General features: G+C 34.6%; 7 protein-coding genes and 2 long non-coding RNA genes across 9 annotated transcripts in view; 3 read left to right on the top strand and 6 right to left on the bottom strand.

Annotated features, from left to right (window-relative positions):
- LOC145587982 (regulator of telomere elongation helicase 1 homolog) overlaps window positions 1-16,892 on the top strand; it is a 19,438-nt gene extending 2,546 nt beyond the window's left edge. Inside the window, exons 5-23 of the mRNA XM_081644623.1 lie at window positions 64-211; window positions 2,381-2,543; window positions 2,729-2,905; window positions 3,115-3,233; window positions 3,329-3,374; window positions 5,161-5,308; window positions 5,403-5,557; window positions 6,663-6,754; window positions 6,842-6,949; window positions 7,037-7,105; window positions 7,995-8,081; window positions 9,575-9,634; window positions 9,712-9,827; window positions 11,823-11,880; window positions 11,978-12,080; window positions 13,192-13,262; window positions 13,373-13,951; window positions 14,873-15,018; window positions 16,755-16,892. Coding sequence (XP_081500749.1) covers window positions 64-211; window positions 2,381-2,543; window positions 2,729-2,905; window positions 3,115-3,233; window positions 3,329-3,374; window positions 5,161-5,308; window positions 5,403-5,557; window positions 6,663-6,754; window positions 6,842-6,949; window positions 7,037-7,105; window positions 7,995-8,081; window positions 9,575-9,634; window positions 9,712-9,827; window positions 11,823-11,880; window positions 11,978-12,080; window positions 13,192-13,262; window positions 13,373-13,951; window positions 14,873-15,018; window positions 16,755-16,836 — 2,527 coding nt within the window. The 3' untranslated portion in view covers window positions 16,837-16,892. The remainder of the gene's footprint in view (window positions 1-63; window positions 212-2,380; window positions 2,544-2,728; window positions 2,906-3,114; window positions 3,234-3,328; window positions 3,375-5,160; window positions 5,309-5,402; window positions 5,558-6,662; window positions 6,755-6,841; window positions 6,950-7,036; window positions 7,106-7,994; window positions 8,082-9,574; window positions 9,635-9,711; window positions 9,828-11,822; window positions 11,881-11,977; window positions 12,081-13,191; window positions 13,263-13,372; window positions 13,952-14,872; window positions 15,019-16,754) is intronic.
- A 1,052-nt stretch (window positions 16,893-17,944) lies between these two features.
- On the bottom strand, window positions 17,945-18,841 carry LOC145589300 (transcription repressor OFP14-like). The gene has a single exon (XM_081645820.1). The coding sequence runs from the start codon at window positions 18,839-18,841 to the stop codon at window positions 17,945-17,947; it is 897 nt and encodes a 298-aa protein (XP_081501946.1).
- A 7,833-nt stretch (window positions 18,842-26,674) lies between these two features.
- On the top strand, window positions 26,675-27,178 carry LOC145588990 (uncharacterized). The gene has a single exon (XM_081645569.1). It carries the CDS (start codon window positions 26,675-26,677, stop codon window positions 27,176-27,178), a length of 504 nt encoding a protein of 167 aa, XP_081501695.1.
- Window positions 27,179-34,994: 7,816 nt separating this feature from the next.
- Window positions 34,995-38,028, bottom strand: LOC145587981 (uncharacterized). Its single transcript, XM_081644622.1, has 3 exons — window positions 37,735-38,028; window positions 36,792-36,863; window positions 34,995-35,375 (listed from the first exon to the last, which is right to left on the bottom strand). Exons 1-3 carry the CDS (start codon window positions 37,984-37,986, stop codon window positions 35,352-35,354), a joined length of 348 nt encoding a protein of 115 aa, XP_081500748.1. The 5' UTR covers window positions 37,987-38,028; the 3' UTR covers window positions 34,995-35,351.
- Window positions 38,029-43,784: 5,756 nt separating this feature from the next.
- LOC145589716 (protein ALTERED PHOSPHATE STARVATION RESPONSE 1-like) lies at window positions 43,785-50,417 on the bottom strand. The gene is made up of 4 exons (XM_081646395.1): window positions 48,967-50,417; window positions 48,139-48,314; window positions 47,725-47,948; window positions 43,785-44,862 (listed from the first exon to the last, which is right to left on the bottom strand). The coding sequence occupies exons 1-4, from the start codon at window positions 50,054-50,056 to the stop codon at window positions 44,034-44,036; spliced, it is 2,319 nt and encodes a 772-aa protein (XP_081502521.1). The 5' UTR covers window positions 50,057-50,417; the 3' UTR covers window positions 43,785-44,033.
- A 445-nt stretch (window positions 50,418-50,862) lies between these two features.
- Window positions 50,863-51,905, top strand: LOC145587980 (uncharacterized). Its single transcript, XR_014101509.1, has 2 exons — window positions 50,863-50,914; window positions 51,622-51,905. It is a non-coding gene; the product is annotated as an uncharacterized LOC145587980 (long non-coding RNA).
- A 1,319-nt stretch (window positions 51,906-53,224) lies between these two features.
- LOC145588989 (B3 domain-containing protein REM19-like) lies at window positions 53,225-54,270 on the bottom strand. Its single transcript, XM_081645568.1, has 3 exons — window positions 53,999-54,270; window positions 53,710-53,867; window positions 53,225-53,539 (listed from the first exon to the last, which is right to left on the bottom strand). Exons 2-3 carry the CDS (start codon window positions 53,776-53,778, stop codon window positions 53,225-53,227), a joined length of 384 nt encoding a protein of 127 aa, XP_081501694.1. The 5' UTR covers window positions 53,779-53,867; window positions 53,999-54,270.
- A 7-nt stretch (window positions 54,271-54,277) lies between these two features.
- On the bottom strand, window positions 54,278-55,315 carry LOC145587978 (uncharacterized). Its single transcript, XR_014101508.1, has 3 exons — window positions 55,070-55,315; window positions 54,679-54,835; window positions 54,278-54,581 (listed from the first exon to the last, which is right to left on the bottom strand). It is a non-coding gene; the product is annotated as an uncharacterized LOC145587978 (long non-coding RNA).
- A 3,551-nt stretch (window positions 55,316-58,866) lies between these two features.
- LOC145587977 (uncharacterized) lies at window positions 58,867-62,532 on the bottom strand. Its single transcript, XM_081644621.1, has 6 exons — window positions 62,423-62,532; window positions 61,968-62,100; window positions 61,276-61,379; window positions 60,235-60,379; window positions 59,995-60,135; window positions 58,867-59,909 (listed from the first exon to the last, which is right to left on the bottom strand). The coding sequence occupies exons 1-6, from the start codon at window positions 62,461-62,463 to the stop codon at window positions 59,013-59,015; spliced, it is 1,461 nt and encodes a 486-aa protein (XP_081500747.1). The 5' UTR covers window positions 62,464-62,532; the 3' UTR covers window positions 58,867-59,012.
- Window positions 62,533-71,602: the final 9,070 nt, after the last annotated feature.

Here is a 71,602-nt window from a genome sequence, read left to right as displayed (position 1 = left end):
TTGCTTGTATGCTATTTTATTATTGTTGTTTAGTGAGATTGGTGACCAGTTACTTTTGTGTAGGTGCCCATACTATGTGTCACGTGAGCTGATTAAATCTGTTGACATATTGTTTGCCCCCTACAACTATCTCATTGAACGTGCATATAAAAAATCCCTTGGAATAGAGTGGAACAGCAGCATATTGATATTTGATGAAGCTCATAATTTGGTGAGTAGGATATCTTGTTTTTTGTTTCTGATGGAGGTTTCTGTTAAGTCTCCATAATTATACTACTGGCTTTGTCATTTTATTACTATTTACAACCTCCGTTAAATATTAGTTGCAACTTTGGAATATTTTATATCTCACAAATAATACCCAAAGTTGCAACTAATACTTAACGGAGGTAGTACTTTTGTATGTAATTATATTGTTCATTACAGTTTTATTGTGTGTATGCTTAATCATAATTTTAATAATCGTCTCTGTATGTATACCTTGCTTATGGCTGGGGCTCCAGGTAATTCCAGGCAGGTTAGAACCCCGAACCTAATCTACATAGTTTCTTGATTTTCTTCCTTACTCTCCTTTCCTTGTTCCTTCACACCCATGACCATGAAAATCTATCCAATCACCCAAGGGTGGGCAAATAAATTGTCCTTATGGTCTACCAACCAGCCACTCTGATTCTTATTCGCATGCTTTGATAATAGTTTTAATTGGGCTTTAATTGTTTTTTCGTAGATTAGAAAAGAGATTCATTGATATTCATGACAATGGATATATGCTCACTACTATGTTCATGATTGATTATTCTGTCTTATTCCATTAACAATGCTTCAGCCTTGTGGCCTGTGCAAAGCACCCCCTCCCCTCGTTTTCCCATAGAACATGCACCAACATCTGGTTTTCTTTTTTAATGATGTTGGAGGAATTTATTCCACCTCCCTCCTTGACTTGTTTTTTTCCTTCATTTTTTATTTTTTCATTGTGAAAATTAGGCAACAAGCAGTTAGGTGGAAATATGTTACAGTATTTCTTTGCCAGTTAACCCTAACCCCAACCAGACCCACCTTCTTTGCTAGTGAACCCTAGCCCCAACACAAAGCACCAGACCCACCCTCTCCCATCCCACTTGAATTGCCCTAAGTCACCACCACCACCACCACCACCACAAGTAGTCAGTTGTACCCCCTTTTCAGAGAATCCGCAAGCATACCTCTTCCCCAAATGTCTTTGACTCCCATCGTCATTGTCACCATTACTGTTGCAGTGATCAACCACCACATTTACTGTCACCGACCTCAAAGACACAATGAAGAGAGAGGGAGAAAAAGAGCGGAACCACCTTCGCCACCAAGTTTTGTCCTACAACGGGTGTGTTCGGTAGTAGCTTTTGAGTATCTTTTAAGTAGCTTTTAGTAGTTTGACCAAACTTAAATAAAAAGTGTTTGGCAATGTAGTCGTGTGGGTAGTGCTTAGTTGTGGAGGTAGCTTTTATCAAAAGCTATAATTATTAGTTTTCAAAAAGTAATGGTAGTTGATTTTTTTCTTTTCTGTTCTCTCTCTCTCTCTCCTTTTATTTCTAGTTTTGTTTTTTTTTTTTTTATTATATTAGTTTAGGAAAAAGTATATTTAATTTTACATTTTGACGGGCTAATCAACAACTACTTCACAGAACATTCATACTTTAATCATCTATCTTCTCAGCTAGTAACTTGTTGACAGCTAACTGTTATTCTACAACTAGCAGCTACCCGTACAACTACAGTTAGAGAAAGATCTATCCCTTCAAGTTTCACCAAAATAATCTGTGAACTATACATTTTCTTGTTTATAATTGATGTTTTTTGGGAGATTTCTGAAATTTTGGGTTTCATATTTGAAGAAATTCATCTCATTCTTGTGAAATAGAATTTGGTGTATGTGAACTTTGGTTTAGTAGGTGCTGCTTAAACAAATCATTGGGCTATAAATGTAAAAGAGTAGAGGTGGTTTCCTGGCGTACCATAGAATTCAGGTGAGCTTTGGCAGTGGTCTCATATCTGGTAAGGAGAGAGAGGTTGACTGGTTGATGATGTGGTATTAGCCTATTAGGGTATTTTTGTCATTTTCACTTGCTCTCACCTTTTCTTTGGTTTGTGTTCCTTTCTACTTGGTTGCAAGTTATAAAAAAAAAAAAACCCATATACCTTACATTTTTATGCAGTTACTCAGCCTTTTGCAGTTCAATCTATATCATTTTTTGACTCATAAAAGAGTGGAAAAATATGTCTTCTATGCTATCTCTATTGCTTAGGTTGAAATGGAAATTTCTTGCTTTCTTAGCCTGGCACTGCATCAAAATAATTTTGAGTAGCAGATGAGTTTGAAGTCTCTCTGTTGTGTAAAATGCAGGAAAGCATATGTTCTGATGCAGCGTCTTTTGACTTGCCTTCTTCATTGTTGTCTGCCTGCATTTCTGAAGCAAAAAGCTGCATTGACATATCTATCCAAAGAAGAGATATAGAAAAGTCCAGTGACAAGAGCTCTAATCCTGACAACTTTGCTATTCTTAGAGGTATTAGATCTATGACTGGTACTCTGGTAGTGCTTGATGTATGGGGTCTTTTGATTTTTTAATTTTTATTAAAACCTGATTATCATAGTTTTTCACTAGAATAAGTTTGTTTTATTTTATAAGGGATCTCTACTGGCCTTTGCCCTGAAATTGAATTTGATACTTTTGCTCTGTTGTTCAAACAGCCCTTTTATTGAAGCTTGAGAAGAGAATAGCTGAAGTGCCAATTGAGTCCAAGGAACTTGGTTTTACTAGACCAGGCCCTTATATTTATGAATTACTTGCTGATTTGAATGTCACCAGTAAGACTGTAAGCATGCTCACTGGAAATATTGAAGAAGCTGTTCTGCTTCTTGAAGAAGGTAAACAAGGAGCCTTTGTTAGTTTACGAGCTTGCATGATCTGAATTACTGACAATCGTATATATGTCCCTTCACCCTTGTCACCTTGTGTGGATATGCTTGTGTGCATGGATGCTTGTACTTCTGAGAATCCATGTATAAGCGTATGTGAAAACTGTTACCATTAACACTACCATATGTTGCTCTCAAAATCCATGTCTTTGCTGTAGATGCCAACGGAACTGAAAGTAAAGAGTCGCATGGAACCTCCTGCAAGTTAGAGACTTTGGGTGATATTCTGAATATGATCTTTAGAGATGGAGATACTTCTCATGCAAAGTATTACCGTGTAAGTTCTGCTATCCTTGATCTCTTGCTCCATTGTTTAATTGTTTTCCTTGTGAAAAGGGTGATGTCTGACAAGTCCACTTTGCGTAATTGCAGTTACATGTTCAAGAGCGTTCAGCAAGCGATTTTGATGCTAATAAAGGTAAATCTTCACGAGTTGCTTAAATCTGGAGTTTAAATGTTTTAATAGAAGAAATGAAGTTTGTTGACTTGTTCGTATGTTTAAGGGAATGTCATTTGATCCATTTATCACATTGATAATTTATAATTTTTAATTTGCATTATTAGTCTATTAAATGTCATTCTCTAAACAACTTTAACTATGTACTCCATACATAATTTCCAGTCTGCATTTTCAGTCAAGGTCTAGCATGAACAAGCCTGATGACTTTTCTGCAATCACTAGCCCCTGCACTACTTAGTAGCTTCGAGTACTGTTTTGTCGATTTACTCTGGTGAACCTTGAGTTAGAGATATTGATGCTTATTTGAAAGAGGGGGGATAGACTGATAGGTGGTGAAAATATGAAAAAATTCATGTCTACTCTACATTATCATGGAAATGTTGTCACTTGTCAGGGTCAGGACATCTTCTCTCATAGTTCAGCATCATTAACACTGTTTATAAACTTTGACTCTAGTTGATGTGATAGCTGTTTTTGTTTCATAGCTCAAATGAGTTAAATTTGGTTTTTTATTTTCTTTACTTATAAACTTATTATTATCAAGCTGGAGAAACCAAATGTGCAGGGTTGCAAACTCTTATTCTTGGTGAATAATACTAGGAGACTTGGGAGATTGTATTTCTATGCTTAAGTGGTTGTACGCTCTCCATCCCCAAAATATTCTTTACATTATATTAATAATGTTGAACATATAGCTCAGCAATTACGAAGATACTCCCTCCGTTCCACGGAAGTTTTTCCCATTTATTGTAGATACATACACTTGCATACCAATGTTGAGGTTGAGGTGGTGTAGTGGCGTTGCTGCCCACCTCGTACCCTTGAGGTCTAGGGATCAAACCTCGTGGAACTTATTTGAGGGATTTCTCTTATCCGAGTCATCTACCCCCTCAAGCGAGTCCCCCATTCTTCTTATCCTAAAAATATCCCCCATTCTTCTTATAAAAATAAAAATAAAAAAGTTATCATCATAAAAAAAAACATAGTCTCATACCAAGGAAGATATATAAAGTAATTTAAGTTGGTATTTGTGGTTACTTTTTGAGGAGAGAGATACAGTGTAATAAGAAATGTGGTAATAAAAAAGGCCCAAAGTGGGGTAAATTTATAGTTTTCTTTTGGCAAAAATGAAATAAAGAAAAAGTGGGAAGAACCTCATGGATCGACTTTAAGCGGAAAGTGGGAAGAACTTCATGGCGCGGAGGAAGTATTGTTCAAAGATATAGCTGAATTAATATAAACATATAGCTCAATGGTAATGTATAATTCATAGTTTATGGAGATATAGGTCATAGTGTTTTTAAAGAAGACAAAATTTCAGCAGCTGAAGTGAATGTGTATTTCAAAAATGATGAGCATATTTGTTATATTTGAACATATATGTTCATAATTATTGAACTCTATTAGCATGAGGGACAAGAATGCACACACCGTGGTCCTAGGTCCATGCTATTATTGGTCTTTAATTAGCTTTTTTCTCTTGACATCATGACCCTTCCATAGAGTATTTTCTAATTTTTTTTTGTTCCTAAATCTCCAATTACTGAAATACCATGCCTTCTAAATTTCAATTGAGAGAATTCCAAATATATCTTGGCATATTAGATGATTGTTTTTGTGATCGTTGGGGTTCATTGTCTGACAACATAGAAGTAATTTCTTGCTAGTTTACATGTTCCAATTCTCCTATTTTCTGAGGAGTGTTCTTTGTTTGAAAAAAGTGCTCACTTATTTTACGGTTCAGGTAATGTGTCTGGTGCTAGGACACTCAGTTGGTGGTGCTTCAATCCAGGAATTAGCATGGAAGACTTCTCCAGAAGAGGTGTTGGATCAATCATTTTAACATCAGGAACGTTGTCTCCCATGGATTCATTTGCATATGAGTTGAAGCTGTAAGTTGGGACTGCTGGTTTTCTATGTTACACTACTACTATGTTCTTAATAGCTCTCTTACCACAACAAAATGTAATTTTCTCTTCATATCAGGGAATTCCCCATACGACTGGAGAATCCTCATGTTATATCGTCAAGTCAGATCTGGGCCGGAGTTGTACCAGTGGGCCCATCTAATTATTCTTTCAACTCTTCTTACCGGACTCGTGATGTCTTAGAATACAAACAGGAATTGGGGAATGCCATAGGTATGCTGGACTGAATATTCTTCATTTGCCCTTTTAAAATTTGATTGACGATACATTTTAAGGCGTATTGTGATTATAACCTCTGTGATTATAACCTTTGTTATGAGTTATGACTATGTATGGGAAAGATATAGTATGTGAATGATAAGAGATATCATGTCTCTCTATTGTTTGAGGGATCAAGATTAAAGAGAAAGAAGAAAAATTTATTGTGGATCTCATGTAGATGAAGTCTGGCTTGTATTTGTCATACTCTGTGGCTTGAGAAATGTATAATATGCACTTTCTCTTTTGATATTGCTTGTCCTCATCTTCTTTAAGGAAAATATAATCTGGTCTCGGCGCAGGACTGTGACTCAATTTCCATATACATTATGTTCTCTATGTGGTCAACATTGCTTTCTGGCTGTTAAGAGATTGTAGAATTTTCAAAATGGAAGATCATCATGCCCGCATGCCGGGCTGTCTTTGGCTGACTCTTTCTACTTTAGCTTGGATGTTTGCAAACAATATATTCCATGGGTTACTGTAAAGATACATTGATTCAGAGTTGATTGGCCTATAGTTCAACTTATTTTTTGTTTACTTATTTATCGGAAGTAGCTTATCATTTTGATTGTACACAATCCCAGGCCTATAATATTTTATATGCCTTGTAGAAGACCAAGGCTTAGATTAGTTAAATAACAGACCTATTCACCTGTGGCATCAGTCGTATATCTTAGAGGATGAATCTAGTTTTTTTCAGAGAATTCAGAAGCTATGTTCAGTCTTCTATGGATGTATGATAGTAGCGAGAGAACATTAAGACCGTAGAAAAGAATGAGAGTGAAAATTTGTTTTGATAATCCTGCAGGATACTACATTATGGCCTTTTTTAATTAACCTTTCCCTGTTGAGCTGTAGTAGTAGCTCAGCTGGTTGGAGCTCTGCTCGAGTTCTTGGACATCCTAAGATCTGGGCTTGTGCTGTGTGTGTGTATGTGGTGGATTTGGGGGGTGGGGGGAATATTGTATCATTTCAGTCTTTATGCAGTGTCAAAGTTTTTTATAATTCCCTTTATCTGTTGTTTCTCACATTTGTGTCCTACTGATTCATATTGCAGTCAATTTTGCTCGGATAGTGCCCGATGGCCTACTTGTATTTTTCCCGTCATACTATATCATGGAAAATTGTATCAGTTGCTGGAAGGATCATGTAAGAAATTGGATAAGTTGTTTTTCCAGAGTTTGTGTTTGATTGGATTTCATTGAAATGATTTCACATTAAGCTTTATTTTGCTAGTCTCGTGGAAATTTGGCTAGTCAAAGTACTATATGGGAAAGAATTTGCAAATTTAAACAACCTGTGATTGAACCTAGACAGTCTTCATTATTTTCTACATCGATTGAGGTAACTTAACTGTTCAGTTTCGTCAATTGGCTTCCTTTCTTATGCCATTTTCAACTTGTGAACCTGATGCAATGGTATCAATTGCAGGATTTCACATCCAAGTTAAATAATCCATCTACATCTGGAGCTGTGTTTTTTGCTGTTTGTCGTGGCAAGGTACAAAATAAGAAATAGTGATGATGTAGCTCTCAATGCTATGATGTTCACTGGCACATTGAATTAAATGATCTAGGATGCTTGATTATGTGATATATGCTTCCATGCAAATAAATTGACCTGGAAATTTGAGAAGATGAGCCTAAAAATCATTGAGTAAAGGGAGGATACGGATCAAAGGCGTTTCCCGTACCGGGGAAGTATTGGGTACAGGTATGGCCTAAATACGTCCCTGGTACGTCTCACTGAAAATGGGTACGGCTAACTTTTGTGAGTATGGAGCGCGTGATTATTTGGGACCTCTTGGGGATGGCGCAGACCGTCAATCTTCCGCCCCCCTTCTAATTTTGAAATTTCAGCCAATCAAAAAGATATAGGAGCCAAAAACTTTTCTACGACTGGAAGATCTAGGGAAGCTGGTGGCCTGGTGGTATTGGCAAACCCCTAAAATCGGGAAACCATACTAGTTTGAGGAAATCATACTCGTATTTTATGTACTAGTACTACAATGCGTCAGACAACATAAGAAAGATTAGTTAATTTTGGACCTGAGCCTTTTCATTCGCTGGCCCAACTTCAATTTCTTCAGTCTCTTTTTCTTCTTTATGCTTGAAGATGTAGTTAAATTTTGTACACATGTTATATGTCAGAAGCACATTGCAGGTCTGGACTATACTTGCAAGCTGAGCCATTTAGGTTATCTGGTTCAGTATCCAGTAATGAAACTTATATCCTTGAGTCTTTGGAAGAAGTGTGCTTAAAGAAATTTCCAACTCCGATTATTAGCTTTAAACTTTATTTTGGCATATTGCTGTTATATTTTCATGTTTAAGTTGAAAATGAACTACAGCTTCTTCAACTATCTTTCTTGTGTTACCATGATTTACAGGTCAGTGAAGGATTGGATTTTGCAGATCAATATGGGAGAGCTGTGGTTGTTACTGGATTGCCATTTGCCTTAAGAACAGATCCTAAGGTTCAAGTCTATTTATATTAACTTCCAAATGATGTTTAGTATTTTAGTATCAATTACATACTGTTGATGAAGTCATAGATTACTCAACTTTCTATCGATGTTTGGTAAAGAATAATTGCATGCAGTTTTGGAACTGAGAATATGGTGGTTCATATCATCTCAAACATGACCTTTTTCTCTTTGATTGTTAACGTCGAGAATATATTTAAAGTATGTTTTATTAATCACAGCAGGTTGTCCTCCTGTCTTTACTTCCCCAAACCAGATTTGTGATAGTCAACAAAAACTCATTCACCATTGAACTAAAATAAGGCTGTCACTTTACGTAATAGCTGTTCAGTAACAGAATTTAGGATTTCCATTCACGGCATGCTGTACTTAGTGTATTATTAACTTGTGTTTAATATTATGCATCATAGACTGTTTTTCTATATCATATTGCAATGATTTCAAAGGAAAAATATGAATATCTTCTTGGACACTGTAGTTGGTGCTGAATCAATAACATATAGTAAATGTCTTTATTATTGACCCATAATTTTCTCCACTTATAGAAGGTCAAACTGATACAATAAGCATTGTGATGCAAAGAGCTTTGCTTGAGAGATAGTAGGAACAATAGAAATGTATTTATTACCTCTGTTTCATATTGTGTGCTACAAATGAGTTTGTATGGACTCCTTGGCAAAATTAGTTTGTGAGTGTTGAATGAAGAGAGGAAGATAGAGATGCATGTGATGAGGTGAGAGATGGAAAGAAATGACAACATAAAAAGGAAAAAAAAAAAACATTTGTCGCACATAATGTGTAGAAACCGTTTCTAGTAAATATTGCACATAATATGAAGCGGAGGTAGTAATTTGAGAAAATACCCCCTGAAAACTCTTCCATAGTAGTAATTGGAGAATGTGTACACGCAAAATGAGTTTGAAATAACTTAGTACTGAGAGTCTGAGATGTAGTTTATGCGGAATTTGTGGGGTGGCTTGCACAACCTTTTTACTGCGATTAAAGAGAAGCTGGCTCTATTAACAGCCTTCATCTTAAATAAAAGAACCAAAAATCTAACATACCTCTCATCGCTAATTCTTCAGTTTCTTAATTAAGAATTTGTATGGAGATTAGATTTTGCTTTTGAGTAATGTTGGGCATGTTACTCTAAATATATCTCGAATTTGATTTGCATGTGATGCCTAGTATATTGGTTCAACAGATTGATTTCCACTAATCTTCTTTGCTGTTTTGGGTCTGATTCTCTTGAACATAATTGTTGATTTCTTTTAATTCCATCTGTGATACATAATTGAATAGTATGGCCTTGAATATTCCAGAATGGTCAATCCAAACATATTAGAGGGTAACAAAATTGTGTGGTATTTATTTGTTCTTCCCTTGAAATTTAAGCTACTCCTATTTATTTATATGGTTGGTTACTTTCATCGTTTGTTCTTGTTATTGGGTCTGAAGTTCTTCCCACAATATGTTAACTGTAGGTCCGACTTAAACGTGAATTTTTGGATGAACATGCACGGGATCAAAATACAGGTCATAAGGTATGTGGATGGAGCATATAAGGTTGCTTCTGAAAAGGATTTTCTTGCTCTTGCTAATTGAAGATCTTCAATGGCAGCCTCTAACAGGAGAAGCATGGTATGATCAACAAGCTTCTCGGGCTGTAAATCAGGCTGTTGGACGTGTAATCCGTCATCGGCATGATTATGGAGCAATAATATTCTGCGATGAAAGGTTTACTTAGTACCTATTCGTTTTGATGAATTCTTTCCACTTTTGCCAATCACAGTAAATAGTGAATCTGCTATGTTACCTGAAGGTCTGTGACTTTGTGAAAGTTCATTTTTTTTTTGCAAGATAGGTTGCTACGCCGTTTCTTTGTTATCAATTTCCTAAGCATTAACATTTATTATCCGAGTTCTTTTGTCTGTCTGTCATATCAATTTGCTTGATAAAACCTGTTATTATTATTTTTTTTTCTTTCAGTGTGGCAATTGGGTGTAATGTATTTTATTTATACCACTGAAAAATGAAGCTCATCACAGTACTTACCTATTCTTATCTATAACTGAGTACAGTCAGTAAGACATAGTACGTTCATTATAAAACAAAAAGTCTGTCAATAGTGATCATAGAATGACAGCAGAAACCTGAGCTACTTAATTACGTAGTATTTCCTGTTTCCCACATAATGCCATTCATGCACAAGCGGAGGGATGAGAATTAAATTCTTTTGGTGTCCTCAGGATATAATCTTCTACTTAATACCACAAATTTAAGAAAATACCTGCGATTCCATAAAGCAGAACTGGATCCAGCTAGACAACACCTTTTGACAACTTAAACTCACTGATCTGAATAGATGAAAGTATGAAATTTCAATCTCAAATGTCCTTTGCTCCTCTCCTTATACATGCACCACTTGATTCCTTGCTCAAGGTGCCAAGTTTAACTGTCCTGTGATCCTAGGCAACTATTTTTTTCGTTTCCTAGCCACTGGAACTTCTTTTCTTATATTCTGGAACTCCTGACTATGATAAAGTTTGTAGGAGAAAGAACTTTAGGAAAAAATGGAATCTTTCTTTGAGATGAGACCTTTGGAGGAGTCTGCCGTTCCATAGTGCTACAGAAGGGACACTAGGATTCTAGCAACTCTTATTGGTAAAGGAGCCTTTTATTTCAGTCATGCAGCTGTATGCACTAAGCATCACCTTTTTTCAAAACCTGTCTTGTAGAGCGACTTTAATCCAAAGCTGCTTCCTCTCCCCAATTATCTTGAATATAGCGATTGTGATGTCTTGATGTTCATGCTTTCTGTGTTCCCTTAATTGACCCATCCGAAATAAATATTGATCTATACCTTACTCAACCAGCCAATAAGTAATTGTAGCAAAGTAAAATCTTCTTGCTTGACTACAAATTTCCAGATAGTGACATTATTTCATAGCACATCATTATCTGTGAGCGTCTAAACCCTCTCTTTATAATTGCTTCATCTTCAACCGTAATTATCTGATTCCCTAATCCCCTCGCGAACTGCAACTGATGAAGGAGTATAAATACATGGAAGTGGTATATTTTGGCCTAATTTAGTTATAATCGGTAGCAGTGTATTTGCACACAATCTTATACTGGAGAATTAGCTATCAATTGATTCCGGACCGTTGAACCCATTTTTCATTGCTTTCCTACTTCCTATCCATGGGAACTTGCTGTCTTATCTGGCTGGCCATGTATTTAGCATTTCAGGTTGGTGAATAGGGACACTAGGATTTTTATCCCAAAAGTTTATGTGATCTGTTCAGTGACTGACTAACTGGTCCTGAATTTCTGCACATCTAAGGTGAAACAAGAGGAAGAGTAAAAGAAGATGGAAAAGATAAAATGCAATAAGGTGAATTCAGGATTATGAATTGTGGACTTGCTAATTATGAATGACAATCTTGTCTGATTTAGTCATAAGCTTTTCATGCTTGTGAGAGCAAAAGAGCACATAATAAGATTTTGGCTTCTCTTTTGAGCAATTCTACTTTTGCTTGATTGGACTATGTCTTAGACTATTGTGTAAATTGAGTAGCACTAAAATATGTAAATTAATGCAAGAAAGTGTAACTTGGAAGTCACGTGTTTGTACACAATATACTCTTATTACGCAAAATTGAATTTGATTAGCCAACTAGTGATCAAAGTTTTGGCTTAGTTGATGGTTAATTTTTTAGTTTCAAACAGGTTTGCATCATCACATCGTCAGGCTCAAGTTTCACGTTGGATACAGCCTCATATCCAGGTGCATTTGTGAAGTTCTTTTTCAATCTGACGTACAATAGGGAAGATTTTCATTTTCTAATTCTGGTCTTTCTAAAATTTGCGATTTCATGTTGCAGTGTTATTCCAAATTTGGGGATGTTGTATACTCCTTAACCCGGTTTTTTCGTGCTGGAGCTCATCTTCCTGTAAAGGCTGAGCCAGTTGAAGTTGTTTACAACGGTTAAGTATTTTTATTGGTGATATTTTTTCATGTAAATTCTGTTTGTGACGTATTAATTTATTGTCCTATTCACGGCCATCTATGTTGTTTGTACTGTTGTGTCCTACAACTGCAGTTTTTCTTAAGTCTGTTAATTTGCAATCAGTTACTCTGTCACTTATGCCCTTAGTATCTTTTGTGTCATCACATGGCTGCAAGAATGAATCTTTTTTTTAAAAATTATTTTATCATGCCTTTTATGCCACTGTGAAAGATCACCAATCAAAGATCATACTAAATAATAAGTGTTCATTTTCTTTCTGCGACTTAATTCACATACAACAACAACAAAACCTTAGTCCCAAAATGATTTGGGGGCGGCGATTTAGGGCCTATTCACATTTACTAAGCTGAACTGAACTGAAGTGAATTGAATAGAGCTGAAATGAATATATGAGAGAAGGAAATTAGGAGCTGAACTGAACTGATTGGAGCGGAGCGGAGCTAAACTGAACTGAACTGAAATTAAGCTAAACTGAACAGGCCCTTAATTCACATCTTTGAAGGAATTGTAATTTTGATATATTTTGTTCATAGTACCTAACATGAAGAATTGTCAACAAATTTGCTAGAATAATACTGTACTTTGCAAGATACCCCTGCACACTCGGTCACTTGCTGAACTAAAGATATACTGGTGTATTGAGGTTTTTTTGGGGGGAGGCTAAGTTGTAGATTGGCACTTGCTCTGTGTTGTTGCAGGGTTATTGCCTCTTCTATGGAAGTTGAAGAATAAAAAGAAGTATTAATATAATGACCCAGAGACTTAGGTTTAAAGTACTGCAGGTAGACATTAGGAAGCAAGTTATATTACTAACGGAACCATGGAAGGGAAGGCTGACCCAGAGAGAGAATTTTATATGGGTTATATAAGAGAGCTCTCAATGATGTTTCTGTGATTTTTGAATGAATAATTTATTCATTTTTTTTACAAAAATATATTATCGTGTTAAGTTGTTGACTTTGCATATTGCTGTACAGTAGACCATGTACTATTGTACTCTATATCACTGGTTACAGCAGGACTATAGGAATAATGGTTGAAGCTTGACAGTTGAAATCTTTCTGCAGGAAAAGCATGCAGCGAAAAGGCCTCTCTATCTCGTGACAATTGTTGTTCAGAAATGAAATTCAAAACTGTGGTAAGGTTGCATATTGCATGATCTGGAACATTCTGCTGGGACATGGATATGCTGTTAATGAATCCTTTTCCCACTGACTATTCCACTACATTTTTGGAATTTTTTGGTAGGCTGTGGATGAAGAATGCTGTATGGTGTCATCATCTGCCAGAAACAATGCTGAGAGAGGCAAAAGTGAAAGGCAGCTATATGAATTTCATCCTGCTAATCGATCGTCCCTTGCGCGTCAAAAGCAAATGCAACCGAGTATCTTACTTGGGAGTGGAAGCAAGCTGCGTCCTTCTGGGACAAGTTATAGGCATTTGACCTCTGAAATAGTTGACTTGACGAGTGATGTTTCATCTAATCGAAATCTAGATGTTGAATCGATTGTTAGTTGCTCTTCTAAGAGAAAGGGAGTTCATGAATTGAAGCCTGACAATACGGAGTACAAAAAGGCTCCTTGGGAGATGACCTCTGGTATCAAAGAAGTGAAATTGAAAGACACTGTGCTAAGAAATGGCTATATGGAAGAAGTAAAATGTCCAATTAGTTTGACTAAGAAATTGAAAAGCAGCATTGCTAGTCCTTCAATAGAGGTTGGTGGTAATATGACTGCACAAGCAACATCTTCCAGCCAGGCAAATCAGGGTACCCTTTCTTCATCTTGCCAGAATGATGAAGCTAAGGGACATAATTTTTTAGCTCAGGTAATTGTCTCTGCATTTATTATGGATACTTCCAGATAATGTCCTATTCATTTATGATGCAAAATTGTTCGGCATTCTGAGCTACTGAAGCAGAGATATGCCTTTCTGCCTGTCTATGAGATAATCAGTTGTACTTGTGATACATAGTTGCTGGATACGTAGCCCTTTATTATTCACCTTAATAGACAATTATAGGGAAACTTTATTCAGATAAGATCTAACAAGCTCAATTCACAACTGAAAATGTCAGATAAGCTACAAGGGGTTTTTAGTATATATGTGTAAGATGTTGGAGATAAGAATTATCTATCATTAAGATATTGGACTCATTATCAGATGAATTTAGCTGTATAAAACTATGAGACTTATCTTCCAGGCTTCCATCATAAGTGCTAACTTTTAAGCAGTAAAAGTAAGTAAACTAGTTTTGTTCCTTCACCCACCACCCAAACCTTTTAGCTCATTTAAATGAAAATTAATCCAGGACTGGAGTTGGAGGTGGTGATTTCCTTTATCTAATATCAGGTTATGACTTCTCCAATTTTATTACGTAGGATGAAATAGAACCCGTGTTAGAGTCTGCATGCTGTAGCCTGAGTGGCTTAGCAGCATTAATGAATTAGTGGTATGATAAGTTTCAAGTGATGAACTCTTATGTTGCAACTCTTTGACATGCAATAGTGTTTTTTTTTTTTGTTTGGCTTGCATTTTTAAAAGTTCGGCAATGTAAAGGAGGATTTCCTGTTTGCTTTGTATCGTTTATCATGCTTTATTGCAGGCCAATGCTAACCATTGGTAATATCCAGGAATTCTCATGTTTTCTCTACACAACAAATGGGCTCAGAGCTGTTATTAATTATTTGGTTTATGATCTAAAATGGAATAAATGCTCAATGCAAATGCTTTCTCTTGACCTTGCAGGTCCAACAGAAACTTAATGAGTCGGAGTACAAAGATTTTGTCGGTTATTTGAAGGCACTGAAGTCAAAAACTATGAAAATAGGTTCTGTTTTGCAATCTATTGCAAAACTGTTTTCTGGGCAAGAAAGGCTCTCTCTTCTAAAAAGGTAAGCCCGTCCTTATGTTGGCAGTGTTGGAATCACCTTCCAAGTACCATAACACTCAAGATATCTACTGCCCATGTTCCGCACACACACACGCACATGCACACGCACACACGCGCGCACACACACACACAGAGCTATATGTTGCTGATACCTTTCACAAGATATCTACTGTGCACGCACACACGTATAAATGTATAATTGTTTCCCACCATTAGGATCAATACAGCAGAGGGAAATCGTTATTCACTCTCTCATTTTATTATGTTGAAGATTACTTGCTACATGCTCAAACTGTATGCAATAGTCAGCAATACTGACGGTCTTGAGTGTTTATCCTCTCCTTTTTGCACTATCTCTGTTAGGGGTGAAAGTGAATCGGTGTAAAACCGAACCGAACCGAAAAACCGAACCGAATAAGGAATGTGGTTCGGTTTTTTGGGAGGGTGGTTCGATTTCGGTGTCAAAAATAAAAAAAAATCGGTTTTCGGTTCGGTTTCGGTTCGGGAAATTGTAAAACCGAACAAATCCGAACCAAACCGAATTATAAGCCCAATCCTACAAAACCCCTGGCCCAAAACTAAATACCCTAGGTATATAATGAAAAATAAGAAAACCCTAATCACTCTCAGCCTCCCTCTCTCTCTTTCCACCCTTTCTCTCTCCTTTCCTCTTCTCCTCTTTCCCGGATTTCGCCCAATTGCCCATTCTCTCTCCTCTTCTTCGCTTTCATTGTCTCATTCTCCTCTTTTCTTTTCGTTTTTCTTGTCTCTCCTCGCCACCATTAACGAAAACATCGAGCTTTTGATTAATAAATTCCGAATTCGCTTCACCATTAACGAACACCATCAACTATATTAAAGGTTTTGATTTCGAACACCATCAACTAAAGGTTTTTCATGTCAAATTCGACTATGAAAACTCTAGATCTAGAGTTTTCATGGTCGAATTTGACCATTAAAAACCCAAATTCGACGTTTTTTCGGTGGAATGTGAGGTTTGTCCTCTTTTTCTTTCTTTTAATTTGGTTTGTGTTTTTTTTTTCTACTAATTTTTGTCCAATTTTTTCTGATATTTCGATGATTTTTGTTCCAATTTTTAGTTCAATGAAATTAGGGTTTTATCTTAAATTTTTCGAAATTATAGCAATTCGATATTATAGTAATTATGTCTAGGAATGTTTGCGGATCTGGGTTAAAACTTGTTTTATTATGTTTGTATAAATGGGTTTGGTTTGGTTTTAATTGGTGTGTTTTGGTTTGGATTTTTTTGCAAAATTTGATGTTTATGATGTTTGATATGAAAATTCGGTGCGATTCGGTTTTTTTTTAAGAAAACCGAAATTTAGGTGGTTTGGTTTGGTTCGGTTTCAAAGCTAAAGTGGTGCGGTGTGGTTTGCAAAATCAAGAAACCGAATTATGGTGGTTCGGTTTCGGTTTGGGCTAAAAACCAAACCGAAAACCGAACTTTCACCCCTAATCTCTGTACCCTAGCATAAATTTCATATTCAATTGGAATTCAAACAACATAATGACCAACATCATTTTTAGGATATTTGAGGAATGCTATTGTTTTGCAACAATTATTTTGATCACCGATCCCCACCCCTTTTTTTGCTATTATTGATTTACATACCTATGTTTCTATCCTATATTCCTTACTCATATTTCAGTATTATTGCAATTTAACAACAAATGTTATGTTCATGCCTGAATGATTTTTCTGCTGATTTGTGACAGATTCAAGCAATATATCCCAGAGAAGTATCATACTTTGTATGAGGAATATTGTAACTCAGTTGATGGAACAGATAAACCGTAAATTGTAAGAATATCTGCTTGTTGATAATATATTATTTATGAACTGTTACCATTTGATTTATGTCTACTGGAATGAAGGATTTGGCCAGCGTTGAAGAAAATTATTCCTTCTCTATGTAAATGTGCTATACAGCTATAGCTAAAAAACATACATATCATTAGGAATTGCATAGTCCTCTATTTGAAAGACTATCTGTTTTCGGCTTGTCGCCCTTCACCTGTTGGGATCTTTACCCGATCTTTTAGGTATAATTGTTTATGGGCCATGCCAAATTTACGGGGCGAAGATCTGTCTAAACCTGGGTAAATGTTGTGTAGGGCGAGGCTCAAGGCCACCGTAGCTGAAAGGCATTTCAGGCTGTAATTATGCTCCGGGACAGAAATTTTACCCCAAGTCCTGCTAGAATAAACTGGGTTCGCTTGATAGTACTCAATTGTTTCACATGTTTCTCCTCTCTAGGTAGTCTACAAAATAATTCACCTAATTTTCCCCTATTTTTTTTTTAAAAAAGAGAACAAAGTAACCCCTATAACACCGACCGAGTAATCCCCCTAATGGCTGACCACATAAAAGTCGGTGAGAATAGAATGCTATCAAATAATATACTCGTATGTAATACAAAGTACATGGATAACATCATAATTTATACTACGGAGTATTGATAAATTATCTTACTCTCTTGCGCTTTTATAACATCGTATTTAAAAATCAATTACTTATTACATCATAACAGAAGCCTTAAAATGAAACCTTTACAATTGCATTTAAACGTGCTTAAAAATCAATTACTTATCACATTATAACGAGAGTTCTAAAATGAAAGCTTTACAGATCAAGAAATCTCGTAAACACTACAAAGAATGTACAACAAAAAAAATTCACAAACATAACAAATATCAATGCCCCAAATCAAAGATTTTTTTGGAATTTGTTACATTTAATTTCACATTTATGATTTTTACCCATGAAACATATCGGTCAATGAGAAATCAAGTCCAGTAATATGCATAACATAAGGAGGAAATAAAGTACAAACTAATGTTACTAGCAAATAAACATTTTAGAGATTCCCTAATTATTATATTTTTGTTTGTTAATTTTGTTCCTCTTAATTGCGTGACCCTTCCGGCCCTCTAATGCTCGAATTTTGACGCAAAACCACAATCAAATCCACAAATGCACTAAGAATGTACCTATATTGTTTCTTCTCATTCAACCTTAAGTAACAAAATAATAATTCTTCCATGAAATCCCAATCTACCCTTTCTTGGTTGTTAACCTTGGCGTCTAACACTTGTTGCATGGACTTCCTAAAATCCTCATATGGACTTGGTGACACCGTTAGAAGCACGATACAATCTTCTATTCCTCCCGGGATGGCAGACGTGTCATCCTTAATGTAGTTTTTGGGGTGGGTTTGGGTTTGGGTGTCCGTTTTGGGAGTTAAGGGGGATCCCTCGTCCTCCTCAGAGGACAAGGGTCCACCTTGACCACTAATCCTCGCCTCCTCAGCTAATGAACTTGAGGAGGAAGAGGTAAAAAAAAAACGTTGGGACCCACAGAGATCGCGAGGGGGAGTGAAAAATCTTGGAGATTCATAGAGTCTCTCAAATCCTTCAAGATTACCAATAGTATCTTCTTTTTGGTCAAGTTGATACTCTTGGAGAGTGTTTTTCCCATTTTTCCCTTCATTTGTTGACTCATAACCATCATCAATATGGTTATCATGACCTTGACCATACAATGACTTGAAATTTTCAATAAGAAAATTATCAATGTCCTCCAAGGTGGCCGCCGTGGCCACCTCCTCATCGTGTTGTTGTTGATCATGGTGGTTTTTGCGCCGGTCCTTGCCGGTGAATGAGAGGCTCTTAGGGTGCTTGCATCCCGCCACAATTTTTCTAGTGGTGGAGGAAAGGGAACTATGAGAAAATTGGAGGTGTGGAGTTTGTTTTTTGAGCTTTGAGAGGTAATCTTGAAGGGATTTTTGGAGTTTCTTAGACATTTTTTTTGGCTCTCTAATTTACAAAGCTTGATGTGATTTTATATGGGGAAGTAGAATTTGATGGAAAATATATACAAAGAATTGGATTGCTATTATATTGATTTCTTAAGGAGCTTTCCAAGGTAAAATAAGATATTATTTTTTCAAAAGAAAAAATAAATGGTAACATAAGATATTTGTATCTATGCTTTCATGAAATTAAACGTTTTTAATGGCTAAATCTACCTGAATATGGAATCAGGAAAGAGTTGTTACCATATATATGCTCAAAGATATGATCCTCTAAGATTTTTTGTTAAGAGTATAAATGCAATTTTTTAGCAAGTTACTCTATTGGCTATTTAATGATTTTGTTCTATATGTGTGAAATATAATAATGTTGGTATGTTATGTTTGCATTACGTCATTATGTGGAGGAGCTAAAACTAGTAGCATTGAATTAATTTTGGCTCACGTAATTGGAATTAAGTTTTTAATTGGAGTAATTGGGATTTTTATGTCTATTTTTGTATTTGCAATTATATTATGATAATGTTTTTAAATGAAAATTAATAAATTATATTTTGATAATTTTTGACGAATAGGGTTTCTTTTTATGTATTGATTGATGGATAGTTATTTTTATTAACGAACTAAAATTGTACCTTAGAATAAAATAATACGTGTAATATTTTGAATATGTTAGTTATAACTTAAGGTACTCCGTAATATATATGCATTAAATGACTTACAATATGTAGTATTGTTACCTCAATTCGTGGTTCAACGAACCAATTTAGATTTACCATTTATAGCTTTGGATTCCCCACCAAGTATGGAAAGAAAATTTACGAAATTAAAAAGTGATCCATCATTAAAGAAGCCTTATTTATTTGTCTCCTTAGTCTACGTGCGGTTCTTTTCGATAGGAGCTTGCCGCTACCAATTCATCTTTTGTCATTTAGTTCAGATCAATTTTTGGAAATTCATTGGATTAGAAAGATTAATTAATCAACAGAGAATTTTTAAAAGTCAAAATAGGGAGAATTATTAAAGATGAAAGGAAAATCTTTAATTTATTACTTCATACTCCGTGTCAATGTTTTCTTATATTTGATGGTTACTTAAGCCAAGATTTTTTTTTTTCCTTTTCTTCGTGGTATGTACATATACTACATAAATACATAAATACTCGTACATAATACAAGTATATATATTTATGAGTAAATATGACAACTTATTTTTCAAGGTTTGGAAAGTTAACATTGGTATAGTTGAATTAGTAAATTAGTACACACTTGATACAAAAATATAGATTTGAATTCAAGATCAGCAAAAATTTGAAAGTCAATGGTAGAGCTCACAGGCCTCACACCTCTCATCCATGGCATCGAAATTCAATTCTCGTTTTCCCCAACTTAATGGTTTGATAAAATTCTTGTTATCTGTCCAAATGAATGCCTAAGTTTTCATATCTTAAAATTTTCCTAAACAAAATTGTTTGCCCAACACAAAGTCAAAACCCTATGTCCCCCTTCTAATTTAATCCTACATTACATCATCTATTTTTTTATGTTCTAATTTTTTTTTGATAAATATAGCTACATCAATAACATCATCTAGTATCATCATGTTTTATATAACAAGGCAAGAAAACCACCAAAGATCGATAAGTTTGGCATCCTTATATCAGCATCCTTGGATGCTTGTTGTTTTTCATGCCTCATGTATTAATCCATCATCAACTCACCATCATTCATCATGCTACTTACTCCGTACCATATTATTCTTGATCACCATCCATGTAACACATTTATATCACACGCACCAACTCTGATCGTGTTCACTTATATATTTGACACCTTGGTATTTTCACATATAGGCTAAAATTATTTTGGCTCATTAAGACTAATATCAAATATGTATTGATATGTACTAATTTTTACGTACTCCTAATTAAAAATAAACTAGATGAAGTCCGTGCGATGCACGGTTTGTTTGAATTTTTTCTTTTTTAAATATTTTTTTATATATATTTATGTGCTAAAATTTGTTATATATTTAGATAAAATTTCTGATATCAAAAAACAATATTTTATATTTAATTAATTTAAACTGGAAAATCTCATTCGCCAATTTTGCTTACGTGTCATTTAAATTATTTAATTCTAAAAGAAATTAATAATCTCGTATTTAATTGGCTACCACTAAAATTTATTATCCTACATGACACACTGAAAAGTTTAAATCTTACGCGGCTTTCTAAAAACTCGGGAAAAACTCCCCTATATATATAATATATATATATATATATATATATATATATATATATATATATATATATATATATATATATATATATATATATATATATATATATATATATATATTAGATTTAGTGAATATAGTTATTTTTTTTTTGTATATGTGAATATAGTTATTGTATGTTGAAGGTGCAGATCTTAAGTCATTATTCAATGGAATAATTTACAAAATAATTTACAATTTAAAAATAAATTCAACCATGGTTATCATACAAAATATATTAGTTAAGCAAAAATGCCAAGAAAAGTTCAACTAATTATAATAAGTCTTACAAATTATGTTGTCTTTTCTGTTCTATGAATATTGCACCACTTTTTTTTTTTGGACGTTTCACAAATATTGTTCCATACCCAATTTCGAAAATAAATATCTCTGTTCACACTATAAAAGTTGTTCTATTAATGTATATTTTCAACATGACTTGACAGTATAGTAGATACTCCCTAAGTCCCTTATTTTTTGTCCTATTTGACTTTTCACGATTTTCAAGACATGTCTTCAAACGTAAATATCTTCATTTTATATGCGTAAAAATTATAAAAATTTAATATTAATAAACTATACAATGAGATGATTCTAACAAGATCCTACATGAATATATTTTCACTTATAGATTCACGAGAATTATTGGTCAAAGTTTTAAAAGTTTGACCCATATTTTCGCAATGGGACAAAAATTAAGAGACGGAGGGAATATTTATTCGTTTGGAATTGGCCTATTTTTAAAAGGTCTAGCCATTTTGGAAGTGTGCCTCTGCTTGAATAGTACAATTATCTACTTAAGTTGTTGCCTTGTTGAGTTGTTGGCCTACTAGTCTTGGCCCAATTTAAACCATTGTGGGCCAGCATTTTTCTACTACCTTATGGCCTATGAAATGATCCCAGCTCTTTCATGAGCAAACTCATGATTAACTCTTTTTTAGTATTTTGAGAAAAAAAACTCATGAACTCTTTGTTTGGATAGATGGAAATTGACGGAAAAGAAGGGGATGAAAATGGAGCTATGGTCATTTGTATAACAAAAGAGGAAGGAAAGGAAATGGAGGAGAGAGGAATAGAGAGAAGAGAGATTAAATTACTACGTATAAGAAATTGAAGGAAAATTCATCATTCTTCAATTTCCTCCCCTCTCCTTTCCTTCCCACCCCTTTTTGTCCTTCTCAATTCTCTATTCAAACACATTGCAACTCTAAAGCAATTAGCTTTGCCGAGAAGTATAAAAGGGGGCCTAGACACAGTTCAACGTGTCTAAAAAATTTCACCTATTTTAGAGCGTAAATTTTTAGCTAGTCTCGCGACCAGCCATAGCTGCCTGGTCCCTCACTATAAAAATGAACATTTATTAGGAACACAATGAACATTTACTAAAAACAAAATGAACATTTATTGGTGCTGCTAAAGTTGGATTGGGCTTAAATCGGTTGCAAGTGGCTCTGATGGAGAGGAGATCTTTGCTGCAGTGAGAAGACAAAAGGCGTGGTGGTCTCCAAGTATTGCTGAAGCAAAGAGTATAGTGACGGGTCTACGGCTTGGCATAAAGTATGGCTTGAAGGATGTTGTTGTGGAGTCTGACTGTGAGCTGATTGTGCAAAAACTTTCAAAGGCTTCAATTTATAGTACTGAGCTTGATGCAATCTTGGAAGACATCCTGTTTGTAAGTAGTAGCTTTAACTCTATTTGTTTTTCACATGTAAAGAGGGAGGGAACAGTGTGGGAGTTTCATATAGTTCCCTAGAAATTTCTTCTAATACTGATGGATAAGCTTCCTATGAGTTAAATAAAATTTGCTCGTGTTTCGTCAAAAAAAAAAAAAAAAAAAAAAAACATTTACTAGATAAAAATGAACATTTAGTAATTAAATATTGCGATATATAAAAATGAACATTTATAATATAAGAATAAAATAAAGAGACTTTGAAACTGAAAAAAAGATTGTACATCTAATGTTATATAACTGAACATTTAAGCTGTAAATAAAAATGAACATATCGTTTTGTTGCTTATTCATCAACATTTTTTTAAGCTTCAAGTGAAATACCTTGATTTGTTCAATCCTCTTGAATGAATATCTTGCAATTTGCTGAACTATATGATTTTAATCAATTAAATAAATCAATAATATGTTTTTTTAATAATGAACAAATTGCTAACGTCTAACATTATTAATGTTAATGTTAATTGAATATCCTTTACTAATAACGAACATTTTATACAACTGAACAAACACAAAAAATTGTATTAATTAAAAAAGAAAATGTACATTTATTTTATAAGAATGAACATCATACGACATGAAAATGAACATTTATTTATACGAATGAATATCATACTGCATGAAAATGAACATTTAATTACTGAGAAATTCAAAATTATTGTAAAATAAGTTAGTTAAAAAATGTTCATTTTTATTTGGGTAAATGTTTAATTTTTACTAAGGGACCAGTCAACTCTAGCTGGTCTCGAGACCAGCTATTAACAACTGATTTTAGAGTGTTTGTTATTCTTGTATGACAAAATATATACCATGGCCCAATGCAATTTTTCGTGTTAGACCATGCTGTACCATGACCCAGTTCGACCAATGTCACCTTTAATATTCAATTTTGTCATAGGAGATAACACGAACCAAACGGATAATGAGTAGATTATCTAATTATCTAATGAAACGAGTTTAACAAATAAATCGGGTTTTTAGGTTACCAAAGAGGCAAAGACATTATTTCAATTTCCTTTTAAAAAAAAAAAAAAGAAGACATTATTTCAATATGGAAATTCAAATCAAATAAATGCAAGAAAGAAGGGAAATTGATTGACCATTATGTCCTAACTCCTAACCTGGCCACCCAAGATTCTTACAACAATTTGAATTTGGTAAAAAAAAATTGATGGAAGAAAACAGAACTGGCAAACATGATCTATGCGATCATCCCCTTCAACCTGTTTGGGCTAAGTCCATTGTCCTAAGCCCATTGACCTGGAATTACGAAAATACCCCTCCATTATCCAGCCCATCATTAGTCAGTACCAAGTACGGATTTACCCCTAATCTATCCAACTAAGTACAACTTCTGCCACCTGAAAGTACATCTATAAATAGCTCTCCAATCATTAGCAATGGTAACTTTTTCCTAATTCTCTCTCTACTTTCTCTCTCTAAAGTACGATCGCTGACTTAAGCATCGGAGGGGCTTTTCCGGGTCACACCCCCGGGGCAGTTAACCTTCTCTCTCTTTTGCAGGCCTAGCTCTCGGACAGCAAGGCATAGAGGAGGGAAATTCGGACACTATTAGGACTTTTGCCTTAAGACATCTTGACATTATTACCGTAACCCCGAGGAATACTCTAAGACTCCCAGGAGCAACTCTGTTTTCCAGAAACACAACCCAACGGTAAACCCTTCATCCTTCTTCTTTATTAATTCTCAATATTTCATTAAAGCTGTAAGTTCACTCTCTAAATTTTCAATCTTTTTGGTTTTTTTAGCTACTTATATGTACTTCATATATTGTTTTTAATTCATCTAATTGGACCATTTTCTGGGTTTCTGATATTGAGCTTGTTAACAAACTTTGTTTAGAAATATAGTTTCAGAATTAATTTGTCTTAATGAAATTTTGGGTGTTTGACTGCTTGCAGAAATGATAATGTTTAGGGTTCTAACTTCTAACATCAATTAGTTTAATTTCCTTAGAATTAGGGCTCCTGTTTTAACAATTCTGTACATAATTATTATTTTTATTTTTTGGGTGGAATTTATATTTGTATTGGAATACCTTTTTTTTTCACCATTTTTGCCAATTTCGCATTTGAAGAATTGAGTGTCTTAGAAAAGTTTAAGAGAAATGGAATATTTTGGTAATGCTTGGAATCAATAAATCTAAAAAATGACATAAAATGGGAAATGAGAGATTCTCTTGAATGGTGTTTAATTTACTTTATACATTGAATTGAATGGTAATGCATGGTGAAAAGTGTTGGAATATTTGCTTCAAATTGTTAGTGTCTTAGTGGTTAGTTAACTCCTAATGTTAGTGGGTTAGTTTAGTGGGTTAATGTTAGCATGATCAATGATCCTGGGATCATGTTCCTTACTTATAGCTTAGTTATTTTGCACTATATATATGTTGCTATGTAGTACATTATTCAATGGATTGAATACAACTTTTATTATTCTTTCCGTTCTCTCATCTCTATTTATTATTTCAACAAAAAGCATACAATGTTTCTAAGGGTATACTTGACTGAACCACTAGAAGTAGATGGAATTCAACAACTATCTCCGCTTGTTTTTTGTAATTTCAATTGATAGATGTGGGAATTGATCAATACACATACATGTCCATGTTACTTTCATAGTTGCTCTACACTAGGAGTTTGAGCAAAAAAATCATCAAATAGAGAGGCTAAGATTGCCTGCCTTGGAGATTGTAGAGTTTTCATAGACTTTAGAACAACAAAAATTTACAAGATCATGTTAAGCTTACTTCTTGCTCGAGTTGCTAAACCCTTTCTGTCCTTATGGCTTATACTTTATGTATGTTCGAGTTAAATCGGCCTCATCTGCAGACTATGGATCGTTATGCTTGCTTCAGCTTTAATTTGTGGAGATCTGAGATGATACCTGAGACTTGTATTGTATGTGATAATATTTGGTTTTTTGGAGCGCTTGCTTTTGCCTGTGGTTTACTCATCTTCCAATTAGCTTCCTAGCTTGCTTTGGCCTTCGACAAATTTCAATGATCTAGCTTCGACTAGTAAATATACTGACCCCTTAACAATTTATTGCATGCATCACTTCCCTCTCATGTATGTTTGCACTCTGCCTTGAATCGCACATTTAAGCATGCCTGAATCTCTGTAGTTGTAAGTGGTAGGACGTACTTGTTTAAGTACATCAGTAGCTTTCTCCATGCTGTTGGATAAATAAACAGATTTACAAAATCATGGCATATATGCTCTAAACCGAACACATTAGCTTATCAACCCTTATATAAACTAAACTTTCTTGAAATAAATGGAAATAAGGTGAGCTGAATAGTGCCAATCATTTGAATTTATTTTTAGCTCTAAACCGAACACATTAGCCCTTATATGAACCTTACAAACCTGAACCTGTTGTCACTAGCTTGTCTGAACTAAAGTTCTCATGGTGAAAACAGTAAGGCCTAAGTTATGAACAGAGTAGAGAAAGTTGTGAAGTACTAAAAGTGCAAACGAAGATCAATAGTTTTACTTCATTTCTTCATCTTTATTTTTCAACTTTTAACTTGCATCTTTCTGCTGTTTTAATTTTCTTTTTGCTCTATTCATTGGCGAGTAGGCGTTAACACTTTGACAAAGAATGCTGAAGATTATCAATTTCAGTCATTTGAGCATATCATATCTTCTAAAATAGCTCCTTATTTCCTGTTTCAATTTATCTGTAAATGTAGTTACATAGTATGAATCAAATAAATTGATGACACTCATGGTTTAGGCCTGACGAAAGACAATACAAATGGGGATGCTTTGAGGCGAGAATCTTTGAATATGGAACAAGAATTACGAGTTGCTTCCATTATTGAAGACAGGCTCCCTGGTAAGGACAAGGATTCAAGACCAAAACAAGGCCCCCAGTGGCCCCTTTTGTTTAGTGCGAAGGAACTAAGTTCCTGCATCATAGACTCAGAAAGTACCCGTATCATCTGTTCTGTTTCAATAGCTCTATTAGTGGTTCTATCTTTCATAGATTATCCATTACTTGGAGTAAACATTGTGAACTCAAAAGGCATCATTGCTTTAAGGCCGCTATACTTGCTGTTAGTGACAGAAATCACTGTCATAACTGCATACCTTGTGTTCAAAAGACGAAGATATGAAGCCTCTGAAGAACATACAGGGGTTTCGAAGGGAGGTGGAGTTAATTGGGAAAGAGCAGAGACGTTGTTGGAAAGAGGTCTAGTGGCTCACCAGACTATTCGTGCTGTATTTATCGATTTCAGTGTTTATGTGGTAATTGTGATCTGCATCCTCTCCCTGGCAACTCTAATTTAGTCTCGCGATCCATTTTGTTAAATTTATTTGTATAGTTTGATTGTAACATTGTAACTCTAGCATTTGTTGGTCTCCATTACTTATGGTCTTTGTAAATAGCCTTTGGACACACACACACACGAGGCTCGACCTTTACTTGAGTTCTGTATGCCTGTAAATCTACCTGATTTATTCGAGTAGAGCCGGTATCCCCCTTTTGTAATTTATCATCACCTAATTATACCGTGATTTGAATTAGTGATGTGTGAAAACTCTAAAGAAGAGTTTGCAAATCAGCATACTTCTTTTCAGTTGAATTGAAATTTATGCTACTGTACTAATTATAGCTGTTCTTTACAAAAAAATTTGCCTGCTTGATTTCCTTCAAGGCTTGACAGTTGAGTAGAGTACAATTGAAGGCTTGAAGCCTCACCAGCCACCAATCTCACCGCCATGGCGAATATTCATATAAGTCCATTTTTTTGAGGTGTTGAAGACGACTTTAGTTACATAACTAACGTGTTATTTGAATTGTATGTAAATTGGCTGGTGGAATGATTTTGGTTTCATGAAGTGATAACTGAAGTATGCTATTTAATCTATAAGTGTAATTTATATAAACATTGTAAACAATTTTACTTACAAATACTCCATTCCCTCCAAAAAATGTACTCCGTTTTATTTTTATTAAAAGAAATCATTATTTTATATACTCACGTCATGTGTATATTATAGGTAAAAAGTAAGACTACGTACTACGGGTTTGTTCAGTTCAGCTTCAATCATTACAGTTCAGTTCAGTTCCTTCTCTTATAAAATATTCAGTTCAGTTCAGTTTAGTTCAATTCAGCTCCAATCAGTTCAGTTCAGTTCTGTAAATGTGAACAGGCCCTACCTCTATTTTCTTTTCTGTCCATATGAAATCTTGTTGGGGAAAAAAAAATCCGAATACTATCTTTCGATTTTGGATTAATTTCCATGCGCGAAAAAAGTGCGGAATTATATACGTAGTATAGCCATTCTTCTTATTATCCTGGTTGTTCTTGCTTCATCATAATGTGTTGGTTAGTTTTTCATGCCAAAATTAGAAAAGTACAAGTTATCACTAGAAACGTCAAATACTGGGAGCCCAATATCATAATACCAATTCATAAAACATGAGGCAAATAGTTCGTCTATATTGACTAGTTACTACAAAAAATCAACAATCATGGTTTGTGGGTTGTCACTTTTTTTTTTTTTTTTTTGAAAGACATGGGTTGTCACTTTTAATTTGTTCTTAATTGACTTTTAGAAATATTAATTAATTAATTTATATTGTACTCCTCTCAGTCCTATGTCATAAATCACGTAGAATATTATTCTTTAAAATTTAAAGTCTAAATAATTCAGCTATTATCCATATGATAGATGAGAACGTTTGACCTAGCTGATTGATTGATTTGGTAAATACCCAATAATTAACCATTTCATAATGATTTTAATGGTTATAATCAAAGATAGTTTGTACCAAGTAATTTATACGTCATATCATTGAAATAGCTTTAAAATAAGTTAATGATTACAAGCATAATATTCTAGTGTATGCGCCCTCACTAATTTCTTGACTTGAGAAACTTAAGATCTAATAATTACCAAAATAAGTAGGCAATATTGAACATCTCTTTCATTATATATGCATACAATAATAATACTCTATCTCTTCTGTTCTTGTTTTAGTGTGTAGTTTCAAAATCTACTTGAAATTTATCTTAATATGAAATTAAATATATTAACCGTCAAATTTATATATTGGAGATTATACAAAATGCAAATAGACATACAATTGTATGAGAAACAGAGAGATCGAGTAGCTAAGCTAGCTCAAAGCTAATTTGCATACTCAATTAAAATGTACTATTTATATGATTTTTACTTATCCAATAAATTCATTTTAGTCGTAGTTTGATCAAACTTGAGTGTTCCTTATAACTTATTTTAGTAAAAATAAGTGGAGACAATCAAAGATAAAATTGTTGTCAACAAGCTGGTAATTATAGCTTCTAAAAAATTGTTGTCTACCCTTTTCATCACAATAAAATATAATTAGTAAAATCTAGAAGGGTTACGTACTTTAGAAATTGAATTGACGACAAATATTATCTGTGATTTACTAAACTATATTACGGAGTAACTCATTTCAAGATCATTTTTTTAGGAGAAACTAAAGTTATCCATCAACTAATATTAAAGTGGTATGATCATGTACTGTAAGATTTGACAAAATACAATTGTCGTCTTAGTGCAACATAAATTAAACAAAATAATAATAATGTACTCGTATCATAAATTCATGCAGGAACATATACAAATGTTCAATAAACATCTACTAATTTACGTACATGTATAAAATCAAGCTTAATAAGTTTCATATCTAAATAGTATATATACAAAAAAAAAAAAAATAAAAAAAAAAAAAAATAAATAAATAAATCCCCTCAAGTATGAAGGTATAAAACCTATGGATGATGCATGCCTAAAGCTTTGAAAAATGAAAAACATATAATAAATAAATGAAAGAGAAAAATATATAAAGCTATAATCTCTTAATTAATATAACCAACCTAAATACAGAATGAAGAACCTTTGCATAAAATTGTTTCATCTTATAGCTTGAACCCTTGGGATGACCGAAGGCGGGGTGGCGAACCGAGCCGAGAATGACCTAGACAAGTTATCAGGCTCTGCTAAGGCCAAATCTTTATCTTCAAAGTTTTTGGAATAAGTATAAGAGTTATAAGGCACTATCATAGGGTTTGAACCATAAGTTTTCTTTTCTTTTCTAAATTTTCTTCTTATTCTCCTAAAAAACCCTTGCATTTTAGATGATGATGTTGATGAAATTGATGATATTGTTGGTAGTGATGAGGTTGATCTTGCCCTTGCCCTTGTCTCGGCCTCGGCCTCCACACGGGGTTGCTCGAACGACATACGCCGGCCATTATGGTGTTCCGAGAAGTTTTTAAGAAGATAAGTTGATTGTGGGATGTTGTTTTTGCTTGAGCATGATAATGATCTCCAATGTTTGTTTTCATCCATTGTAAATAACATAGAAAAATAATAATATTATGGCTAGAATTTCATGGGAAAAAATGGAGAATTTATATGAAAGAATTTGAGGAAGAGATATTAATTAATCAAGAGATAAAGTTTGTTGGCTAAGTCTGAAATGTAAGCTGGCTTAAGTTGGAAATATTACATTTGTATTATGTTGCTTGTATGTTTGACTATGTGTGAGGTGGCTGGATTGGGTTGGTATTTGTCATACTTGTCAACGGCTAATAATGTTATCCTAATATTCTTTAATTTAATTTAAGCAACTTAATAAGGGTACTAATGTACTTTATAATCAAGTTGAGGTGGAATTATATATTTTTCCTAAAAAAAAAAAAAAAAAAAAAAAGGGGGGGGGGGTGGAATTATATATTTTTCATAATTTATGGAACATGAACTCGTGGAGTACACGATTTTGTCGTATTTAATTTTTGACGTATTTTATTAGTTTGGGCGATAGACAAATTTAAAATAAAAAATATTTTGAAGATTATTCTAAAAACACAAATTAAATCATCAAAATGATGGACAATTTGCACCATATTGAGTATATATTGCATCTGTAACAAATGTATAATAAATATGAAGTATATACTATTGTTATTTCATTGTAATAATTTGACTTTTACACTATTTATATATATATTTTTATTAATTTTGACTGTAATTATTAATAAATATAAAATAAAAAGAAATTGTTAGTTGTTGGATGATTGTGTAGGTACATATTTCAGACAAGTAACAAATAATTGAAGAAATAAAAGATTAGAATTGCATGTTGTCAAATAATGTTAAAGCCAAACAATTGCAATTTAGAGTAACTTTGTACTTATGTTTTAAATACACCCTTAAAATTTTTAGTGGTTCCATTTTGACTTGCATAACTTTGGCTAAATTATTTACATTCTTGAGACAATTCTAATGGTATTTTTTACATTAATTGGTTGAAAAATACAATCAAAGAAAAATACTTAAAATGTTGACTTTCATATTGCTTATATGCTATTTTAGCTAACACTAAGACCCTGTTCTCTTCACCTTAAAAAAATATTATTAAGTAAAAATAATTTCAGTTCAGTAAAATTAATTTCAGTTCAGTAAAAATAATTTCAGTTCAGAGAAAATAAGTTCAGTTCAGTAAAATTCAGTTTTCTTAAAAAAGAATTATAATAGAAAATCAGTAAAAATAATTTCAGCTCAGCAAAAATAATTTCAGTTCAGTAAAATTAATTTAAGTTTAGTAAAAATAATTTAAATTCAGCAAATATAATTTTGTTGCAGTAAAAATAATTCTAGTTCAGCAAAAATAAGGTGAAGAGAACGGGGCCTAAGTATATAAATTCAAATATGGAATATTATCACTTATAAACCGTGTGGTTAAAAGAATGAAAAAGTTTTTTGTTAGATGGAGTAATAGAAAGTAAAATTACTAAATGACAAAAATTTTGTGTCGACAACTTGGCCATAAATTCATACTTTGTATTATAATGAAGTACGTTTGGTGAAATTGGTGAGAAACTCACCTCTTAATTTTGAAGCCACAAGTTCAAGGTTCACCAATTACATAATTTACATTCGCTTGTAAGTTGTAAGTAAAGGAATTCCATTACCCCCACTATTCTCAAGCGTTAATATCATAGTAATTACAACTAAAAAAAAATAGTACTTAAATTAGATTTCGTTTGGGCTTCTTTTATGATAGATCAAAATGAGCCCAACATAACACAAGACCCAACCTATACAAATACAAGGCTTGCTAGATTGCTAGCCAAGCCCGGCACTTAATGCCTTTTTTTTTTTGTTAACTCACACTTGATGCCTAATTCAAGTAGAGTTGCTACACTGCTAAATTGCATGATATATGTATATTTATTTCTAAATAAAAAAATAATTGCATCATAATTCACACTCTCTCTGTTTTAAATACTTGTTCCACTTTTATTTTTCGGCTGTTTTTATATACTTGCTCCATTTTCTTATTTGGAAATCATTTACAATATTTAATTCATTTCTCTCACCTAGTGGACCTAAAAAAAATCATATGTTATTAATTACATATTATCTCTCTCAATTACTTTTGCTTTATAAAAAATTTTATTCTTCCACCTACCCCACTACCTCTGTATATTATTAATTTCTCCTAAAACTCCGCGCATGGAGAAATAAAGCAAGTATTTAGGGCCTGTTCTGATTGACTGAAATCAACTGAACTGAACTGAACTGAACTGAACTGAACTGAACTGAGCTGAACTGAGCTGAACTGAGCTGAGCTGAACTGAACTGAACTGAACTGAACTGAACTTATTAATTAGTGATTTTTAACTACGGATTAGTGGTCTTTGATTATATATAACTATACCTATGTGTATATACAAATGTACTATTTCATATGACATAATTATAAAATATATAATATAATTATAAATTTATGGAAAATATATTAAAAACTTGAAACCTCTAAATATTTTAAACACATATACTATTTAATTTTAAAATAAAATAGTATTATGACAAAAGAACACAAAACAATTACATGTAGCAGAAAAGCAACTTTGGATATTGTCCGACAAGAAATAACTGATCAGATATGGGAGTCAGTTCAGAGGAATGCCGAGGTAATGGAGGAGCTTGGTGGACAAGAAGAAGACGAAGAACTAACTGACTATGAAAATTAGTTTAAGTTGTGTAGTACTCTAATTTTCTCAATAAGATTAACAATAGAAATGTGTATCAAAAAAATAGAACCATTTGAACAATGAATTGTATCGATATTATTATTATTATTATTATTATTATTATTATTATTAATATTAATTATTGTTATTATTATTATTATAATTAATTATTGATTATTATTATTATTATTAGTATTATTGTTATTATTATTATTATTATTTATTCATGATTATTATTATTATTTATTGATAATAATAATAATAATAATTATTTGTTGCGTCGTTGTAATAAGAGCTTAAAAGAATGAAATTTGGCTTTATATCATTAGCAATATCACTAGACATAAGAGCTGAACTGAACTGAACTGAACTGAACTGAACTGAACTGAGCTGAGCTGAGCTGAACTGAACTGAAGTGAACTGAACTGAACTGAATTTCAACGAAAGAGAACAGGCCCTTAGGGAGTATTATCATTTGATGGAATTCCTTCGGAACATAAAATATCAGGATGGAAAATAGAGGACCACAGATGATTTAGTACGTATTCATAGACCACATACATAACACTGAATTTATCACTTGTTTTTGTAATGAAAAGACATCTAACCTTCCTCCCATGTATTTCTTTGTTCAAAAAGAAAAAAAAAATCTAGTATAACCTCTTTTTTTGGGTTCTAAAGAGAGGCTTAGCCTTAAAAAGAAACAAATATAACAAATCAACAATAAAACGTGGTAAGGCCACTCTTATATAAAATTTAGCTTTCTAAATAATTCTCATAGTGCGGGATTGTAAATCAAATTGTAGTCGTATTCACTTGTACATTTTTATATTTATATTGGTTTTCCTTATTTTATGTACATCTAAATGGTAACAGTATGTACGTACGTGCTATCACTCTACATATGTGTATATCCAGTTTTATAACGTATTTTTTTGGCCAAGTGTTCATCACCCAAATCATATGGCACAAAAATAACTCCAATCCAGAACTTTTGGGACTCTATCCCCTCCACACAAACTCCGATCCAAATATTAACTTATAGCTCTACTGACTACTCTTTCAGTCTTTTATTACGACATCTAACTTCACCTTCATTCTATTATATATATATATATATATATATATATATATATATATATATATATATATATATATATATATATATATATATAGCCTTAAGCTAAGAAACAACAAACTCTATATACTCTTTTTCACTTTTCTAAACCTGGCCTCTTAATTTTTACCTAAGCTAGCTATGTGTTATTCAATTGTCTCGTTCTCTACCGTTGCCAATGATGAATCTCTTGGAGGCCAACCTAGGAGAGGCACACGGCGGTCACCAGAGATGGTTGTGGAGGTGGTGGTGCAACGCGAGGTGGCTATAAGCCGCGGTAATGATGGAAGAGAGGGACAATGTGTTTGTTCACCCACAAGTCATCCAGGATCCTTTAGGTGTAGGAATCATCGTTTTGATTATAAGTGGACTAGTCATGCTAAATCTTGATAAGCTCCAAAACCATGCTTTACATGAAAGCTGAAAAAGTATAGATATTGAATTTGTTTGTATTGTTGTATGATTGTGTATGTGGAATGGTAAATTTGTTTGTACTTGTAATTTTCTTGGGTTATTTGATTGTACTATTTGGATTTTTATGAGGAAAATGCATGGCCTTGATTGTTCTCTCTCCAATGATATAATAAGCTTGTAACAATTTTAGAAAAAAGAAAAGTGTCAGTGTCTAAATTAGACTATTTCCGTATTATTTAAGAATGCACTTTAAAATTTTAAACTGATAAAGCGTTGAGTTTAAAATCAAATAAAATTTAGTATCTACAACGTAAGTATCTACAACGCGTGCACGAATGTGTAACCTTTGACACATCCATGTGATACATCGTGACATGCTGGGCAACCACTTGAATCATCGTGGCTCATTCAAAGTTAGCTAGAATGTCAATAAATTAAAAATAGTTTGTTGCAAAATGACTTTCAACGTTTCAAGCTAACATACTTACTAGTCTTTAAATTAGTACAAATTAACACAATCACATACGTTGATACGTATTACTAGATGTAGATTACACAACTAGGATCATATATAAAAGATCGATCCCTCCATAGAATTAATCTTCATATGATCACGTCCATTAATCTCCCAGTACATGGAGAAACTTTGTTTAACATGGACATCTAATTGTACATAATTAAATAACCAAATAAAGTCATAATCACACGCCTTACCTTTATGCACAAGACCTAATTAATGACCTACATGTGTATAAAGTTCTGTTTAGAACTAGAACTTGGCACCCAAATTTAAACTTGTAGGTAGTAATTAATGTCATCGATCGAGTATGCATGTATGAATATACTTCGTAAACAAGATATGATCGATCGAGTTGCCCTTATCTTGCCTTCCAAACTAGGCATCGCGCTTTTCCCCTAACTGCAAAAATGAGCCAAGTGAACACATACAAGTATATATTAGGTGCTTCATTTTTTTTTCAAGGTAATTAAGAAAAAGGAAAAACATTAGGAAACCCTCCTCACGAGGGGAATTCCTAATGCATCCGAGGAAAGAATGAGAATTAAACTAGAGTTATTACAAGGTATAATCGATATCCATATATATATATATATATATATATATATATATATATATATATATATATATATATATATAGCTATGATCTTATAAAAGTATGTATGAATATACCGAGTACTTCGTAATACCTGAAGGTGAGGGTTTTACTAGGGTTTGTTTAACTGCAAGATCCATTTCAATTTCAAGCTTACATTCAATTGGATTTAAAATTTAGCTGAATTACCTTTTTTTTTAAATGTCTAGGGTGGCTAACATGCACGATGTGCTCGCCACAACTAGTCTTATTTGTGAAGACTATGTACTTTTAAGTTTTTGGGTTACATTAATGAGGGAACATATATACTCCGCAAACAAATATTTTTAGGGGTGAAAATGCATGTCCACACTTTATTCTAAATTGTTAAAAAAAACTCACAATTAACATTAATGAAAGGCAAAAACATAAAACAATTAACATTAAGGCAAATTACATTCATGAACACCAACTTTAGATTATGTTGCAAATATTGACTAAAATTTATATCAATCATTGAATTGACACCAACTTGCTAAAAAATAAATAAAATTGACATAAAGGAATTAAACACTCCGGTATACTCCACATCGATCATTTGTATAATTTGTTTTTCCAATAAAAAACCACATTGATCATTTGTATAATTTGTTTTTCCAATACAAAAAACTATTTGGAAGCAGATGAATGTTGAAAAGGAATTTTATGCTTTTAAGAGGGTTTAAAGTTAAGTTAAATTGGTTAAATTATTTGATGTCATTTATGTTAATTTTATTTTTGTAACAAGTTGGTGTCAATCCAACAAGTGATATTAATTGGAGTCAAAAATTGTAAAACACCACAAAGTTGGTGTCAATGAGAGCAATTTTGCCTAACATTAATGAAGGTAAAATAAAAACTTTACATATAAACAAGGATAAACATGTAAATGCACATTTTTTATAAGGTAGGGAATTATATCATATATGAAGTATATTGTTAGTAGACCTTTAATTTTATCATTTGTTATTCTGTTTGTTTAAGTCATTATTAGCTACCTTCAATCAAATTACTACTTCCGTTGTTATTATGAGCTAATTTTTTTTTATTTTTTTTATTTTTTGTTTTAAATAATATCTAAAAGTTGCGCATAATATGTAACATAGGGTAGTAGAACAACAAAACAAGCTTAATTATTAGGAATTATACAGCTTAATTAAAGCAATAAGACAATTATTATTATGTATTATGACTTATGAGCTCACCTCAGGGTAGCAATTTTGACTTGTGAGTGTCTGCTGCTTCAAGCTCACAACAATTTCACATGATATCTTACCCTGTCAAAAAAGAATTAAAGCCCGCATAAATATTCTCAAAATTAGTTTATTGAAACTTAAAAGATATATAGATCATAAAAAAATTGTATTCTGTATTTTTTTTAGAGAGCTATAGTGCGGTTGTTGAGAATCGATCCCAAGATTAGCAAGGGAGTACATTCTAAAGAAGCCACTTAAATTCTATCAACGTATAATTGCAATATACATGCAAGTGCAGTCGTAGCTGTGTAAATGCACTAATATGTTCGCGACCAAGTTCGGCTAAAAATCTTAAGTTAAGTTAATAAATAAGTTTGAACAAAAATTTTAAGCATGTAAAGTAGATCGGATGTTCATGCATAACTACATAGTCTTCCTCAATTGAAAATTAAACATAAATAATGATCTAAGAGAAATCATTCAGATTACTGACAAAATCGAAAATATCCACTATAAAAGAGAGATGGAAGAAAAAAATTGAGACAATTATTTATCAAAGATATTGCATGATCTATACATAATGAGTACTAATTAAGTTCTTTTTTTATTTATTTATTTTATAATTTTATAATGCATCCAATTACAAAGAATCTCATTAGCCAAATATCAATAATTGAATACATCAAAATTATTCTCTATGACCCCTATTTTATAATGTATCGAAATTATTGATCTACATAATTACATTAGTATAATTCATAATTAATTTATAAATACATAATTAATTAATTAATTTATAGATCTTACATGGTACATTGGCACAATGTACACAAAAAATAGCAATGATGGGTTACATTAAATTTAATTTGTTTGAATCTCAACACACGTAGAGGAGTTTTAATTGACACGTTACTAGTTCAAATTACACTATCAACGCGAGATAAGGGCTAACCTTAAGGGGAACTCGAAAGAAGGCGAAACCGAAGGAACCATCAACTTGAGTAACAGTATCAAACTGAATAAACCCTTTAGCTAAATCCTCAACCAAGTAAATCAACTCCCTAACAACTTCAACCCTAGTAAACTCCACTTTTGTGTCCACGTAAGACGACCCTTTAGCCCTCACGTGACCTCCACCGGACATCACGTGACCCAACTCCTTCCCCCTATACCCGATCGCCACGTCGAGTTTAGAGTAGTCCATGGAGTACACCGCCTTGTTCTTCACCCTAACCGCAGCATCCAACGACACATCGACGGATATACGCGGACGTAAGGGTGGGCACGGGCCCGACACGCGGCCGGCACGGGCCCGGCACGACTCCGGCACGGCCCGGCACGACTCCGGCACGGCCCGGCACGGGCACGGCCACCGGCACGGCACGGCACGGTGGCACGCCTGTGGGCCGTGGGCCGTGCCGTGAACAAAAGTGCCAGCTCCGGCACGGGCACGGCCCGTGGCACGGCGGGCGGCACGGTGCCCGGCACGACGGCCGGCACGGCCAGGCACGGCCCGGCACGGCACGGCACGGCACGGCCCGTGCCACTAGCCGTTGGAAATATGGCCGTTTATGGCCGTTTTCCAACAGCTATAAACGGCCATATTTTTCTCCAATTTCCCACCCAAATCCCCTATAAATACCTCATATTTTCCTCCAAAATTTTCACAATTCATCAACTCATCTCTTCTCTCTTATTCTCTAATTTTCTTACTCCCAAATTCTCAATTCTCAAATTCCTACAAATCATACAATCTTCCTCTCTTTTGTGAAAAAGAAAAAAAAAATTCCTACTCTCTTATAAATTTTACATTTTTAATATTATTAGTCTACTACCAAAAAAAAAAAAATTGTTATATTTACATTCGGGAAATTAAAATTTCGGGAAATTATAAATTCGAGAAATTATAAATTTGGGAAAGCATTGAAGCGTCATTGTAAGATCTAACTCAACTTTTTTTAATTTGTTATTGTTATTGTTATTATTATTGTTATTATTATTATTATTATTATTATTATTATTATTATTATTATTATTAATTTATTATTATTATTATTATTATTGTATACTTGGAACTACTTAATTATATAAAAACTACTTTCTATTTTAATTGTGGGTTATTTGGATTGTTGAAATCTGTCTAAGGCGGGATTTGGGCTCTGGACAACGTCGCTCCTAACCTCTCCTACCTGGGATCTCATTGATTTAGATAATCTACTATTATTATAATTATTTTTGAAAATTTATTTTATATAAAAACTACTTACTTATTAATTCTCATTGATCTCATTGTTGTTAATTGTTACTTTGTTATTGTTAGTTGTGTTATTATCATTAATTAATCATGGCATCAAACCCGAACGTTTCCTCCTCCTCTAGAAAAGCCAAGTCAACACGTAGGGAACCACCAAACCCAAACACTTCAATGTCTATGCCCCCCCCCCCCTAACATGCCATTTCCCTCTTCTAACATGCCCTTTCCAAACACTTCCACCCCTTTCTTTCATCCCCAAAACATGGGAGGGCAAGAACAAATGGATGATATGGCTCCTTGGACCCAATTTCAACAAACCCAATATCAACAATATGAATTTCCTTTTCCTCCTCCTCCTCCTCCACCTTCCCAAGGTAGCCAAACACAAGCTTCCGGGTCGAGTGAACCATCCACTCACATGCCCAACACCCAAAATCCTAACATATTAGAGTGGTGTACCGAAGAGGATTTTGCTCAAACCAAAAGAAAGAGTGAAGTTTGGGCACATTATCAATTAAGTAAAGATGGAAAAAAATGCAAGTGTCGGACTTGTGGTAAAATTTTCTCGGCCGATACCAAGGGAGGGACGGGACACCTTAGTAGACATACAAAAAAATGTGGTGGACCATCTAGTGATCCAACCCAACCTAAAATTTCTCAATTCCATCCACAAGGTTTCATTTACAATTACGAGAGAGATAGGGATGAACTTGGGAGAATGATTGTACATGCAGAACAACCTTTTCTTTTCGCCGAAAATGATGCCTTCAACAACTATATTAACCGAGCACTACAACCAAAACACAAAAAAATCTCCCGAAAAACCGTCCGATCTGCTGCCATGAAGACTTATCTAGAGTACAAATTAAGATTAGTAAATGAATTAGCTAATCTTCCTAGTAGAGTTTCTTTAACCGCCGATGCATGGGATGGTGGGTACGGACTTCACTATTTATGTGTTACTTGTCATTGGTTAGATAATGAGTGGATGTTACAAAAACGCATCATTCATTTCAAAATGCTTGAATACCCTCATACCGGTCTTAACATTGCACATCATTTAATGGAAGCCATTGATGCATATAGTCTTAGGGATAAAATCATGTCTATGACTTTCGATAATGCAACTTCTATGACATATAGTGCGAATTTGGTCAAATCCCAATTGCACGATGTTATATTAAATGGAGATGCACTTCATGTTAGATGCATTTGTCATGTTCTTAACTTGTGTGTGAAGGATGGAACACAAGCAATTGGTCCATTTTATCACAAAATACGGAGTGCTATTTGCACTATTAATAGCTCTAACATGAGATGGCAAGAATGGAAAGGTTTTTGCAGGCAACAACGGATTAAAACCATAAAAATAGCACCGGATTGTCCAACTAGGTGGAACTCCACCTATGAAATGTTGAGTCGGGCAATCGAGTACAAGGTTCATTTAACACTTTTTTATAATATGAAATATCCACAAAATGCTTTACTTGAAGATGATTGGGCTAATTGTGAAAAATATATGCAGTTTTTACAATTACTATATGGTATGACACATTGTTTTTCTTCTGTATATAATCCTTGTGCTCATTCTTTTCTTAGCAATGCATGTTTACTTGCACAACTTTTTGCGGAACACCGATCACAACATGTTTATCGTGGATATCTTCCATCCATGGAGGATAAATGGCGTAAATATTACACCGATATTCCTATGATTTATATTTTTGCTTCCATTTTAGATCCTAGACAAAAATATGATGGCACCTTTTTATTAATTGATATTTATTATAGTAACATGAATTTTGAAGATGATGTTGAAACTTTTAAGAATAAGGTGACAGATGAGTTTTTTTAATTTATATAATGTTTATGAAAGTAAATATGGAACCGTGTCTCGATTTGCCCCTTCTCAAACATCCAAAAATGTAAGTAAACGGACCAAAGGTTTATTTGCACAAGCTGCTAACTTGATGTCTAAGTATTCAGGTACAGAATCATCATCATCTAGGAGAACTCAAAGCGATGTTTCGGAGTTGCAAATGTACTTAAGTTACGACTTCATGAAAGGCATGGACGATGAAGATAAGTTTGGCCTCGACATCCTCGATTGGTGGAAATCACAAGCCGTGAAACATCCAATTTTGTCGTCAATGGCTCGTGATATTTTTGCTATCCAAGTCTCCTCCGTTGCTTCCGAAAGAGCTTTTAGTGCGTCGGGAAGAGTTCTAGACGATAGAAGAACAAGACTAAAACCCGAAACACTTGAAATGTGTGTTTGTTTCAAGGATTGGTTGGATGCCGAAACTCGTTCTCAAGATCGTACTTATGCACAAAACGACGACGATGAAGGAACGTCGACTTCTTTTAGTTCTCAATCCACTCAATTGGCGGATGAACTTGAACCTCTAGGAGACGAAGACGAAGATGAAGACGAAGGCGAAGACGAAGACGACCAATAATAATTACATGATTACATATTTACATTATACACTATTGTATTCTTTTTGTATTATCGAACTTCGTATTCCGTATAATAAATGAAGTTATTCAATATTCATACACTATTGTACGATTTTTAATTATCATTACTTATTTTGTAATTTTGTATTATTGAATTATCGTATATTCGTACCGGCTAGTCGGCTACCGTCATATAATAAAATAAGTTATTCTTCAATTTTTTGTGTTTTCGGATTATCGCACTAGTATTTTTTTTTTATTATATGCATTTTTGTTTTTAATTCGTTTTTTTTAACATTTATTTTTTTTTTTAAAAAAAAAAAAAAAAAAAAAAAAAAAAAAAAAAAAAATTAAAAACGGCACGGTTTGGCCCGCGGCCCGGCACGGCACGTGGGCCGTGCCATGCCGTGGGCTGGGGTGTGCCAATTCCAGGCACGGCACGGCCCGACACGCCGCGGAGCCGGCACGGCACGGCACGGCACGGGCACCACCCCGGCACGGCCAGGCACGGCCCGCGGCGGCACGGGCACGGCCCGTGCCCATGTTTACGCGGACGCGTGTGGATCCTTACGTGGTGCGTCCTCATTCGTACGACCTTTACGTCGGGATCCGACGGCCATAGTACGAAGGTAGATGTGGCAATGATTAGTAGGAGGAGAGTAGTCTTGTAGATTTTTTTCCAAAGAGGGGGGTCAAAAGTAGGGAGGTTGAAGGGTAGGTGTAAAACGACGTAGTTCGGGGGACGTCGTCCGGGTTCAAGTGACGGAATAAGCGGGTTTGGATCAAGAATTTTCCTTGATTCCATGGATGGGTGGTTCTAGGGAGAGAAAAAAGAGAGAAGGAGAAGACAGATAGAGGGAAAGAGGGGAGGAAAGTGGATAAATTTGTCTATATCTTAAGGTTGCATTGTTATCATTTTTTCTAGGGTTGGTTTATTCGTTGTTGTGCAGTAGTAGGACACACTACTTACAAAAAGAGTCAATAGGAAGCTAAACTTTACGGAGTGTTATTATTCTTGATGTATTCCATACTAGGAAACACGTACGGATATACTTGATGTTACTTAACATACTTATTGTTCCGGGTGAGCTCCAGTAAATTGTATCTGGGCCGATGATGATTTATCGTCTAATCGAACTTGCACAGTCAACGTAAATTAGATGCTTTTGGGATTTGTCCAAGAATAACCACTCTGATAATAAAGTCAATACGGGTATGATATGAATAAGAATGTAGTTTAAGAATATTTAGGTTAAAAATATTGTACTTTAGAAGTAAGATATGTTGGGATATTTATAGAAATCCCCTAACGTTATAGATATAACGTTTCGGTCCACATGAGTGTCTTGTCAAGTGGGCAATTGATATCCACGTGGCTAGAAGCAGGTCTCCACGTGGATGGTGATAGATGCCAATATAGGTAATGGGCCGGTTTGGACATGATCCAAATGCGAAAATCCGACTCGATTACCTAATCCATATTGGCGACGGTGTTATCCCATACACTTAAATATTTTTCTTTTAAGGTAAGAAAAACATATATGTACTTGTACCAGACATGTATTCAACACACAATAGTTGGAAAACATACAGAGACACGGAGTAACACATATCCAACACTAACAATAATTGCAAAATCATACTATGAGGCTGGTTCAGACGTATATGGCCATGCCTTGCAAAATCATTTAAATCACCTAAATAAACTGAACAGCTCACTTTTAAAACAAAAAAAAACCCAACACACAACCACCATAGCCAAAATAAGAAACCATTGTCCATGGCAATTCCGGCCACTACTGGCAGAACATCTCTGGACGGAAGAACGAAAAAGAGGAGAAAAGGCAAGGGCAATTAAGAGGAGCACTTTCCCGTAGCCCAGGGCGGCAGGGCTACCTAAACTCTACCTTGCTGGATCAAGCGTAGAATACCATTCTAGCGACCTTTTTTTCTTTCTTTTTTTTTTTTTTATTTTTTTTTATCTTTATGATACTAAGGCCCTGTTCTTTTGAGCTTCTGGATAGAGCAGAGCAGATTTCAGCAGAGCAGAGCAAAACAGCTCTAAAGAACGGGGCCTTACTGTTGTGGCTCCGAGATGTCAAATGTCTGGGAGTAAATTGTTTTCTGGTTCAGAGTTGATGAGAAAGAATCTAGACAATGTACATATTAATATTGATCTCACAAGATAGCAGTCAATTAATATGGTCTAAGAAGCCAATAACCCGTGCCAGATCAATGTCTCGATGAAGGCCTCTATCAAGTTTACTTCAGCAAATGCTTTCAGAGGATAATAATCACAGTAACTTCGTTAATTCAACCTCTGTATCTTCACAATTACAATCTGGCTAATGCAACTACAAATCTACAACTACCGCTTAATGCTTATATATAATTATATAAACACAAAATTTTACACACACTAGTATATTTTAATAGGGCATTTTTTTCACCCCTCTCCTTCCTCCGAAAAGAACAAATAAATTTTTTGACAAAATATATAAACACTAGCTCCAAATTCGTCCAATTAAATACCAGTTCTATGCATTCGTGGTTTCCTTTTGTTTACGACTCTGAGAAGAGTGAGAGTGAGTGAGACTCTTCAGATTACTGTACATATCTGAAGCAGAAAGCGCAAATTCTGATAGTGTTCGGAACAACTCTGGCAATCGAGTCTTAAGGCTTGCCAGTGACTTCTCCCTTACCTGAGTACATAGCCGTTCGTAAATCTCAGTATCTTCTTCAAGTTTCTTCTTAGCATTCTCAACCACAAATTCCTTCTCCACCATAAGTTCATCCTTGTGGACAAATTCATGTTCGACAGAAGCAGGGTCAGCATCATCGTTAGGAATCTTTTTCTGCATATACTCGCTAAGCCATTTATTATAGTGGCGCTGTTTTTTTTCCAGATCCCTTCTTGATTCTTCCACCTTTGCCCTTGATCTCATTTCTTCTTCCTGCTGTTGGACTATAGAATCCAAAAGAGCAGCAAAGTTATGTATTGCACTCTTTGCATGCTCGTCGGGGAGTTTATCAAGGTGATCATGCCAGGCAAGGAGGAGGACTTGAATGGGAGGATTCTGAGGCCTTGGGGGAGATGAAACCTTCTCTTTCAAGCTGCTTTCAATAGGAATAAGATTAAGTTTCAACCAGCTGTTAAGGGCTTTGATATACTCTTTCTGATGGTTAACCATTTTTTCAAAACTTGTGTGCCAGTCCTGAACTATAACCCCAAGCTGATAGGTTCGCTTGTAGTGTTGGTCGGTTGTTTCCTTGGTGGACTGGGAGATGTCAATCAATCTTAAGTTTGAAGCTATCTTTACCTGATTCTGATGGTGCACTTGCATAGCTTCCCACATTGTGGCCATCCTGTGAGACACCAAGGCAAATAAAATGAAACGAGAAAAAAAATAGTAGAGCTATGCAAAAATACCGAGGATGCATGAATGTTGAAAGCAATCTATAGTCGTATACGACAAGAGAGGAAATTTCAAGATTCTGTTCAGATATATTTGAGGTGATCCTCTTACAAAACTTATCAAAGTCCTATAGCTTTTTTTTGTTATTTAAAACTAAAAAAAATCCCTAGACCGTTCTAACAATGTATTCGCCATGAGCAACAATTAAGTAGACCCGTAGAGACAAAAATTTGTCAAGAAAACTTCTTATATGTTTGCTGTTTGCAGTTGTTTTCCTCTTTTACAAACCAAATGATAGAAAATTTCAATAACCTTCCAATATTTTCTGTGTGACCAAACAAGTGAAAATAACAATTTCTACGGAGTTTCTTTTCTCAAATTTTATATCTCTGTAGATTTTTCCATAAAGGTGAACTCCAAACAATAATAAACAGCTTAAGAAACCAAATACTAGTCAGTAAAATGTATAAGGTGAACTCCAGTCTCCTCAGATTTGAAATCCTAAAGAAGAGACAGCTTATTGCACTTGTTGCAAGCTCAGACTTAATGAGCATTATAGATCATTAACTTTGACAATATTGTAAAGCAAGTCAGAGTGTTCAGTTGGAATGATCAACTTTTTAAAGACAATAGTGTAGAGGCTCATTTTTATTTAATTTACAGATACTAACAACATTTACGGTTTAGTAATTACTGTCACCGCTCCACGTAATCATCAAACCCTGAAGACCAAACTCAAAATACAGAAGGCAAGATCCCAATAAGAGCAACACTGTTACTTGTAAAATATAATTAAAGGTGACAATTGGACGATCAAGAAATGTGATGAAATTCAGTCAGTGATTCCATGTCCACACATGTGATGGAAAGAGTAAAATCTTTAATGTTGAAAAAGCAGATGGCAATAGAAGAAAGTGAAATGTTTTCGAGAATGGCTTTATTTGATAAATATTGTGATGCAGAGGTGCTGAGGTAAGATTTTGATGTAGTAAATTTAAAGTAGTCAACCCATGCTAAAATTCAAGATAAAAGGACCCTTTGGAGTTCGGACACATTCTTCACTCCTAATCTGGAACATATGATCAAAGGTTGAAAAGATTTCAAAGAAAGAAGCTAATGAACCATGAGTGCAGTAAACCAGCAGATTTTAAGGGACAATGGTTTAATTGGTTTAATTTAGGGAGTCCATTTATCACAACCAATTATGATAGGCTGATAGCTTCCAAGTGATGATGGAAATTCCAAATATATGTGAAGATGTTATCAAGAGTTTATCTGTTTAAATTGCAAGCATTGTACTAAATTTGAAAACCAAGAAAGACCGGGAATTACATGCATCTCTTTGCAGTTCTGCATAACTGTGGTCATTGGACAAATGATAGGTTTGGCATCTTCAAAAGAACTTATATGGTTTTAAAATGTTCGTCTTATTTAGCAGAGTACTTATGATTCTCATTAATCTCATATGGATACACGATTCCTAACCTATAAAAATTTGCTATGGAGTTTCTACGTCTTACTTGTAGTGCTACCTTAAGTAAGAGGCCAAGTGATATATTTTGTATTAATTCTTAGTTTCATACTGGTTTATTAGATAAGGTAAATCATATATTTTACTTCTATGTTCTAACAGCTTCATACCTAGAAAAATAACAATTTGATACTAGTACATGTGATTGAGTAGGCTTTTCTCAAAACACAAATATACAATCATATCACAATATCACCACTATCTTCACCAAAAAAAAAAAAAAAAAAAAAAAAAAAAAAAAAAAAAAAAAAAAAAAAAAAAAACACTCTATGACTTCCATTTTACAGAATCATATCACATGTTATTTATTTATTTATTTATAAAAAAAATAATGTTCTACTATTACTTCTATTTTACAGAATCATTAAAGCCCCCTCAATGCCTTCATTACCTCAGCCAAAACCACCTACCCAACCACCTATAGACCACACCTCACCTTACCTGCAGCCTCCATCAATCCACCATTTGAAGAAGGCAACTCCCTTTGATTCTCTCCCCCGATAACAAGCACCAAATGACAGTTATCACTTGATTCTTGATTCCCCATTCAAGGAAGATAGAGAACAAAAATGGAAATAAACCTCAACATCATGGCTTTAAATTGGGAAGACAGGGAAAATTTATTGCGAAACTGAATATGAAAGAGAATGGACAAATTTGCTCCCATAATCTTATTGTCCAAAAAAAAAAAAAAAAAAAGGTTGAATTGGAAAGACAAAGCTTTTCACTATTAAGAGACAACAAATTATAAAAGGTAAGATAGGAAATCCCAAAAGCCATCTCCTTGGTCCTTTACTCCTGCAACTGATCTATTCTATATCCCAAATACCAAATTCGTAATTAAAATAATCTATTTTATGGCAGTTTATTGATGACAATAGTTGAAGGCGGAATTGACTTCCCTTTGTGCATTCAAATCAATCGAAACCGACCAAATTTTACCATAGGAGATCAAGAATTAAGCTAAAAATCATAACTTGGCAGTGAATGCAAGAGGTAGAGACATCTGTATAGGGAGATAAAAGAATTCTGAGTAAAAAAAATAAAAAATAAATTAAGGATATACATGTCTGCAGTACGAGGGAGGAAGGATGAAGTTATACTGGCAGCAAAACATTGCTAAACCAAGATATACTGGCATGCAGAGGAATAAGAACAACTGAGCAGCTAATTCATAAACATATTTTCATCAGCAAACAACAATTCAAATGTTTAGGAGTGGTGACATTGACAAGAATAAAAGTCTTGTATTGAAAAAAAAAAAAAAAAAATTAAACTTACCCATCAACAAGTGCCACAAGCTTTGGGTATAACTGCTCATCTCGCAGCCGGCTTATTTCTGAGACCGTTGAATCCATAGACTGCATATCCACAATGTACCTTGTGTGTAGATGGCTTACAGCAGCTTTTGTCTTCTCCAACGATTCAGGGTTGGCACCCCGTTTCTTTTGTTTGTTCAATAGTGCAACTTTCCTCTGATAGTCAAACTTCATGATTTCACCTGCCTGTCCAATATATTGAAGCAAAATAAACCTTATAATGATGCAAACGAAACTATAGCTTGTAACACAAACAACTACTATTCACAATTGACAAGTGCAGCAAGTACAAACTATTTTAAAATGACGATAGGATGTAAAGGCAAAGCCTTTGAAACTTTTGAGGAAGGAAACTTTTAAAGGAAAAGAGAATTACCTTCACTTCATCATATAACTTTTTCTCCCAAGCAAGCAGCTTATCCAGCACAGTGGCATGAGTTTCATTCTCTTCAGAATCAACATCATCCTTAAATTCTTCTGCATTGGGGAGACCTCTAAAAGATCTATTCCATGTGATAACACGCATGACTCTTGCTGAGTGATCAATGTGCCCTATAAAAGCAAATGTAATTTCAAGTTAGAGGTTACCTTGTAGGCTCCTTAAAAGCTCAATTACAACAATAAAACATTTCGCAAATTTCTTTCTTTCTTACCACAATAGTAAAGATCACAGAATTAGAGCAAATAAAAGCACCAAGAACAGAAGATAAGCTTCAAGCATGAACAGCCTTGCACTAAAGTAACACGACTCTTCATTATTATCAAACTCCCTCACTCACACACAGTCACACACGAGCAATTTGTATAGCATTTACAGCTTTATCATATTCATCCAAGAACATTCAACCCTAGAAATTTCGACTTCTTGGTCCAAACAATCTCAGGCTCACTTTTCACATTTCACACAATCTACTCCATAATCCCTCCTTCATCCTATCAAGTCTACTTCATCCCTTGCCTATCATCATAATCAATCAACAAGCACCCTTGACACATAACGGTACACCCTATTCCAATTGAGTTCAGTTTTCACTTTACTAATTCTAAATTACACTATCAACATGACTATCGTCGATTCAAGACAAATGAAACTTCAAACACTTTGATATCAATAACTCATCAGGAAAACAATGTAACACAAGCAAACCAAAGACATAAGAATTAGGATCATATTCAATTGAAAGACAAGATAAGATGAATATACCCCTATTATCAGCAAAATTAGAATGGTAATGCAACCGAGTAGCCTCAAGCATCTTGGAAACCAAATGAGCACTCTCAGAAGCTTTAAGAAAACAATCATCCAAATCACTAAAAATCTGAACTAAATTCACATTCTTCCTTCTCCCTTCTCCACCCCCACCACTCCCACCTTGCCCCACCACCTGCTTCCCCTTCTTCATCATCCTCCCTCCCCCTCCCCCTCCTCCCATCATCGGTAACGGCGGCTTCTCTGATACCGGCATCACCATTTCCTCAACCATCTCAATCGAAGGCGGAACCGTAGTAGTAACCGAAGCAGAAGCACCTGAACTCCTCATTGCCCTGTGTTGATGATACACAGTACGATCATACTCCCCTCTCATATCATCATCATCCCTCAAGCTCCCACCCGGCATATCCTCCGTATTAAAGAAGTAATCCCAAGTTTGGTTACTCACCTCGGGCGGCGGCGGTGGCGGTGTTCTACTCCCTCTATCATCATGCGGCGGCAACGAAGGCGGCGGTCCCACCACATTATTAGCAGTACCGACATTAGAGCTACTCGGAGTAGTCTCCATTCTACCACCAACACTCCCACCTTTGTTACCTCTCCTATGTCTCAATCGGCCATTGTCTTCCTCCTCTTCTTCTTCTTCATCGGCGTCAACCTCTTCACCTTCATCAATGGTATCCTCCGGAACCGGCTTCGGCCCCGGCTTCACCACAAACTCCGGCATCGACGTCGCGCGCTGCAGCGGCGGCGGCATGTCGGGGATAGGCGGAGGAGGAGGCGGCAAATCACGCACCGCCGGGGGTAGCGGTGGCGCCTGAGATGGAAGTTCTCCGATTGTGGGGCCAACCCCACCTGGGGTGGGACCCACCGGAGCAGAGGAGAGAGAAAGAGGGTTAACCACTTCACCTTGAGCGAAGTCGCTGAGGGCGGCGCCGGCGTTTTTGAGGGACATGGCGTAGGAGATGTGCGCGGCGGCGAAAGCGTTGCGCGCGGAAACAGCTGTTTTCATGAACGCTTTCCTGTCTTTGCATCGTGACACTGCTTCTTCGTTCTCGATCTTCGATTGAGAGCACCCCATTATCTGGGTTGCTCTTAATTTGCAGAGAATTTATCTGGGTATGAATCAATTTGGGTCAATTTTGATTGAAACTTCTGGGAAATTGATGAAAAACAGTGGAAAATGGGGGGTTTTAGAGAATGGAAAGAATCATAAAAAGGAAGAAAATTGGTATGAAAATTAAGGAAAGTGAATGAAAAAGCAGAGGAGGAGAGAGAATTTGTGAAGCAAAGATTCTTGAAGAACAAGAAAGAGCTGGAGAGAGAGAGAGAAAGAGGAGGAGAGAGAAAGTGCAGAAGAGTGTCTCAGGTTGAGCAAAGTGTGAGAGTGACGTTTGTTTCCGTTCTGAAACCATTTTTTGTATTTTCTTTATAATTTATGTTATTGTTTTTTTATGGATTGAATAATTAATACAGTAGATTATGGTAATATAGAGCAATTATTTTATTTATGTCTAGTTTTATTCCGTATAAAACAAATGCTTTCCAAATCATGTTTATTGTGAATTTGTGATACTTCCAGCTTTTCTTTTTCTTTGTACGTAGTTCAATAATACTCCCTCCGCTTCTTAATAAGCAATATACTACTCCGTATTCTATAGATCTGTTACGAAATTTGTTCTTGTAAAATTCGTCGGTTTATTTTTGCAAACCCGAAATGTTGATTAACGATGTTTGATTGATTATTATGGTTGAATTGGCAGCTCAAATGGATTCTCATGACAGAAAGAGAAAGTGTGAAACATTGTGGCCAATTTTCAAAATTGCTCATTAGAAGAGTCGTTACATTTATGATCTTTATTATAGAAGAAGTGAGATTTCCAAAGATAGTTTGGACCAAGGCTATGCTGATAGAAACCTTATTGCTAAGTGGAAGAAGGTATGACTTTCGTCTCAACCCGTTTCCTCGATTCATTGCTTTATGTATCCTTGTCCGAAACTTGTTGAATTTTTCCACCATTCCAATTTACTACAGAGTAGTAAGTTTCTTGGATGTTAAACCAATGTTATTAAGGTCTACATGTACGTATTCTAGCTTGAAACTTGTAGAATTTGCTGAAAATTAACACTTCATTTTTACCAATGTGTTATACTGAAACTGTGTTGTCCAGTGTATATATTCGCATTGTTGTTAATTGTGATTAAATACTCGTATATTACATAGGTGAATATGTTCATACTCTCCCCAATTCCCATTACTCGATTTAAAAGAGGGTATATCAGCAAAATCTATTGGAAGACATTACAATTTTTAGAAGTGTGACATTTTATTCTGGACATCTTAATTCAGTACAATGTATTTGTTGCTTATATTTTCAGACAGATGAAGTATAATTTCTGTGTTGGCTTGGCCTTTTCTTTGTCAGACTGAATCAACAAGCCATTGTTGAGCTTAAGCTAAAATAATACATTAGGAACTGTGTGAACGTAGTCTTTGCTTGATCATTACTGATATCCATTGAATCTATCTATACTATCTTGTTCTCGTATTGATTAAAGTAATGCTGATAGTGTGATGTGCATATTAGGGGAAGACAATGTTTCAATATTGCTGATAGATGTTTTTGTTTTGCCTCTGATTTGCAGCCAGGATATGAGCGTCTGTGTTGCCTGCGTTGCATACAACCACGAGACCATAACTTTGGCACAACTTGTGTTTGCTGAGTGCCCAAGCATCTGAGGGAGGAGAAAGTCGTAGAACGCGTTCACTGTGGATGTAGGGGTTGTGCTAGTGGGGATTAAGCTGCAATCCTAGGCTGTGGGATGTTTAGTACTATGTTGTAACTGTTTGCACAACCAATGACTAATTTTGCTATCTTGATATAGCATCATGCTTTGATTAGTTAGGTTATGTCAATTACATCTTAGACAAAATCTGTGAAAATGATTTGTGTAAGCTTTAAAGGCATGTCATGACCTACCAAAACTCATCAAAACAAATGGAAATAGGATGTAGTGATTTGCATTCAGGATTTGGTAATGCAGATGTCCATAATTACACTTTTGTGCAATAATAATGAATAGTTGCATAATGTTTTGACAGCAGCAAACATTTGAAGAGACAGGATAAAAAAAATAAAAAAAGAAAACAAAGAGGATGTTAAGGTGAGATTATATTTCATTTAAAATCTCTGTTATCAAATCTATCGGTTTTGCTTCAATTCTATCATTTGAGCCTGGATCAAACTAATAATGAATCTAACCAAATAAAATAAATACAACTAGGGGCTATAATTGAGTGAGCCGAGACTAAGCTCTTGGGTTGCTTATTACACTTGCATTCAAACTCGAGCTGAATCTCGAGCTTTTTTTGAGCTTAGATGCAAGTTCAATTTTCCATATGACCCATATTTTGAGTTAAAAATTTTCAACTGATTTATTTAAGCTAGTTTGCTCTAGTTTTTTTTACTAGTTTCTCATCGATAGTTGTTTGCAATTTTACTCCCGGTTAATGCATGTTAGATGTTATTATATATGGAAGTAAAATATACAATAGTTAAGAAAAAAAGACATATACACACATTTTGATCTATTCATGAGATTGACAACTAAAATATGTTGAGCTAAGCTCGTGAATGATTCGAAATAAAAATACAACCACCTCCCCAATTGTTCAACAAGTGGATTTCAAAATTATGACAAATTGTTTGTTTCTATTGCATCAATATCAAATCTAAAGAAGGAAAAATAACATGTGCAAGTGGTACCCAAATAATTAAATTGAGATCCAAAACTACAAAAACTCTATGTTGTCAGAGAAGATCTGATCATCACATAAGCAAAAGACTCCTTTTTGTTCTCCCATTTTAAAGCTTTCATCTTATCTTTATTTTTCCTCTTTTTTTTTTTGTACTTTTAAAAGTGGCTTTAAAGGGAGGGTTTCAAGCCTTGCCTAGAAGGCTCTTGTCACTCCCACAGCCCACTAATTGTGAGAAAAACACAACTAAGTTAACTTCCAGATCTCTTTTATCAGATTAATTTAAACAAATTACATTGCTTTTGGTTGTAAAGATCATTCTTTAGTCGAATCGAGATCAATGGAGAAAAATGAAGAATATTTGCTACTAGAATAAGCTTGAATCGATACCCTTATGATCATATTAAGGCAAATACATGATAATATGCTCTAGATTGCAGTAGTTATCTTAGAAAATAAACTCATGTTAGATAGTCAGAACTTAAGATTACATTAGACGCTAGATTTAATGCCTCTCAACACAGTCAAGGGAACTACTTCTTTAACAACCCGGAAAATGTGAACATCAAAGACAGAATTTTTCTTGTTACTCAAATCTCCTTTCTGAAGCAGCTCAAATACACAAACATCATGCTCCTCGAGATTGTTCTCAAAAACAAAAGTCGACCACCCTGGTCTGAACTGACATTGCGAAGGTGTCCATCTGCATCCCACCGTCCAGCTCTCCTCTACTCCTGGAACCCGGAGTATGACATCATGATCAGACTTCTGAAGCAAGTGTTTTACAGCCCATTCTTTAGGGATGGTCTGCAGCCATAGTAAACCAAACTAGCTTAGATTTGATTATTAAAAGATGTTCTACTTTTACACTGAGAGTAGTAAAATGGTAATGATAATTATGTCACTCTTCTTAGATTAGGTCCTTATGATGAGCAAGTAGATTACTATGAAAAACAAGGTGTATAAGGATGCCATACCAGATGAAAGCCGCGATAAACATGTGTACACTTCATCACAATTTCAATCATATGACGTCTCTTACTCATATGACTAATGGCCTTGCTAAGTGCACCTTGCTTCTCTTGCTCTGTAACCTTCCGCCTCTTTGATTTGTAACACTTTTGAGGTTGTCTCACTGCAAATAATTAACTTACAGTTGCATAACTTAGAGATATATATAGTTATCAAACAAATGAACTAATCACAATAGCATTGATTGCAATTATACACAAATTCTTGTTCGAAAATGTGTGATAGATTTTATACCTTGGCATGCTCTATTTCTCACATTCAGACTAAGATTATGAAAGCGCTTCACATGATGAGATGAATCAGATAATGATTCCAGATCTTCTTCTTCATGTACTATCTCAGTCCTGTTATCTGCAGCTTTACATTTTGCACTCTTACTACCTCTGAAATTGTTTTCTTGAGATGAAGAATCTGAATCATGTTCCTTATCCACTGCAAATACTTCTACAGAGCCATCAATATCAGCTTCTAATGTTCTGTCACCTTTAGATTCATCGTTCTCCACGTGTAAGAGACTTCTACAAGAAGTGTTCATGGACATGTTTGTATTCCTTGTGAAGTGTGAACCTTCTACCTCGCATCCAGTAACATCAAAAACCGATACCTCAAAAGAGGAGTCTCCAACATAGCAAAAGACCAAGAAACAACCATACTTAATACCATGATCAGTCACAAAGTTACCCCAACCATCTGCAAACAGAACATCTTTCTCAGTTTTTTGTATTTGAACTTTCCATATATTCCCACTTTGACCTCTTAGAGTGCAAGAACTTGAAAGGTCTTCCTTAGAGCATTCAACAAATTTCCTAGGAATTCGCTGCAGAATTTTTTATCAAAAATCAACTGTGTTAGAACTAATATATGACTACACTATCAATAATAGGAATTCTTTTAGGCCTGGTGTACTAACTTACCAGCTGTCGCTCAAAATTACCAATCATCAACTTGAAAAACCAGTGCTTCCTAGGTGGAATCTCATTCCAATATTTGTCCTCCTCTAAAGCCTTACAAGTTTCACAAACATATGTCATTTTGCTTCCGACTTAAAATGCCCTTCAAATTATCAACCACCTGAGACACCCAACAAAAAAAAAAAGCATTCAGATCAATAAAATACTTCTTGAAATCATAGGATGACACAATGGATTCCTCTAATGTGTTTGTACGACAACATTGATCTAAATTTTAATGACAAAAGGAGAGATCATGACTCAACTCCGTCTATTCAATCTGATAAAAAGAGAGTCTAACAAACCATAGAGATTCTCAATCCAGCAACAAATAATGATAAAAGGACAACAGTACCTTAAGGCGCTTGGTAACTGAGAAAAGTTGAAAGAAAGCACAATAGTTGGCTCATGCTCAACTTCTTCTAGCTATGGTTCTACAGAAGTTACGTTGCAGCATACAAATATTTTGATGAGCATAATGGAGAAGATAGAAAAATGACTAGGATGATTAATGGGCATAGGTAAAGTTTTTGCCAGTTTTGTAAAGCTCAACTGCTCAAGTCAATGAGATAGCAGAAAAGGAAAGAATCACAGAAGTGTGGAGGAGGGAATTTTGGGAAAGTTTGATAATGATATATGGAGGGTCTATTTATATTTAACCTGAGAATGACATTAAACTAATTTTCACTGCAATGGAATATTTCTTTTTATATTTTTTATGAAGAAAAAAAAAATAGGGGCTTCTTAGTTTCCTTGGTTATTATGCAATTTGCCAATTTCCTATGTTAGGCATCTACCATTGTATGTGAATGTATATGCAACACTTTTTTTCAGGTTATATAATATGGAGTATCATGTTACATACAAGAACAAAATCGAAACTCTGTAAGAAAACTCAAGTAACAAGTGATATGAGTCATATAACTTGACTTAGAAATACTCACAGGAACTCTGTTGAGCCTTTTTAAATCATGTTTATAGATAACTTATTACTAACCTAAGCATTATTTTGAAGACCTGATGCATTAAGGGTGGGATCTCATGCCAAATTTTGTAAGTCTCAGAAATACGTAGTATAGGATATTTACACCTTATGAACCTAAATACTTTCAAAGTATAAATCACCTGAGAATCACAAAAATAAAGAAGCATTCTTTTCAATAAAAATAAAAAATAAAACCACCTCATTCCTCAGTCAGAGATGATCTTTCCTCGCTTCAATACTAAGAAATATACAAATACTCGTATGTTCTCCTTTAGTAATCTCATGTTCTGATGTACAACTAGTTTCAATCACAGAAAAAAAGTGGTCTAAAGAATGAAATATGGAAAGATCATAACTTAACAAAGTCTATTCATTTAAAATCAAACAAACATCTAGACAAGCCAAGGGGATTTTCAAGTGCAGTTCAGAAAGAAATTTCTGTTTAATTAGTGGTCTTGGACTCATACAGAAAGAAATAACAAGATAACATAAGGATTTACAGTTTTACACGCATAAGAGAACCTAAGCAAAGCAATAAACACAATTTAGTCCAAGCAGAAACTTTAAGTCATATTACTCTCTATTATTATACAGCTAGATCATAAAAAATCTGATAAGAGAATAACAAAAACGAAAGACAAAAAAACTCAGCAGCAGAAACTGTCAACTTACAGGAGTTGTAGGCTTAACAGGCACAAAATCGAAAGGCTTCACTAATCTCTTAGAGCATCTAACATACCACAAAAAGTTTTCTAGCTCAGGTTCTTTTGGAACTGCATAGAATTCTGAATTAAGAGAGCAATGGTGGAGAGCGAAAAAGCAATGTAAAGGATGGTTACTAAAGGAGATGGGCAGAGTTGTTTTTGCTGATTAAGGGATAATGAGAGCTAAAATAGAACTGACAGAGTGAGTTGTGATGGAGGGATTTTTGGCAATATATAAAATCACGTTACTTATTAAGGTAATAGATTAATGGTAGATTTAATCCCTTTTTTTCCTAAGAGATAAATATTAGAAATTAAAAGTACAAATAAAAACATTATTAATGTTACTGATTGATATCGATTAGGAGTATAATGATGATTATATGTAGCTCGTAGGTTTACATGTTACAAAAACCTTTATACATAGTAATATATTTAAGGCCTTCTAAATATGCTTGTTTTGTTTTCAATTTCTTCTGACATCTGCAGCTGTATATGAAAAGTATTGGCACCAACACTTCTATATTTTCTAGCATTAATACACAATGTAATAAATTACGTATACTCCACTATATAAAGGTTGAATCATATAGCCAAAAATGTACTCATTATGAAGCCACACATACAACTTATTTCACTATTTTTGGACCAAGGAAACAGACGTATATACTCCAAATAGTAATTCCATAAAGATCATAATCAACACACTAGGAAAATGAAAAGCCTGTAGGAAGGTAACTAAAGAATAAACCAGTAAATATTCAACACTCGTACAGTCATTACGTATCTCTTTCGTGTACAGGCTGCATCTTTCAGTAGGATAACCAAGCAAACTTCAGTTCTTTAACATTTATGTTCAACATAACTTATCTCCCAGAGCTCGACATCTTTTCCTCTCTTATACTCTTGTACATGTTGAGGAATTTTTGAAAGATTGATACGCTTGCCAGTAAAACCTGGAAAAGATACATTTGTGAGGCTTTCATATTTATCCAATTACAAAACTAATGCTTGTCAAACCATACAAGAATTAAGAACAAGATTATAACATAATTGAAATGTGATTTATAACTAACCCTTTTCGCTCCTCAAAAAGCTAAGGAAATGTGATTACCCATTGGCAACAACATCAAGATCATACAAGCTGAAATTATAGCGCTTCTCCAACGCAAGATACAAAATCTCAATCAATCAAAGCCTTAATCCCATAAGTGGGGTCGGCTAACATGAACCAAATTTGATTATTCCGTGTAGTCATCGACATAAATCTTCCTCCTCCATCCCTTACGGTCCAATGCTTCATCCTCATGCAAATCCATAAACCTCATATCCTTCCTAACTCCTTCCAACCAAGTCATTTTCGGTCTCCCTCTCCCTCGTTTAAGCCCTCCATGGTCCCACTCTTCCACTCTTCTGAAGAGCAAAAAATCTACTTCATTATTGATGAACTCTCTTTCAATGAGGCTAGGAAAGTTGTTTAAAACAATATTGAAGAAAATTATGAAAGATTTTGATTTCCTGCTAACCATTACTATAGTTTAATACTGCCAAAGCAACAATAAGAATAACAACAACCCGCGACATAGTTTGAGCAAAATTGAAGGGCCAGAACAACATGCTGTTTACTGAGCAGGACATATAGTGCAAAGATTTTGCATAACAATTAATAAATTGCATAATCTCGATCCAGACTTTCAGGACATGAAATACAGCCTGAGTAGCCTGTTATGAATACAGCCTTCGCAACATGTGCAATTAATATACCAACCAATCCTGACAAAGACAGAATCAGGATCCTGTGAAACAATGAATAAGGGTTCTTTAGGTTACCAGCATCAGCTTCACATAACACATTTAAATACCAGATTCATAGAATTTTTAAGCATGTTAGAATGTGCAGAGTAATAGTTTTCCCAAGGGCTACAACTTCGTTAAAAGTCTACTAAAAAGAAATGGAAAGAAAGATTTAGCATACTTCTTTTCCTCCAATTTTTCCAAGCATGTTATTTAAAGAAAAAAAATACAGCAATTAAAACCACTCACAAGATTCTAATAATAAAAGCAGAAAACAACTGAACCAACACTATATATCTTCTGACCATTGACCTAAAGCCAAATCATTCCATGATATGTTAGAACAAGGCACATATCAAAATGTTCAAGGCATAATAGCAACAGATACTTTACTAGACAATATGACACAAATTATAACAGAGTGAGCTTTAAGAATAGTTGACAATGTAACACGACAACTAACAAATGAAATTGACTTTTCAAGAATTAAAGTTTTAAAGACTGGTTTGGTTAGATATTGATCACTAAGCACCAGGGTAAGCTCAAAAGTCTGGTCACTACCTTACAAAAATGTCAGAAGTAGTAAAAGTGGATAAAGGAGGATGATATTCTCAATTAAACACTGTTAGTATTAATATTTTCAAAGAATACCCATCTGCATGGAATTTATTGAACTGATTAAGCAAATTTACACAGTTCAGAACCCAGAATTTTTTTTACAGAGAACCAAAGACTAGTATACTTCTTCCTACAACTGTGTAATAAGGTCCAAAAGCTAAAAGTTTTTATAGGTGAAAAGGACCAGCATCTTATCTTTACAATTCAAAATCACCTTGTACACTTTTCAGGACAGCTATCCTTTCTGCTAAATCATCGAATTCTGGCATCCTTGGATGCACATGCCCATCATTGACATATGAAGAAGATCTTACGTGTCTAATAGAAGTTTTAAGCGATTCAGACTGCTGCTGATCAGGTTGAAGAGATATACTCTTGTCCGGTTTCCTTTGACTGTCGTTTGCTTCCTTAATTTGTGGAGATGGAGGCTGATCAGGCTCAGAAAAAAAGTATCTTCGTCTACCTGGAGGTGGAGGCAGCTCAGATTTTGGTGTTCCACTATCTTCTTTTCTTAGAGCAGCTGGAGCACTTTCTGGTACCTTTTTTTTACCGAATTGAGTCAAAAACTTATCAAGTTTTGATTCTTCCTCTTCGTCATCATCATCTAGATCAAGATCGTATCTCCTTGATTCTGTGACCCTTGCACTTAAGCTCCCCCTTGGATCAATCTCATGCTCAGCATTTCTGGTTGTGCTTGCAGTGCTTGTTGATGGCTTTAAGAACTTTGTTCTCACTGATCTTGGTCTTGCTTTAGTTTTGCCAATCACGTCATCAACCTCATTCATCTGATTATTATCTTCGTCTGTATTATTACTGGATTTGATGTACGGTTCAGGAATGATTCTATTAGTGAACGGCTTTCTATAAGCATTGTTTGGAATTTTTTCTTCTTCCTGTGATTCCTCTGCAATGTTTTCTTTCAGTCCTGTGCAAGAGTTGCGCCTTCTGGATTTAACTGGAAGAGTCTGCTCTTCATTATTCTGTTTGACATTATCAACCTGTTTTCCTTTCACAAGATCTGTGGTAGACTTGTTTCTGAACAATGTTTGGCTATCACTAGCCCCATTTACAAAAGCAGTTTTTGCAGGTTTTGCCTGAAAATGATTGACATTATGTGAGAAATAATGGCCTAGAATTAGCACGTACTCATACATGAAACCTTGTGGTAAACCAACTTACTTGAGTAGGAAGGCTAGGACTTTGCAGTTGCTGCTCCAATTGTACAGGATCCCATGGCACAGAGAATTCTTGTGCTATTTCTTGCATCAATTGCAGCTTCATTTGTGTTGAAGGAGGTCTCGACAATAAGTTCTCCGTGAACTAACCATAATACAAATTTCATACAAACGATCAGGTGCGGAATTACAGACAGACCAAAGTTACTTAATGCCATATCAGCAGTAAGGCTATCAAAAATACCTCTTTACTGGTGAATGGCTCTAACGCTTTCCCATATTTGTCATAGAATAGATTTCTTAGCTCACGCAATTCAGGCAGATCAGAAAATCTAGCTGCAGCGTGTATCAAAGATGCCACGGCAACTCTGCATTCTTCAGGGCACTCACTGCAGAAAAAGCACTTGATATCAATACAATTGTGGTACGTAACGCTATTGTCTTAAGCAAACAGATGAACATAAGCACAATATAGAAATGACCTTGCAATTAAGGGAAAAGTCTTAGGCCCTCTTCAGTGTTATCTCTAGATTTAAAGACTTGTACTTTCATACTCCATATAGCACAGTATATTTAATTTCATACTGTATATCAAATGTACCGTTTGCAAATCCTATAGCAAGCATAATGTCCCATGGTCTAAACATTTACATGTGGTTTTAATGTTAGGCGAGTTTACAAACTATACCATCTAATCCATTTTCAAAGTTAAAACCTCTACACTCCCTCCATTTGAAATTAGTTGTCATATTGTCTCAAAACCTTCATAAACGATGTATAACAAAATCAGGACCATTATTATATTATAACACAAGTGACAATGGACGGCTAAAATTAGTACGAAATATATGCTAGTAATGTTACTATCAGTATCTGTATATCTCAGGGAATATTAGATATTCTTCCTTGTATAGCTAAAATACAAAGGGGGAATGAATTATTCTGGGGTCAAAACAAAATGAAAGGCAGTTGATATGATTGCTACCCACAACTTCAACTACCTATTTGACTTTACAAATTCTCTAAAAAACTACGACCAATTTGACTTTACATATTACTTTATACATATTACTTTATAACTGAAATACTTGGTAAAACAATTAAAGTTTATAAGTAAACTCTCCTTAATGAAGAGAACACATGCTTGCCAATCACAATCATAACTTGGTAGTTGTAGACATGATATTGAAATGTCATAAAAGTCTTCTATCTAAAAAAATTAGCAGTACCATAGTCTACAAAGAAATAGACATTATGATCACAATTCACCAAATGCAAATGATACCTTTGCCTGTGCATTTCCTTGAGATTTTCGATGACGCAGGTGCAACATTGCTCTACGTACCCGTAACACAAGGACAGGTTTAACTCGACATATAGCCCTTCCGCCTACATTAACAGAAATAATATGACACGTAAATTGTATGTCACGCCTAAATATCATCACGTACGTACGACTAGTACATTTGAAGATCACACCAAGAAATGTCCAAAACATTAAGAATTACCATAGATAAAACATTTGCCCATTCGAGACGACTCCATAAAAAAGCTAAAAGCTCACTCCAGTTTTCTGTAGGAATGTTGATCATATTTTTTATAAGTCGCTCAACATGACATGGGGCATGTTAGCACTCACCATATAACAAGGTGCTTGTATATAAAATTAACAAGCTTGTGCTTAATGAAAGTAAGTTATTAATTATCTACCTAAAGTTTATTTTACATTAAATACAATCATTGAATTGCTGATGATTAGCTCTATTATTCTTAAATGTAGTTAACATGGTTTAGCATACAAATCATTTTCAAAACGTTACAAAAAGAATGACATGTAAGTTCCATATACACTTATACAGGACATATCTTTTATTTCGGAAAATATAGGGTTAATAATGTAGACAAGATTTGATCCGAAATATTTTCAAAAACTCAAAGTCGATAGAGGAAACACTAGGTGAAAGAATAAGAAGATACCCTGCCATAGGCATTACGATCGAGGTTGCTTTTCAAAAGCTCAGCTATATCTTTCTTCAAAAACCTCTGCATTGCATTGCGTCTCTTCTTTATCACCTCTAATCGCGTTTTTGTGCGACTCAACAATGATTTGCTGTTTAACATTCACAAATCAAAATTAAATTGAAATTCCCAGAAACTCAATTAAATTAGAATCTTCATTAACAACTAAACCCAGATTCGCATTAATTGATACAAGCAACAAACCCCAGAAAACATGAAAATCTGTAACTACAATCAACAAAGATTTAACCAGGAATCAGCGAAAACCCAGAAAAATCTTTCACTAGTAATCAATATGAACCCCGAAAAACCCAAAACCACATTGATAAAATCTACACAAAAACCCACAAATTTCAATAGAAATCATTCGAAGAAGAAAAAACAGAGTATCAAAATAATTCTAAAATTCATACCATTTTGTTCTGAAATTACTGCGAAAAATTCCGTCCAACATTTGTTCTGAATAATTTTATTTCCTCAGAATATTATAGTGTATATAAAAGAAAAATGAGGAACGAAAAATTCGAATGTGGGAAGTATAATTGTTTGTGTTTAAGCCAATCAAGTCACGGAAAGAATGAGGTAAAATTTTGGATAAGAACAAAATTCTACCCAGAAAATTGATAATCAAGAAAAGGGAAAAAAAAAGGAAAAGAATCTGATAATTGATGAACTATGACGAAGAAAAGAAATCCAGAAAAATGAAATTTATAGTGAGAGAGAAAGAAAGAAAGAAGGAGCAGCTGAGGTGGAGGGGGGATGCCACGTAGGAGAGAGAAAGCTGAAATAGAGGGCAAGAGATCTGTTAAAGGTGATCTGAATATATGGGAGTTGGTTTATCACTGTAAATCTGTAATAGTCATACAAAAATATACAATATGGTTATAAAATGATAAAACAGGGTGTAAGAAATTAGGACATGGTTGGAGATAATTTGAACTTTTCTAATGTCAAGTTGTTGTGATTGCCTCAACTTGGAGGTTTCAATTGGTAAGGTGTAGTGTGGGACTATATCGATTGGGTTTAAGGGTGTCATTGGAAAAAAATTGTCACAAGTCTTTGGAATAGTAATGTGACAACTTATTCGAATGTTTGTATTTAGAAATTTAGAAATAAAAATGAAATTTGACTTATTATAAAATAAAATATTCTATTTTTAAAGTTATAGTGATTTATAGATAGTTAACACAAAGCCGAATGTATATATTGCATTTGAGGTCAAGCTGGAATAATTTAGGTTTAAATATCCAAGTAATTATTTCAAATATCTAGAAATGATCACATTAAGAAATGTTTCCTCAAAAAAAAACATGAAGACAAAATGTTATACAAGTTTCTTATTTTTTAAAAAAAAATAATAAATAAATAAAATGTTATACAAGTATAGTATGTGATTTTAATTTGTGGCGGATTGAGGGAAGTCAAGGATTATATAGCCTTAACTTAATGGAATTTTATTCATGTATAAAAAAAAAATTCATATTATTATAATGATATATTATTGATTGATAATACTTTATATCAGTTGATACAAAGTTATTTATAACACTAATCGCCTGATTTTATCACGAATTCCTAAATTAATACAACACAAATTACATAGTATGAAGTATATTTAAAAGTTATACTCCTTCACATATAGAGTTGCACGTATCATAAGATTCATAACCATTATAATATAATTTCAGTTAGCAAAGAATATTTATTGGTTAAGATATAGTTGAAGAGGAAAAGGGTGAAAAAATAGATAGGGAAAAGAATATGTATGATAATATGATATGCAAGGAGCCGAAAAGCTAGAAATGAGCTGGATGATTGCAAGGCAATGGGTTGTAACAAACTAATTAAGTTATGCTTGATACTTACGTAGCCGGCGGAATAGGGTTGTGGTTGGGCTCTACTTCTCTATCTCTTACTACTATATGGTATACACAAAATATTTATAAACGTCGTCCTACGTTATACTTTTAGATTTGGTCTTCTTGTTCATCATTTTTGCAATTATGCTTCCCTTTTTAATACTTGGATTCTTTTTCTTCAACCTAAGCATACAACATAATATATACTTGTTGTTTTATGGTTTATTCTTCCCTTTTTACTAAGGTTTACATTGTGAATATGGATCGGAGTATATACATTAAGGTATCTACTTAACATCCAAGTGTAAACTTCTTACCTATTATGCTCTCGATCTACATATAATTAAGTGCATAGATTGAAGGGAGATGTACTACACCTTGTTAAAGGACCAACTCAACCAAAAGTTTAAGTTTATGGTTGAGGCCCGGGAATATGTTTTATACTCTATCACTCCCTCTCACATAAAAGACCCTTTGGACTTGAAATGTGGATGCAACACAGGCCCACCCATATTTGCGCGCGAATTAATTCCACTTTAAAGGAAGGGTGGATGAGATTTGAATCCGTGACCTTTGTGTCACGCTGGCTCTGATACCATGTTAAAGGACCAACTCAACCAAAAACTTAAGCTTATGGTTGAGGCCCGGGAATATGTTTTATACTCTATCACACCTTGATCTATTATTTAAGCATATGTATCATGAATATAATTATATATAATGAAAATATTCTTTACATGTTCAAAGCTAGATAAATTTAGAATCAAGCTAAGTGATCCAATGCTATTTTCTTTACTCAATTACTTTTCTTAATCGAGGCAACCTTTAACTCTTTTGAATGGCTCAAACAAATTAATGAATTAAGATATAGTTGGATAGATCCCCCCAACTAACCCAAGCACTTTGACATATATAGTACCAGTACAAGTTAGTATTCTACCCCTTTCCGATATTCTATATACGGAGTATAATGGGATTACTTAATGTATGCATTATGATCGATGCAATGATAATGTTGAAAGTGGTAGCTAGCAAGGTCTTGCAAGATGAATGTACATACAATCCACACTAACTCTTGTCTGTACATCAACTGGCCTTTTTCGTTAAGCATTAGGCTACACCCTAAAGTTGTCCATATTTGTTGCCATTTGTAACAAAATTTACTACAATTAGAGACGAAATAAATACTAGACGAAAGCAAAGGAAAGGGGGGTGGGAAGAGAGGAAAACAGCTGTGATATAAATCACATGGAATGTCTTACCTTAATTTCATGTCCAATTACTTGTGTTTTGTTATTGCTTGGTCCACAAGGTTTAATTTTTATACTTGATTCATTGCTTTAATTTTGAATTAGCTAATGCTTGCAATTAAACACAGCCTGAGTTGCTGTACTCATATGTTTTACTTTATTATAATATAAATGGATAAAATAATGGAAAAATTAATTTTAATAATCCCATCTTTGACCGGTTTGCTATTAATAATCCCACCTTTAGATTATTATATCTAATAATCCCACCTTTATAATACATTTTCTTTTATGGGTACCTAACCTATTAGTAACCGATTTTAATAGGTTTTGATGTTACGTGTCACTTTGTGATTGGTTGAAAAAAATAAAATTAATTAAAAAAGAAAAACTTTAAAATTTAAAAAGAAATTAATAAAAATCAAATGAAAAAACCCAGAAATTCCCAAATTTCCCAACTCCTACCATAACACAACCCCTCCTCTCTCCACCCCCACGGTTGGGTGGCGGAACCAACTTCCGATGGGAATTGTAATGCTCCGCTGGTCAGGTGTTTCTATATAGGCTGGTGGGATGTTGCCGGCTTGGCATGGTGCGCAGTCAAGTTGCTCTTGCGGCAGCACAAGCAGGTTCGACGATTTTGGCTACTATCTAGCTGGTCTGAGTGCGTTGGCCGGCGATTCTAAGGCTGGGCTTCGGCCAGACCACGGGGGCAGGCTATTCTGGTGGTCGGGTAGCGTGTCTGGCTGCTGTGTTCCCGTATTTTTAGGGGAAGATGGGCGGTTTCAGGCAAAGGGGAGATGGTTTTCGCTGGGTGGGGAGTGGGGAGGGCCGATGGGCAAGGGGCGGTATTCAGTTGTAGGGTTGGGGAGGTGGGGCTGACGGAAGGTGGGGTGGTGTGGTGGTTGGGATGCCTAGAGCTCTTTTTCTTTTTAAAATTTTTTTAATTAGTTTTTCTTTATTTTTTGACCAATCACTAAGTGACATGTGTTACTTAAAAATTTTTTAAAAAAAATTAACCCAATGTACCGGTTACCGGTCACAAAGGACCAGTAGAAGAAAATGTCCTATAAAGGTGGGATTATTAGATAATAATCCAAAGGTGGGATTATTAATGTGAACCGGCTAAAGGTGAGATTATTAGAATCAATTTTTCCTAAAACAATCCTCTGATTCATACGCAAATAAAGTATCACACAAAGGTGGGCATGGGCCGTGCCGCCACGCGGGCGGCACGGGCCCGGCACGACTCTAGCACGGAACGACCACCGACACAGCACGGCACGGCGGCCCGGTTGTGGGCCGTGCCGTGAACAAATATTTTGAAATTTGGCATGGGCACGCCGGCACGGCCCGGCACGTGGCCCGCCAGGCACGACACGACACGTGGCCCGTGCAAATATAGTCGTTAAAACTAGCCGTATTCCGTATAATAAAATGAAGTTTTCACCAATTATTGTACGATTTTTAATTATCATTATAAATTATTGTATTATTAATTTATCGTACCGGCATATAATAAAATAAGTTATTCATCAATTTTTGTGTTATTGCCTTATCGGCTTATCGCACTCGTAAATTTTTTTAATTATATGCATTGTTGTTTTTTGATAAATAATACGGAGTAATATAATAATACATAAACATAAATTAATAAAATTATTTATATAAACTCAATTTTAAAGTTGTTCAAAAATATATATATCGATTTTTTTATATATACATATATATTTAAAAACAAATTAAATACCGGGGCAGCTCCCCGCCAGACATGGCACGGCCCGCCAAGCACGTGGGTCGTGCCGTGTCGTGGGTTGGGGTGTGCCAAAAATTGGCACGATACGGCCCGACACGAGTCCCACCCAGGCACGGCCCGTGGCGGCCCAGCACGACACGATGTCCATGTTTAGTACTATCACACTATCACGTCGAGGTTTGAGACAAAAAAAAAGAGATTGTTTGACTAAAACAAACATCAAACCTCCAATTTGAGTGTTTGGTTGAGAAAAAATTATAGATAAGAATTTGGAGTCCAAAAGGCTAATTCTAAATAAGCTAGTATTAGACCTAGCAATCTTGACCCAGACCCGATGACCCGATTCATGATCCAAAATCGACCCGAAAACAGTGATTCGAAATTAACCCGAAACTCGAAATCAACCCAACCGACCCGACCCACACCCGACTCGAAGTGATATTGACCCAACTCTAACCCAAAACCCGAAGTAACCCGACTCGAAATGACCCCACCCGAAATTGACCTGATACCCGAAGTGACCCGACCTGAATTTAACTTGAAATAATTTACCCGACTAGACCCGAAACCCGAAGTGACCCTTACTAAAATACCTTATACCTTAAATGACCCGAACCAATTTAAGTCAAATACTTGACCCGAGCATACCCAAATAGAAAATAACCGCAAATAGGAATGGCAACGTATCGGATTCGGACTATATCCGAATCCGATCCGTTAAATATTTGGATTGTGGACTCGCATCCGCATCCGGATCCGAATCCGATTGACCTGATTATAATTTCGTATAAAAAAATTAAATCTATTAATAAATCTCGGCTCAAAGTATCGACCCGAAATAACCTGACCTGATCTTGACCCGACCAAAATTTGACTCGATATATGGACCCGAAAATTAACTCGACCGAATTAACCAACCCAAATTGACCCCACCCAAAACGACCCAACTCAAAACCGACCCGAAGTGTTGACCCAAACTTGACCTGAAACTCGAAATGTCTCGACCCGATCCAAACCTGGCCCGAATATCTGTTGACCCAAATTTGACCCGACCCATACCCGACCCGAATGACCCATTTTCCAGGTCCAGCTAGTACCATGTATGAGCTTTTTTGTGTGAGAGGTTCAAGGTAATTGAACAAGAAGAAATGTGTCAAAATATCTCTGTGTCATAATAATTGTAACACTTTGACTGTTCACTATTCATATACTTATTTTGACTATATTTTTTATGAATATATAATAAACATATTATGTCATGTAAAATATTTTGGAATTAGTCTAGATGTAAATTTTGAATATATTAAATTTGTATACTTCTTAATAATATATAATTACAAATACTAATGGTCAAAGTTATGCATTGTCATATGTGTCAGTCAAAGTGTTGCAATTATTATGAAACAAATGTAATACCTTGTAATAAATGGTTGATGGTGTCTAATTAGGTTAGGCTTGGGGCAAAATGGAAGGTTTAAGGTAAAATAAAGGTTTGACTCAAACCTTTTACATAAGTGTTTCTGTATATGTTTGCAAGAGGATGTAGGAAAATGCACATTTAAAAGAAAAGAATATGAGAGACTGAGAGAGTGATTATGTTTATATTAGACCATCAAAGGCCCAATATGGCTGTCCAAAACGAATAAATCAGGGGCCCAATAGGCCAATATGAACTCCAACGTGCATGGGTTTTTTTTTTAAAAAATATTCTATTTGTAATTATATTAGCATGCTTATATTCGCTTATAGTTTTAGCTTGTAATCTTAGTATAGTAGCATTAGAATTTAGAAATATGTGACTATGTGCTGATCAAGGGCGGATCCAAAAAAATTTTATAGTCCGGGCCGAAGTTATAAAGCATTTTAAATAATAAAGTCATAAAGGGATATGAGTTTTAGAAGCCCACACTAAAAAAAACGTGTAACTATTGGGAATTAAACCCTTGACCTTCCAAATCTATATAACAAGTAACTAACCAACTAAGCCTACTATAAAATTTGAATATTTGTAAAAGTTTTTTTATTTATATAATATCAAAATCTGGGCATGGGGGGCAAGCCCGGATGGCCGGGTAGGCCCCCCTTGGATCCGTTTGGATTCATTTCAATTCAGATCTTTAAGTATCACGCCATATTATATTGAATTTGAGTTGCATTAGTGTTTTCATATATGTTGGCTTTGAGTTATAATATTTTAAAATATAAGCAAGTTGCACTCGAATCAAAATTTCCCTCCTATAATCTCTTATTATGTTCTCGTGTACATATTGTCCATTGATTAATGAATGACATTCTACTTTTTCTAAAAAAAACTAAAAAGTTGCTCTCATCGTGTAAGTACATATTTTCTTTTGTATGATACAATTACGGATTTATGGTGATGCTTATTTAAGACCAATCGTCTTAAAAAAGAGGAAAGAATTGTTTTTGATAATGAGAGTAAGAAGGAATTTAAGAGACAAATAATATGAGGGGGAAGGGTAAAGGATTCAAGTTGAAAGTAGTTTGTTTAGGGTATAAAATTTGATAATGCATTGTATACTTGGAATAATTTTGCTTATTTTAGGAAGCGATTTATAGTAATGATGGGATCATTTCCGTAATATTTATAGAAAGATTATTTCTATAATGGTAGTGATGGAGTTACTATAATAGTTGTATTTTTATGTATAGTAGTATCACTAGTATGTCTTTAATTTCTTTGATTTCCATTTGTGAAGGGAAGGGAGTAAAATTGTAATTCACCACCGCCACCACCTCCCCTTCCCTTTGTCCGAGAGAAGGTTGCACGTGGGGAAGTTCGGGTTCTTCATGTGCCGTCCCGTTATCAGATTGCGGATATCTTTACTAAAGGTCTCCCACGAGTTTTATTTAAAGATTTTCGGGACAGTCTTAGCGTTCGTAAGCCTCCTGCTACGATTGCGGGGTGTGTTAAATATATTGTATATATTTTGTATGTATATCTTTTAGTCAAAGGTGATAATTAGTTTCCTAATTATTAGCGTATGATAAGGCTTGTAGAATTTATATGTACGACGGCACTCCTCTTTGTGAATAATCAAGGAAAACATTCCCATAATCTTTCAGTATTAAGAAGAATTGACGGAGGAGGTTATGGGGGAAAGGAGTAAAAGTCCAAATTTTGTGGGCGTGTACAGCGGGCTTGATACGGGTGAAGAGCCTACTTTGGCTAACGAAATCATAATAAACACGGGCGCAGCATTCGCCATTGGCACCGTTGGGGCGTCCCTGTACCACTTCGCCAAGGCTCTATGCAAAGAACGAACCCTTATTAGAGGCATCAATGCTGCACGCACTCATGGGCCACGCTTTGGTGGGACTTTTACTATTGTTAGCTTACCAGTTGGTCTCACGGGGTACGCCATTCACCGCTTCAGAGGCATTAGATACTTTTCTGATTCTATGTTACATCTATCTATGTATCCATCTTTGATTCATGTTGAACATAATGTTTATGTTTATGGTGCAATAATATCCTATGATCCTATCATTTTCTAAATATACGAGCAGTACTTGAACAGTTTATTATGTAATTGTATAGAATCTAATTATGTGTGTAGGCACCAAAATTTTAATTAACGTGCCATGCATGTTGGATATTATGTGACTTCAAAATGACTCATTTATTATTGACACTAGATTAGGCTCGTGCGATGCACGATTCTAATAATATTTTACGATTCTAACAATATTTTTTTAGCATATTCGTGTGTAATATGTACGTAGTACAAATCTATAAATATAATTTATAAGAAAATGAAATAGTCTGACCTCTAATTTGAGTGTTTGGTTGAGAAAAAAATTTAGAGATAAGAGTTTGGAGTCCAAAAGGATGATTCTAAATAAGCTAGTACCTTGCAATCATGCATGAGCTTTTTTGTGAGAGAGGTTCAGGGTAATTGATCGAGGAGAAATGTGCAAAATCTCTCTGTTTTATAATAATCGTAACATCTTGACTGTTTACTATTCATATTTTTATTTTGACTATAATTTTTTATGAATATATAATAAACATATTTTGTCATGTAAATATTTTGGAATTAGTCTAGATGTAAAATTTCAATGTATTAAACTTTTATACTTCTTAATAATATATAATTACAAATATTAATGGTCAAAGTTATGCATTATCATATGTGTCGGTCAAAATATTGCGATTATTATGAAACAAATGTAATACCTTGTAATAAATGAATGGTAAATGGTGTCTGATTAGGATAGGTTTGGGGCAAAATGGAAGGTTTAAGGTAAAATAAGGGTTTGACTCAAACCTTTTACATAAGCGTTTATGTATATGTTTGCAAGAAGATGTAGGAAAAGTATTGAGTAAAAAAAAAAAAACCACTCCCTCTGTCCCCAAAAATTCAACTCTTTTGGGTTAATTTTAGTCCCAAAATGATCAATCCATTTGCATTAAAAAAACCAATTTATAACAATATTTGTGCAAAATTAGCTTCCCCATATAAAATTTTGTTTTTTCATATATTTTTAATACTTTATCTCTCTATTTTTTTACAAACCCATATAAATTTATCTTTCCAATATGATTTTTATTTTTTTTTATTTAAGTTTCCTAATAACAGCGAAATCAACTCAAAAGGTCAAAGTTTTGAGGACAGAGGAAGTAATTTTGAAAATGCACATTAAAAAAAAACAATATGAGAGACTGAGAGAGTGATTATGTTTATATTAGACCATCAAAGGCCC

The sequence above is a fragment of the Chenopodium album genome, chromosome 17 (assembly GCF_948465745.1).
Source record: "Chenopodium album chromosome 17, dcCheAlbu1.1, whole genome shotgun sequence".
Taxonomy (NCBI): domain Eukaryota; kingdom Viridiplantae; phylum Streptophyta; class Magnoliopsida; order Caryophyllales; family Amaranthaceae; genus Chenopodium; species Chenopodium album.
The sequence above is the reverse complement of the archived record's forward strand: the minus strand, read 5'-3'. Positions and strand labels throughout refer to the sequence as shown.

Coding starts and splice junctions, on each gene's coding strand:
- LOC145589300 (XM_081645820.1), bottom strand. CDS start 18,841: ATGTCTAAGAAACTCCAAAAATCCCTTCAAGATTACCTCTCAAAGCTC.
- LOC145588990 (XM_081645569.1), top strand. CDS start 26,675: ATGGAACAAGAATTACGAGTTGCTTCCATTATTGAAGACAGGCTCCCT.
- LOC145587981 (XM_081644622.1), bottom strand. CDS start 37,986: ATGGACTACTCTAAACTCGACGTGGCGATCGGGTATAGGGGGAAGGAG. Junction 36,864..37,734: donor TCTTTCGAGTTCCCCTTAAG/GTTAGCCCTTAT, acceptor CTTTTTTGACAG/GGTAAGATATCATGTGAAAT. Junction 35,376..36,791: donor GTCAAAATTGCTACCCTGAG/GTGAGCTCATAA, acceptor TCATTTTTGCAG/TTAGGGGAAAAGCGCGATGC.
- LOC145589716 (XM_081646395.1), bottom strand. CDS start 50,056: ATGGGGTGCTCTCAATCGAAGATCGAGAACGAAGAAGCAGTGTCACGA. Junction 47,949..48,138: donor AGTTATATGATGAAGTGAAG/GTAATTCTCTTT, acceptor TATATTGGACAG/GCAGGTGAAATCATGAAGTT. Junction 44,863..47,724: donor CTTGTGGCACTTGTTGATGG/GTAAGTTTAATT, acceptor GGTGTCTCACAG/GATGGCCACAATGTGGGAAG.
- LOC145588989 (XM_081645568.1), bottom strand. CDS start 53,778: ATGAGTAAGAGACGTCATATGATTGAAATTGTGATGAAGTGTACACAT. Junction 53,540..53,709: donor TTTATCGCGGCTTTCATCTG/GTATGGCATCCT, acceptor CTATGGCTGCAG/ACCATCCCTAAAGAATGGGC.
- LOC145587977 (XM_081644621.1), bottom strand. CDS start 62,463: ATGTTGGACGGAATTTTTCGCAGTAATTTCAGAACAAAATG. Junction 61,380..61,967: donor ATCGTAATGCCTATGGCAGG/GTATCTTCTTAT, acceptor CTGTTAATGTAG/GCGGAAGGGCTATATGTCGA. Junction 60,136..60,234: donor AGCCATTCACCAGTAAAGAG/GTATTTTTGATA, acceptor TATTATGGTTAG/TTCACGGAGAACTTATTGTC.